The 72,089-nt window shown below is 39.4% G+C and overlaps 2 non-coding genes across 2 annotated transcripts; one reads left to right on the plus strand and one right to left on the minus strand.

The window, feature by feature from the left end:
• Nucleotides 1–8,669: 8,669 nt before the first annotated feature.
• LOC130971319 (small nucleolar RNA R71) lies at nucleotides 8,670–8,777 on the minus strand. Its single transcript, XR_009082544.1, has one exon. It is a non-coding gene; the product is annotated as a small nucleolar RNA R71 (small nucleolar RNA).
• Nucleotides 8,778–17,922: 9,145 nt separating this feature from the next.
• On the plus strand, nucleotides 17,923–18,030 carry LOC130972038 (small nucleolar RNA R71). Its single transcript, XR_009083240.1, has one exon. It is a non-coding gene; the product is annotated as a small nucleolar RNA R71 (small nucleolar RNA).
• Nucleotides 18,031–72,089: the final 54,059 nt, after the last annotated feature.

The following is a 72,089-nucleotide window of genomic DNA, read 5'->3' on the forward strand; positions in this document are numbered from 1 at the left end:
ACACCACTAAAGTCCTAACTAACGTCCATGCCTAACTCACACTTTTCTGCAAGCAAAGCTGAGCCCACTAAAGATTGTAACTGCTTCAACTCAAGATCAAAGGCCCATATCCAAGACTTGAAGAACTAACTAGAAGATCAAGAAGAGTAGCATATATAGGAGTAGTTTTGAACTAGAAAGGAGCTTGGCATTTTGGAGAACTACACCTTGTATATTGATGAGCAGATAATTTATACGCTTTTTGGCATTGTTTTTAGGTAGTTTTTAGTAGGATCTAGATACTGTTAGGGATGTTTTCATTAGTTTTTATGCTAAATTTACATTTCTGGACTTTACTATGAGTTTGTATATTTTTCTTTGATTTCAGGTATTTTCTGGCTGGAATTGAGGGGCCTGAGCAAAACTCTGATAAAAGGCTGACAAAGGACTGCTGATGCTGTTGGATTCTGACCGCCCTGCACTCAAAATTGATTTTCTAAAGCTACAGAACTCCAAATGGTGCGCTTCTAATGGCGTTGGAAAGTAGACATCCAGAGTTTTCCAGAAATATATAATAGTCCATACTTTATTCGAGATTAGATGATGCAAACTGGCGCTCAACGCCAGTTCCATGTTGCATTCTGGAGTCAAACGCCAGAAACACGTCATGAACCAGAGTTGAACGCTAAAAACACGATACAGCTTGGCGTTCAACTCCAAGAGAAGCCTCTGCATGTGTAAAGCTCAAGATCAGCCCAAGCACACACCAAGTGGGCCCCAGAAGTGGATTTCTACATCAATTACATACTTCTCTAAACCCTAGTAGCTAGTCTAGTATAAATAGGACATTTTATTATTGTATTAGACATCCTGGATTGTATTTTTGATCCTGTGATCACGTTTTGGGGGCTGGCCATTCGGCCATTCCTGGACCTTCATCACTTATGTATTTTCAACGGTGGAGTTTCTACACACCATAGATTAAGGGTGTGGAGCTCTGCTGTACCTCGAGTTTTAATGCAATTATTACTATTTTCTATTCAATTCAGTTTATTCCTGTTATAAGATATTCGTTGTACTTAAACATGATGAATGTGATGATCCGTGACACTCATCATCATTCTCACCCATGAACGCGTGACTGACAACCACTTCCGTTCTACCTTAGACCGGGCGCATATCTCTTGGATTCCTTAATCAGAATCTTCGTGGTATAAGCTAGAATTGATGGAGGCATTCATGAGAATCCGGAAAGTCTAAACCTTGTCTGTGGTATTCCGAGTAGGATTCAGGGATTGAATGACTGTGACGAGCTTCAAACTCGCAATTGTTGGGCGTGATGATAAATGCAAAAGAATCAAGGGATTCTATTCCGACATGATCGAGAACCGACAGATGATTAGCCGTGCCGTGACAGAGCATTTGGACCTTTTTCACTGAGAGGATGGGATGTAGCCATTGACAACGGTGATGCCCTACATACAGCTTGCCATGGAAAGGAGTAAAAAGGATTGGATGAAGGCAGTAGGAAAGCAGAGATTCAAAAGGAGCACAACATCTTCATACACCTATCTGAAATTCCCACTAATGACTTACATAAGTATTTCTATCTTTATTTTCTGTTTATTTATTATTATTATTCAAAAACTCCATAATCATTTATTATCCGCCTAACTGAGATTTACAAGATGACCATAGCTGGCTTCATACCAACAATCTCCGTGGGATCGACCTTTACTCACGTAAGGTTTATTACTTGGACGACCCAGTGCACTTGCTGGTTAGTTGTGCGAAGTTGTGAAGTTATGTTTGGACCATGGTATCATGCACCAAGTTTTTGGCGCCATTACTAGGGAGAGAACGAACATGAATGCCATTATCAGAAATCACAATTTTGCCTATCAAGTTTTTGGCGCCGTTGCCGGGTAGAGAATGAACATGAATGCCATTATCAGAAATCACAATTTTGCCTACCAAGTTTTTGGCACCGTTGTCGAGGATTGTTCGAGTTTGGACAACTGACGGTTCATCTTGTTGCTCAGATTAGGTAATTTTCTTTTTGTTTTATTTTCAAGAATTTTCAAAAATCTTTCAAAAATTTCTCATCTGTTTTCGAAAATTATTCTAAATTTTTAAGAATGAATTCTAGTGTTTCATGAAGCATGTTGAAGCTTGGCTGGCTGTAAAGCCATGTTTAATCCTTTTTTACTGAGGCTGTAAAGCCATGAAGCTTGGCTGGCTGTAAAGCATAGAGGCAAGTTAATTGAAATTTCAGCTGTTGCATGCCTGATTTATATCCTAAAGCTGGCTGGCTATTAAGCCATGTCCAACCCTTGAATTGGAGCTTTAGGCTAACATTGAAAGATTCCTGGAATTCTTCTTAAAATTTTTTTTTGAATTTCTTATTTTCTTTTTCCTATATGTTTTTCGAAAAAAATAAAAGAAAATACAAAAATTTCATAAAATCATAAAAACCAAAAATTTTTTTGTGTTTCTTGTTTGAGTCTTGTGTCATGTTTTAAGTTTGGTGTCAATTGCATATTCATCTTGTTCTTGCATTTTTCGAAAATTCATGCATTCATAGTGTTCTTCATGATATTCAAGTTGTTCTTGGTAAGTCTTCTTGTTTGATCTTTAAATTTTCTTGTTTTGTGTTGTATGATGTTTTTTATGTGTATTTTTGCATTCATAGTGTCTAAACACGAAAGATTTCTAAGTTTGGTGGCTTGCATGTTTTCTTTGCATCAAAAGTTTTTCAAAAATATGTTCTTGATGTTCATTGGTGCACGAAATTGTGATCATCAATGGCGCCATCAACATGGTACGCACAATTGCAATCTCAACTCTTTATCACAACTTCGCACAACTAACCAGCAAGTGTACTGGGTCGTCCAAGTAATAAACCTTACGCGAGTAAGGGTCGATCCCACAGAGATTGTTGGTATGAAGCAAGCTATGGTCACCTTGTAAATCTCAGTCAGGTAGACTCAAATGGGTATAGATGATGAATAAAACATAAAGATAAAGATAGAGATACTTATGCAATTCATTGGTGAGAATTTCAGATAAGCGAATGAAGATGCTTTGTCCCTTCCGTCTCTCTGCTTTCCTACTGTCTTCATCCAATCCTTCTTACTCCTTTCCATGGTAAGCTGTATGGAAGGGTTTCACCGTTGTCAGTGGCTACCTCCCATCCTCTCAGTGGAAATGTTCAACGCACCCTGTCACGGCACGGCTATCCAGCTGTCGGTTCTCGATCATGTCGGAATAAAATCCATTGATTCTTTTGCGTCTGTCACTAACGCCCCACAATTGCGAGTTTGAAGCACATCACAGTCATTCAATCATTGAATCCTACTCAGAATACCACAGACAAGGTTTAGACCTTCCGGATTCTCTTGAATGCCGCCATTAGTTCTAGCTTATACCACGAAGACTCTGATCTCACGGAATGGATGGCTCAGTTGTCAGGCGAGCGCTCGTTTGTCAGGCGAGCAACAACCATGCGTCGTGTATCAGGAATCCAAGAGATATCCACCCAATCTAAGGTAGAACGGAGGTGGTTGTCAGTCACACGTTCATAGGTGAGAATGATGATGAGTGTCACGGATCATCACATTCATCAAGTTGAGGAACAAGTGGTATCTTGGAATAAGAACAAGCTGAATTGAATAGAAGAACAATGGTAATTGCATTAATACTCGAGGTACAGCAGAGCTCCACACCTTAATCTATGGTGTGTAGAAACTCCACCGTTGAAAATACATAAGAACAAGGTCTAGGCGTGGCCGTGAGGCCAGCCTCCCAATGATCTAAGATCTCGAGTGATCAAAAGATGATCCTAAGATCAAAAGTGATCAAAAGATGATCCTAAGATCAAAAGTGATCAAAAGATAAAAATACAATGGAAAAAGGTCCTATTTATAGGGAACTAGTAGCTTAAGAATTACAAAGATGAGTAAATGACATAAATATCCACTTCCGGGCCCACTTGGTGTGTGCTTGGGCTGAGCATTGAAGCATTTTCGTGTAGAGACTTCTCTTGGAGTTAAACGCCAGCTTTTGTGCCAGTTTGGGCGTTTAACTCCCACTTTGGTGCCAGTTCCGGCGTTTAACGCTGGGAATTCTGAAGGTGACTTTGAACGCCGGTTTGGGCCATCAAATCTTGGGCAAAGTATGGACTATCATATATTGCGGGAAAGCCCAGGATGTCTACTGTCGAACGCCGTTGAGAGCGCGCCAATTGGGCTTCTGTAGCTCCAGAAAATCCACTTCGAGTGCAGGGAGGTCAGAATCCAACAGCATCTGCAGTCCTTTTCAGTCTCTGAATCAGATTTTTGCTCAGGTCCCTCAATTTCAGCCAGAAAATATCTGAAATCACAGAAAAACACACAAACTCATAGTAAAGTCTAGAAAAGTGAATTTTAACTAAAAACTAATAAAAATATACTAAAAACTAACTAAATCCTACTAAAAACATACTAAAAACAATGCCAAAAAGCGTACAAATTATCCGCTCATCACAACACCAAACTTAAATTGTTGCTTGTCCCCAAGCAATTGAAAATCAAATAAGATAAAAAGAAGAGAATATGCAATGAACTCCAAAAACATCTATGAAGATCAGTATTAATTAGATGAGCGGGGCTTTTAGCTTTTTGCCTCTGAACAGTTTTGGCATCTCACTTTATCCTTTGAAATTCAGAATGGTTGGCTTCTTTAGGAACTCAGAATCCAGATAGTGTTATTGATTCTCCTAGTTAAGTATGATGATTCTTGAACACAGCTACTTTATGAGTCTTGGCCGTGGCCCAAAGCACTCTGTCTTCCAGTATTACCACCGGATACAAACATGCCACAGACACATAATTGGGTGAACCTTTTCAGATTGTGACTCAGCTTTGCTAGAGTCCTGATGAGCGGAAAATTTATACGCTTTTTGGCATTGTTTTTAGTATATTTTTGGTAGTTTTAGTTGAGTTTTTATTATATTTTTATTAGTTTTTAGTTAAAATTCACTTTTCTGGACTTTACTATGAGTTTGTGTGTTTTTCTGTGATTTCAGGTATTTTCTGGCTGAAATTGAGGGTTCTGAGCAAAAATCTGATTCAGAGACTCAAAAGGACTGCAGATGCTGTTGGATTCTGACCTCCCTGCACTCGAAGTGGATTTTCTGGAGCTACAGAAGCCCAATTGGCGCGCTCTCAACGGCGTTCGACAGTAGACATCCTGGGCTTTCCCGCAATATATGATAGTCCATACTTTGCCCAAGATTTGATGGCCCAAACCGGCGTTCAAAGTCACCTACAGAAATCCCAGCGTTAAACGCCGGAACTGGCACCTAAATGGGAGTTAAACGCCCAAACTGGCACCAAAATGGGAGTTAAACGCCAAGAAGAGTCTCTACACGAAAATTACTTCATTGCTCAGCCCAAGCACACACCAAGTGGGCCCGGAAGTGGATTTTTATGTCATTTACTCATCTCTGTACACCCTAGGCTACTAGTTTCTTATAAATAGGACCTTTTACTATTGTATTTTCATCTTGGTTCTTCTGGTTCCCTCTCTAGGGCCGAAACCAATGATCAGACCTTGTTCTTATGTATTTTCAACGGTGGAGTTTCTACACACCATAGATGAAGGTGTGGAGCTCTGCTGTACCTCGAGTATTAATGCAATTACTATTGTTCTTCCATTCAATTCCGCTTGTTCTTTGTCCAAGATATCACTTGTTCTTCAACTTGACGAATGTGATGATTGACGCCCATCATCATTCTCACCCATGAACAAAGTGACTGACAACCACTCTTGTTCTACAAGCATCTGAGGCTTAGTGAATATCTCTTGGATTCTTTAATCGGAATCTTCGTGGTATAGGCAGGACCTGATGGCGGCATTCAAGAGAATCCGGAAGGTCTAAACCTTGTCTGTGGTATTCTGAGTAGGATTCAATGACTGAATGACTGTGACGTGCTTCAAACCCTGAGGGCGGGGCGTTAGTGATAACGCAAAAGAATCACTGGATTCTATTCCGCGCCTGATTGAGAACCGACAGATGAATTCCGCTATGCTGTGACGGAGCATATGCAATCGCTTTCACTGAGAGGATGGGAGGTAGCTGCTGACAACAGTGAAACCCTACACGAGTTTGCCATGGAAAGGAGTAAGAAGGATTGGATGAAGGCAGTAGGAAAGCAGAGAGACGGAAGGGAAGGCATCTTCATACACTTGTCTGAAGCTCTTACACCAATGATATACATAAGTATCACTATCTTTATCTTGCATGTTATTTTCGTTCATCATCATCATATACATTTGAGTTTGCCTAACTAAGATTTACAAGATGACCATAGCTTGCTTCAATACTAACAATCTCCGTGGGATCGACCCTTACTCACGTAAGGTTTATTACTTGGACGACCTAGTGCACTTGCTGGTTAGTTGTGCGAAGTTGTGTAATGCCATGGTATTGAGCGCACCAAGTTTTTGGAGCCATTACCAGGGATTATGAGAGTTGTGAAAAAGTATAGTTCACAATTTCGCCGACCAAGTTTTTGGCGCCGTTGCCGGGGATTGTTCTTGTGTATGGACAACTGACGGTTCATCTTGTTGCTTAGATTAGGCATTTATTTTTCTTCAGAGTTCTTAAGAATGAATTCTAGTGTTTCAAGGTGATGTTCTTATCATCACCAAAGCTGATTGATCATCATCAATTTAGCTCTTGAATGCAATGTCTTGCTGAAGCATAGCTAGCTATGTCTAATTCCTTTAGACTAAAGCTTTAGACTAACATTGCATGATTCCTGGAATTCTCACTAAGAATTTTGATACCTTTATTTTCCTTTTCACTTAATTTTCGAAAAAGCCAAAAAAATTACAAAATCATAAAAACCAAAAATATTTCTTGTTTGAGTATAGAGTCTCATCTTAAGTTTAGTGTCAATTGCATGTTTCTGTGCTTAATGCATTCATGCATGTGTCCTCATTTGATCTTCAAGTGTTCTTGATGATCTCCTTGTTTTGATCTTTGAATTTTATTGACTTGAGTGTTTTGTTGTTTCTCATATGCATTCTCATTTTGTTAGTATCAGTAGTAAACAAACTGCTAAGTTTGGTGTCATGCATGCATTATTATTTGATTTTAGTTGCATTTTGATTATTCCTTATTAATAAAAAAAAAATCCAAAAATATTTTTAATTTGTGTCTTTTCAAGTCAATAATACAAAGAATTGAAGATTCAGAACATACTGCAGAGGAATCACACAGAAAAAGCTGGGCATTCAAAATGCCCAGTGAAGAAGACAGACTGGCGTTTAAACGCCAGCCAGGGTGCCTGGTTGGGCGTTTAACGCCCAAAAGGGTAGTAGTTTGGGCGTTAAACGCCAGAATGTGCACCATTCTGGGCGTTTAACGCCAGGATGGCAAAGGGGGAAGATTTTGTTTTCAAAATCAATTTTTTTCAAGTTTTCAAAGTTTTTCAAAATCAAATCTTTTTCAAATCATATCTTTTCAATCAAATGTTTTCAAAATCAATTTCTTTCCTTTTTCAAAGATACTTACTAACAATTAATGATTTGATTGAACATTTTTTGCCTTTTCTGTTAAGGAAGGTTTTATGTTTGAATCATATCTTTTCTTGTTAGGCAAGTCATTAATTTTTAAAATCAAATCTTTTTAAAATGTTTTTCAAATCAAATCTTTTTAAAATTGTTTTCAAATCATATCTTTTTTTTTAAATGTTTTTCAAATCATATCTTTTAAATCACATCTTTTTAAAATCAATCATATCTTTTTAATGACATCTTTTTCAAAATAGTTTTCAATCAAATCTTTTTAACTTCTAATTTCAAAATCTTTTTCAAAAATCACTTGATCTCTTTCTCACTCTTATTTTCGAAAATCAATTTGTGTTTTTCAAAAATATTTTCAAAATCTTTTACTTAATTTTCGAAAATTACTTCCCTTCTTCTCACATCCTTCTAATTTTGGACTAACTCTATTCCTTAATGCAAAATTCGAACTCCATCTTCTTTGATAAGTTCGAATTTTCTACTTCTGTCTTCCATTTTTCTTCCTCTGACACCTCAAGGAATCTCTATACTGTGACATAGAGGATTCCATATTTTCTTGTTCTCTTCTCTTTCATATGAGCAGGAACAAAGACAAAGGCATTCTTGTTGAAGCTGACCCTGAACCTGAAAGGACCTTGAAGAGAAAGCTAAGAGAAGCCAAAGCACAACTCTCTTTAGAGGACCTGACCGAATTCTTCAAGGAAGAAGAAGATATGGCAGCCGAAAATAACAATAATGCAAACAATGCAAGGAAGGTGCTGGGTGACTTTACTGTACCTACTCCTGATTTTTATGGGAGAAGCATCTCTATCCCTGCCATTGGAGCAAACAACTTTGAGCTTAAGCCTCAATTAGTTTCTCTAATGCAACAGAATTGCAAGTTCCATGGACTTCCAATGGAAGATCCTCATCAGTTCTTAGCTGAATTCTTGCAAATCTGTGACACAGTCAAGACTAATGGGGTAGACCCTGAGGTCTATAGACTGATGCTATTCCCTTTTGCTGTAAGAGACATAGCTAGAATATGGTTGGACTCTCAACCTAAAGAAAGCCTGGACTCTTGGGAAAAGCTAGTCAATGCCTTCTTGGCAAAGTTCTTTCCACCACAAAAATGGAGTAAGCTTAGAGTGGAAGTCCAAACCTTCAGACAGAAGGATGGAGAATCCCTCTATGAAGCTTGGGAAAGATACAAACAATTAATCAGAAAATGTCCCTCAGACATGCTTTCTGAATGGAGCATCATAGGTATTTTCTATGATGGTCTCTCTGAACTATCCAAGATGTCTTTGGATAGCTCTGCTGGAGGATCTCTTCATCTGAAGAAGACGCCAGCAGAGGCTCAAGAGCTAATTGAAATGGTTGCAAATAACCAATTCATGTACACTTCTGAGAGAAATCCTGTGAACAATGGGACAAGTCAGAAGAAAGGAGTTCTTGAGATTGATACTCTGAACGCCATTTTGGCTCAGAATAAAATATTGACTCAACAAGTCAATTTGATTTCTCAAAGTCTGTCTGGAATGCAAAATGCACCAAGCAGTACTAAGGATGCTTCATCTAAGGAAGAAGCCTATGATCCTGAGAACCCTTCAATGGAAGAGGTGAATTACCTAGGAGAATCCTATGGTAACACCTATAATTCTTCATGGAGAAATCACCCAAATTTCTCATGGAAGAATCAAGAGAAACCTCAACAAGGTTTCAACAACAACAATGGTGGAAGAAACAAGTTTAGCAATGGCAAGCCTTTTCCATCATCTTCTCAGCAACAGACAGAGAGTTCTAAGCAGAATACCTCTGACTTAGCAACAATGGTCTCTGATCTAATCAAAACCACTCAAAGTTTCATGAATGAAACAAGGTCCTCCATCAGAAATTTGGAAGGACAAGTGGGTCAGCTGAGCAAGAAAATTACTGAACTCCCTCCTAGTACTCTCCCAAGTAATACAGAAGAAAATCCAAAAGGAGAGTGCAAAGCCATAAACATGGCCGAATATGGAGAGGAAAGAGAGGAAGTGAACGCCACTGAGGAAGACATCAATGGGCGTGCACTGACCTCCATTGAGTTCCCCAATGAGGAACCATGGGAATCTGAGGCTCAAAATGAGACCATAGAGATTCCATACTTACTTCTGCCACTCATGAGCTCTGGTGAGTATTCTTCCTCTGAAGAGGATGAGTATGTCACTGAAGAGCAAGTTGCTAAATACCTTGGAGCAATCATGAAGCTAAATGACTAGTTATTTGGAAATGAGACTTGGGAAGATGAACCTCCCTTGCTCACCAAGGAACTGGATGACTTGTCTAGGCAGAAATTGCCTCAAAAGAGACAAGATCCTGGGAAGTGCATGGAAGAATCCATCATCCTTGGCAGACCCTTCCTAGCCACAGCAAAGGCTGTGATTGATGTTGATAGAGGAGAATTGATCATTCAAGTGAATGAAGAATCCTTTGTGTTTAAGGCCCAAGGACATCCCTCTATCACCATGGAGAGGAAGCTTGAAGAGCTTCCCTCAAATCAGAGACAAACAGAGCCCCCACAGTCAAACTCTAAGTTTGGTGTTGGGAGGCCACAACCAAACTCTAAGTTTGGTGTTGAACCCCCACATTCAAACTCTAAGTTTGGTGTTGGGAGGTTCCAACATTGCTCTGATCATTTATGAGGCTCCATGAGAGTCCTCTGTCAAGCTAATGACATTAAAGAAGCGCTTGTTGGGAGGCAACCCAATGTTTTATAATTAACTATTTTCTTTTGTTATTTTATGTTTTTTTTGTAGGTTGATGATCATGAGAAGTCACAAAATCCATTGAAAAAGCAAAAACAGAATGAAAAACAGGAAGAAAAACAGCACACCCTGGAGGAAGAACTCACTGGCGTTTAAACGCCAGTGAGGCTAGCAGTTGGGCGTTTAACGCCCAGTCTGGCACCATTCTGGGCGTTTAACGCCAGAAAGGGGAACCAGACTGGCGTTAAACGCCAGGAAAGGGCAAGAACCTGGCGTTAAACGCCAGGAATGGGCACCAGCCCGGCGTTTAACGCCAGAAATGGCTCAAAACGTGGATTTTGATGCTATTTGGTGCAGGGATGACTTTTCCTTGACACCTAAGGATCTGTGGACCCCAGGATCCCCACCAACCCCACCACCCTCTCTTCTTCTTCACCCATTCACCAATCACCTCAATACCTCTTCACCACTCACATCCATCTCCTCCATTTCTTCTTCTTCTACTCTCTTCTTTCTTCTTTTGCTCGAGGACGAGCAAACCTTTTAAGTTTGGTGTGGTAAAAGCATTGCTTTTTGTTTTTTCCATAACCATTTATGGCATCCAAAGCCGGTTCAACTGAGAAGGCATGACCTCAAGCCCATCACTAAGAAGAAGATGGAGCAAACAAGAGACCCCTCTCATCAAGAGATCCCTGAGATACCTCAAGGGATGCACTTTCCTCCACAAGACTATTGGGAGCAACTGAACACCTCCCTAGGAGAATTAAGTTCCAACATGGGACAACTAAGGGTGGAGCACCAAGAACATGCCATCCTCCTCCATAAAATTGGAGAAGATCAAAGGATCATGAGAGAGGAGCAACAAAGACAAGGAAGAGACATTGAGGAGCTCAAGCACTCCATAGGATCTTCAAGAGGAAGGAAGAGCCGCCATCACTAAGGTGGACCCGTTCCTTGATTTCCTTGTTCTTTATTCTTCTGTTTTTTTTTTTCGAATTTTTATGTTTATGTTTATCCATGTTTGTGTCTTATGATCATTAGTGCCTTAGTGTCTATGCCTTAAAGCTGTGAATATGAATCCATCACCTTTCTTAAATGAAAACTGTTTTTATCACAAAGAACAAGAAGTACAGGATTTCAAATTCATCTTTAAAACTAGCTTAATTAGTTTGATGTGGTGACAATACTTGTTGTTTTCTGAATGTATGCTTAAACAGTGCATATGTCTTTTGAATTTGTGGTTCATGAATGTTAAAATTGTTGGCTCTTGAAAGAATGATGAAAAAGGAGACATGTTACTGAGGATTTGAAAATCATAAAAATGATTCTTGAAGCAAGAAAAAGCAGTGAATACAAAAAAAAAAAAAAAAAAATAAAGTTGTGATCCAAGGCAATAAGAGTGTGCTTAAGAACCCTGGACACCTCTAATTGGGGACTTTAGCAAAGCTGAGTCACAATCTGAAAAGGTTCACCCATTATGTGTCTGTGGCATGTATGTCCGGTGGTAATACTGGAAGACAGAGTGCTTTGGGCCACGGCCAAGACTCATAAATAGCTGTGTTCAAGAATCATCATACTTAACTAAGAGAATCAAACATTATCTGGATTCTGAGTTCCTAAAGAAGCCAATCATTCTGAATTTCAAGGATAAAGTGAGATGCCAAAACTGTTCGGAGGCAAAAAGCTACTAGTCCCGCTCATCTAATTTGGAGCTATGTTTCATTGATATTTTGGAGTCTATAGTAATTCTCTTCTTTTTATCTTATTTGATTTTCAGTTGCTTGGGGACAAGCAACAATTTAAGTTTGGTGTTGTGATGAGCGGAAAATTTATACGCTTTTTGGCATTGTTTTTAGTATATTTTTGGTAGTTTTAGTTGAGTTTTTATTATATTTTTATTAGTTTTTAGTTAAAATTCACTTTTCTGGACTTTACTATGAGTTTGTGTGTTTTTCTGTGATTTCAGGTATTTTCTGGCTGAAATTGAGGGTTCTGAGCAAAAATCTGATTCAGAGACTCAAAAGGACTGCAGATGCTGTTGGATTCTGACCTCCCTGCACTCGAAGTGGATTTTCTGGAGCTACAGAGACCCAATTGGCGCGCTCTCAACGGCGTTGGAAAGTAGACATCCTGGGCTTTCCAGCAATATATAATAGTCCATACTTTGCCCAAGATTTGATGGCCCCAACCGGCGTTCAAAGTCACCTACAGAAATCCCAGCGTTAAACGCCGGAACTGGCACCTAAATGGGAGTTAAACGCCCAAACTGGCACCAAAATGGGAGTTAAACGCCAAGAAGAGTCTCTACACGAAAATTACTTCATTGCTCAGCCCAAGCACACACCAAGTGGGCCCGGAAGTGGATTTTTATGTCATTTACTCATCTCTGTACACCCTAGGCTACTAGTTTCTTATAAATAGGACCTTTTACTATTGTATTTTCATCTTGGTTCTTCTGGTTCCCTCTCTAGGGCCGAAACCAATGATCAGACCTTGTTCTTATGTATTTTCAACGGTGGAGTTTCTACACACCATAGATGAAGGTGTGGAGCTCTGCTGTACCTCGAGTATTAATGCATTACTATTGTTCTTCCATTCAATTCCGCTTGTTCTTTGTCCAAGATATCACTTGTTCTTCAACTTGACGAATGTGATGATTGACGCCCATCATCATTCTCACCCATGAACAAAGTGACTGACAACCACTCTTGTTCTACAGCATCTGAGGCTTAGTGAATATCTCTTGGATTCTTTAATCGGAATCTTCGTGGTATAGGCAGGACCTGATGGCGGCATTCAAGAGAATCCGGAAGGTCTAAACCTTGTCTGTGGTATTCTGAGTAGGATTCAATGACTGAATGACTGTGACGTGCTTCAAACCCTGAGGGCGGGGCGTTAGTGATAACGCAAAAGAATCACTGGATTCTATTCCGCGCCTGATTGAGAACCGACAGATGAATTCCGCTATGCTGTGACGGAGCATATGTAATCGCTTTCACTGAGAGGATGGGAGGTAGCTGCTGACAACAGTGAAACCCTACACGAGTTTGCCATGGAAAGGAGTAAGAAGGATTGGATGAAGGCAGTAGGAAAGCAGAGAGACGGAAGGGAAGGCATCTTCATACACTTGTCTGAAGCTCTTACACCAATGATATACATAAGTATCACTATCTTTATCTTGCATGTTATTTTCGTTCATCATCATCATATACATTTGAGTTTGCCTAACTAAGATTTACAAGATGACCATAGCTTGCTTCAATACTAACAATCTCCGTGGGATCGACCCTTACTCACGTAAGGTTTATTACTTGGACGACCCAGTGCACTTGCTGGTTAGTTGTGCGAAGTTGTGTAATGCCATGGTATTGAGCGCACCAAGTTTTTGGAGCCATTACCAGGGATTATGAGAGTTGTGAAAAAGTATAGTTCACAATTTCGCCGACCAAGTCCCCAATTAGAGGTGTCCAGGGTTCTTAAGCACACTCTTTTTGCCTTGGATCACAACTTTATTTCTTTCTTTTTTCTCTTTTTTTTTTCGCATAAACTCCTTCTTTTTTTTGTATTCACTGCTTTTTCTTGCTTCAAGAATCATTTTTATGATTTTTCAGATCCTCAGTAACATGTCTCCTTTTTCATCATTCTTTCAAGAGCCAACAATTTTAACATTCATGAACAACAAATTCAAAAGACATATGCACTGTTCAAGCATACATTCAGAGAACAAAAGTGTTGCCACCACATCAAAATAATTAATCTGTTATAAAATCTGAAATTCATGAAATTCTTCTCTTTTTCAATTAAGAACATTTTTCTTAAGAAAGGTGATGGATTCATAGGACATTCATAACTTTAAGGCATAGACACTAATACACTAATGATCATAAGACACAAACATAGATAAACATAAGCATAATTTTCAAAAAACAGAAAAATAAAGAACAAGGAAATTAAAGAACAGGTCCACCTTAGTGATGGCGGCTTGTTCTTCCTCTTGAAGGTCTTATGGAGTGCTTGAGCTCCTCAATGTCTCTTCCTTGCCTTTGTTGCTCCTCTCTCATGATTCTTTGATCTTCTCTAATTTCATGGAGGAGGATGGAATGTTCTTGGTGCTCCACCCTTAGTTGTCCCATGTTGGAACTCAATTCTCCTAGGGAGGTGTTCAGTTGCTCCCAATAGTTTTGTGGAGGAAAGTGCATCACTTGAGGCATCTCAGGGATTTCATGATGAGAGGGATCTCTTGTTTGCTCCATCCTTTTCATAGTGATGGGCTTGTCCTCATCAATGGTGATGTCTCCCTCTATGTCAACTCCAACTGAATAACAGAGGTGACAGATGATGAGGAAAGGCTAACCTTGCCAAGGTAGAGGACTTGTCCGCCACCTTATAGAGTTCTTGGGCTAACCTCATGAACTTCTACTTCTTCTCCGATCATGATGCTATGAATCATGATGGCCCGGTCTAGAGTAACTTCGGACCGGTTGCTAGTGGGAATGATTGAGCGTTGGATAAACTCCAACCATCCCCTAGCCACGGGCTTGAGGTCATGCCTTCTTAGTTGAACCGGCTTCCCTCTTGAATCTCTCTTCCATTGGGCGCCCTCTTCACAAATGACTGTGAGGACTTGGTCCAACCTTTGATCAAAGTTGACCCTTCTAGTGTAAGGGTGTTCATCTCCTTGCATCATGAGCAAGTTGAATGCCAACCTCACATTTTCCGGACTAAAATCTAAGTATTTCCCCCGAACCATTGTAAGCCAATTCTTTGGGTCTGGGTTCACACTTTGATCATGGTTCTTGGTGATCCATGCATTGGCATAGAACTCTTGAACCATTAATATTCTGACTTGTTGAATGGGGTTGGTAAGAACTTCCCAACCTCTTCTATGAATCTCATGTCGGATCTCTGGATATTCACTCTTTTTGAGTTTGAAAGGGACCTCGGGGATCACCTTCTTCAAGGCCACAACTTTATAGAAGTGGTCTTGATGCACCCTTGAGATGAATCTCTCCATCTCCCATGACTCGAAGGTGGAAGCTTTTGCCTTCCCTTTCCTCTTTCTAGAGGTTTCTCCGGCCTTGGATGCCATAAATGGTTATGAAAAAACAAAAAGCAATGCTTTTACCACACCAAACTTAAAAGGTTTGCTCGTCCTCGAGCAAAAGAAGAAAGAAGAGAGTAGAAGAAGAAGAAAATGGAGGAGGCTTATGTTTCGGCCAAAGGGGGAGAAGTAGTGTTTAGGTTGTGTGAAAATGAAGGAGTGAAGATGGGTTTATATAGGGGGAGGAGAAGGATGGGGTTCGGCTATGGGAGGGTGGGTTTGGGAGGGAAAGTGGTTTGAATTTGAATGGTGAGGTAGGTGTGGTTTTATGAAGGATGGATGTGAGTGGTGAAGAGAAAGATGGGATTTGATAGGTGAAGGGTTTTTGGGGAAGAGGTATTGAGGTGATTGGTGAATGGGTGAAGAAGAAAGAGGGTGGTGGGGTTGGTGGGGATCCTGTGGGGTCCACAGATCCTGAGGTGTCAAGGAAAAGTCATCCCTGCACCAAATGGCGTGCAAAAATGCACCCTTTGCCAATTTTGGCGTTAAACGCCGGGCTGGTGCCCATTTCTGGCATTTAACGCCAATTGCTTGCCCTTTTCTGGCGTTTAACGCCAGTCTGGTGCCCCTTTCTGGCGTTAAACGCCCAGAATGGTGCCAGACTGGGCGTTAAACGCCCATATGCTAGCTTCACTGGCGTTTAAACGCCAGCAAGTTCTCCTCCAGGGTGTGCTATTTTTCTTTTTGTTTTTCATTCTATTTTTGCTTTATCAATTGATTTTGTGACTTCTCATGATCATCAACCTACAGAAAACATAAAATAACAAAAGAAAATAGATAACATATAACATTGTGTTGCCTCCCAACAAGCGCTTCTTTAATGTCAGTAGCTTGACAGAGGGCTCTGATGGAGCCTCACAAATGCTCAGAGCAATGTTGGGACCTCCCAACACCAAACTTAGAGTTTGAATGTGGGGGTTCAACACCAAACTTAGAGTTTGGTTGTGGCCTCCCAACACCAAACTTAGAGTTTGACTGTGGGGGCTCTGTTTGACTCTGTTTTGAGAGAAGCTCTTCATGCTTCCTCTCCATGGTGACAGAGGGATATCCTTGAGCCTTAAACACAAAGGATTCTTCATTCACTTGAATGATCAATTCACCTCTGTCCACATCAATCACAGCCTTTGCTGTGGCTAGGAAGGGTCTGCCAAGGATGATAGATTCATCCATGCTCCTCCCAGTCTCTAGGACTATGAAATCAACAGGGATGTAATGGTCTTCAACCTTTACCAAAACATCCTCTACAAGTTCATAAGCTTGTTTCTTTGAATTGTCTGCCATCTCTAGTGAGATTCTTGCAGCTTGTACCTCAAAGATCCCTAGCTTCTCCATTACAGAGAGAGGCATGAGGTTTACACTTGACCCTAGGTCACACAAGGCCTTCTTGAAGGTCATGGTGCCAATGGCGCAAGGAATTGAGAACTTTCCAGGATCTTGTCTCTTTTGAGGTAATTTCTGCCTAGACAAGTCATCCATTTCTTTGGTGAGCAAAGGAGGTTCATCCTCCCAAGTCTCATTACCAAATAACTTGTCATTTAGCTTCATGATTGCTCCAAGGTATTTAGCAACTTGCTCTTCAGTGACATACTCATCCTCTTCAGAGGAAGAATACTCATCAGAGCTCATGAAAGGCAGAAGTAAGTTCAATGGAATCTCTATGGTCTCATTTTGAGCCTCAGATTCCCATGGTTCCTCCTTGGGAAACTCATTGGAGGCCAGTGGACGTCCATTGAGGTCTTCCTCAGTGGCGTTCACTGCCTCTTCCTCCTCTCCAAATTCGGCCATGTTGATGGCCTTGCACTCTCCTTTTGGATTTTCTTCTGTATTGCTTGGAAGAGTGCTAGGAGGGAGTTCAGTGACTTTCTTACTCAGCTGACCCACTTGTGCCTCCAAATTCTTAATGGAGGACCTTGTTTCAGTCATGAAACTTTGAGTGGTTTTGATTAGATCAGCGACCATGGTTGCTAAGTCAGAGTTGTTCTGCTTAGGATTCTCTGTCTGTTGCTGAGAAGATGATGGAAAAGGATTGCTATTGCTAAACCTGTTTCTTCCACCATTATTGTTGTTGAAACCTTGTTGAGGTCTCTGTTGATCCTTCCATGAGAGATTTGGATGATTTCTCCATGAAGAATTATAGGTGTTTCCATAGGGTTCTCCCATGTAATTCACCTCTTCTATTGAAGGGTTCTCAGGATCATAAGCTTCTTCTTCAGATGAAACGTCCTTAGTACTGCCTGGTGCAGCTTGCATTCCAGACAGACTTTGAGAAATCAAATTGACTTGCTGAGTCAATATTTTGTTCTGTGCCAATATGGCATTCAGAGTATCAATCTCAAGAACTCCTTTCTTCTGAATTGTCCCATTGTTCACAGGATTCCTTTCAGAAGTGTACATGAATTGGTTATTTGCAACCATTTCAATTAATTCTTGAGCTTCTGTAGGCGTCCTCTTCAGATGAAGAGATCCTCCAGCAGAGCTATCCAAAGACATCTTGGACAGTTCAGACAGACCATCATAGAAAATACCTATGATGCTCCATTCAGAAAGCATGTTAGAAGGACACTTTCTGATCAATTGTTTGTATCTTTCCCAAGCTTCATAGAGGGATTCTCCTTCCTTCTGTCTGAAGGTTTGGACTTCCACTCTAAGCTTACTCAATTTTTGAGGTGGAAAGAACTTTGCCAAGAAGGCATTGACTAGCTTTTCCCAAGAGTTCAGGCTTTCTTTAGGTTGTGAGTCCAACCATATCCTAGCTCTGTCTCTTACAGCAAAAGGGAATAGCATAAGTCTGTAGACCTCAGGGTCAATCCCATTAGTCTTGACTGTGTCACAGATTTGCAAGAATTCAGCTAAAAACTGATGAGGATCTTCCAATGGAGGTCCATGGAACTTGCAATTCTGTTGCATTAGAGAAACTAATTGAGGCTTAAGCTCAAAGTTGTTTGCTCCAATGGCAGGGATAGAGATGCTTCTCCCATAGAAGTCGGGAGTAGGTGCGGTAAAGTCACCCAGCACTTTCCTTGCATTGTTGGCATTGTTGTTGTTTTCGGCTGCCATGGGTTCTTCTTCTTTGAAGATTTCTGTTAGGTCCTCTACAGAGAGTTGTGCCTTAGCTTCTCTTAGCTTTCGCTTCAAGATCCTTTCAGGTTCAGGGTCAGCCTTAACAAAAATGCTTTTGTCTTTGCTCCTGCTCATATGAAATAGAAGAGAACAAGAAAATGTGGAATCCTCTATGTCACAGTATAGAGATTCCTTGAGGTGTCAGAGGAACAGAAAAATAGATGGAAGAGGGAGAAGAATTCGAACTTAGTGAGATAGAGTTCGAATTGTGCATTGAGGAGGAGTGGTACTCCATAAACAGAAGGATGTGAGAAGAGGGGAAGAAATTTTCGAAAATTAAGTAAAAGATTTTGAAAACATTTTGAAAAATTGATTGATAATTTTCGAAAACTAAGAGTGGGAAAGAAATCAAGTGGTTTTTGAAAAAGATTTTGAAATTAGAAGTTAAAAAGATATGATTGAAAACTATTTTGAAAAAGATGTGATTAAAAAGATATGATTGAAAAGTTATGGTTTTAAAAAGATATGATTGAGAAGGTATGATTTGAAAAAAACAATTTAAAAAGATTTGATTTTAAAAATTAATGACTTGGCTAACAAGAAAAGATATGATTCAAACATTAAACCTTTCTCAACAGAAAAGGCAACTTACTTGAAATGTTGAATCAAATCATTAATTGATAGCAAGTATTTTTGAAAATGGAAAGAAATTGATTTTGAAAACATATGATTGAAAAGATATGATTTGAAAAAGATTTGATTTTGAAAAACTTTGAAAACTTGAAAAAAAATTTGCATTAAAAACAAAATCTTCCCTCTTGTGCCATCCTGGCGTTAAACGCTCAGAATGGTATCCATTCTGGCGTTTAACGCCCAAAATGCTACCCTTTTGGGCGTTAAACGCCCAGCCAGGCACCCTGGCTGGCGTTTAAACACCAGTTTTCCTTCTTCACTGGGCGTTTCGAACGCCCAGCTTTCTCTGTATAATTCATCTGCTGCATGTACTGAATCTTCAATTCTCTGTATTATTGACTTGAAAATAGAACCAAGATCAAATAAACAATGCATGCAAGACACCAAACTTAAAATGAGACACTGGACTCAAACAAGAAACATAAAAATATTTTATTGGTTTTTATGATTTTGTAATTTTTTTTGGATTTTTCGAAAATTAAGTGGAAAAGAAAATAAAGATATCAAAATTCTTAATCAGAATTCCAGGAATCATGCAATGTTAGTCTAAAGCTTTAGTCTAAAGGAATTAGACATGGATAGCCAAGCTTCAGCAGGACATTGCATTAAAGAGCTAAATTGATGAGAATCAATCAGCTTTGGTGATGATAAGAACATCACCTTGAAATACTAGAATTCATTCTTAAGAACTCTGAAAAAAAATACCTAATCTAAGCAACAAGATGAACCGTCAGTTGTCCATACTCGAAACAATCCCCGGCAACGGCGCCAAAAACATGGTGCACGAAATTGTGATCATCAATGGCGCCATCAACATGGTACGCACAATTGCAATCTCAACTCTTTATCACAACTTCGCACAACTAACCAGCAAGTGTACTGGGTCGTCCAAGTAATAAACCTTACGCGAGTAAGGGTCGATCCCACAGAGATTGTTGGTATGAAGCAAGCTATGGTCACCTTGTAAATCTCAGTCAGGCAGACTCAAATGGGTATAGATGATGAATAAAACATAAAGATAAAGATAGAGATACTTATGCAATTCATTGGTGAGAATTTCAGATAAGCGAATGGAGATGCTCTGTCCCTTCCGTCTCTCTGCTTTCCTACTGTCTTCATCCAATCCTTCTTACTCCTTTCCATGGCAAGCTGTATGCAAGGGTTTCACCGTTGTCAGTGGTTACCTCCCATCCTCTCAGTGGAAATGTTCAACGCACCCTGTCACGGCACGGCTATCCAGCTGTCGGTTCTCGATCATGTCGGAATAGAATCCAGTGATTCTTTTGCGTCTGTCACTAACGCCCCACAATTGCGAGTTTGAAGTACGTCACAGTCATTCAATCATTGAATCCTACTCAGAATACCACAGACAAGGTTTAGACCTTCCGGATTCTCTTGAATGCCGCCATCAGTTCTAGCTTATACCACGAAGACTCTGATCTCACGGAATGGATGGCTCGGTTGTCAGGCGAGCGCTCGATTGTCAGGCGAGCAACAACCATGCGTCGTGTATCAGGAATCCAAGAGATATCCACCCAATCTAAGGTAGAACGGAGGTGGTTGTCAGTCACACATTCATAGGTGAGAATGATGATGAGTGTCACGGATCATCACATTCATCAAGTTGAGGAACAAGTGGTATCTTGGAATAAGAACAAGCTGAATTGAATAGAAGAACAATAGTAATTGCATTAATACTCGAGGTACAGCAGAGCTCCACACCTTAATCTATGGTGTGTAGAAACTCCACCGTTGAAAATACATAAGAACAAGGTCTAGGCGTGGCCGTGAGGCCAGCCTCCCAATGATCTAAGATCTCGAGTGATCAAAAGATGATCCTAAGATCAAAAGTGATCAAAAGATGATCCTAAGATCAAAAGTGATCAAAAGATAAAAATACAATGGTAAAAGGTCCTATTTATAGGGAACTAGTAGCTTAAGAATTACAAAGATGAGTAAATGACATAAATATCCACTTCCGGGCCCACTTGGTGTGTGCTTGGGCTGAGCATTGAAGCATTTTCGTGTAGAGACTTCTCTTGGAGTTAAATGCTAGCTTTTGTGCCAGTTTGGGCGTTTAACTCCCACTTTGGTGCCAGTTCCGGCATTTAACGCTGGGAATTCTGAAGGTGACTTTGAACGCCGGTTTGGGCCATCAAATCTTGGGCAAAGTATGGACTATCATATATTTCTGGAAAGCCCAGGATGTCTACTTTCCAACGCCATTGAGATCGCGCCAATTGGGCTTCTGTAGCTCCAGAAAATCCACTTCGAGTGCAGGGAGGTCAGAATCCAACAGCATCTGTAGTCCTTTTCAGTCTCTGAATCAGATTTTTGCTCAGGTCCCTCAATTTCAGCCAAAAAATACCTGAAATCACAGAAAAACACACAAACTCATAGTAAAGTCCAGAAAAGTAAATTTTAACTAAAAACTAATAAAAATATACTAAAAACTAACTAAATCCTACTAAAAACATACTAAAAACAATGCCAAAAAGCGTACAAATTATCCGCTCATCATTCATCATGATCTTGAAAATGTTCTTGGTGTTCATCTTGATATTCATAGTGTTCTTGGATGCATCATTGGTGTTGATCCAAAAATTTTCATGTTTTGGGTCATTTTTATGTTTTCTCTCTCATCATTAAAAATTCAAAAATAAAAAATATATCAGTTCCTTATTTGTTTCAAAATTTCGAAAATTTGAGTTGACTTAGTCAAAAATTTTTAGAACTTAGCTATTTCTTACAAGTCAAGTCAAATTTTCAAATTTAAAAATCTTATCTTTCTAAAATTGTTTTTCAAAAATCTAATCTTTTTCATTTTTTTATTATTTTCGAAATTTTTAAAAAATTTATTCTCAAAATCTTTTTCTTATCTTTATTTCAAAATTTTGAAAACTTTACTAACAATTAATGTGATTGATTCAAAAATTTGAAGTTTGTTACTTCCTTGTTAAGAAAGGTTCAATCTTTAAATTCTAGAATCATATCTTTTAGTTTCTTGTTAGTCAAGTAATTAAATTTTAATTTTAAAAATTAAATTGTTTTTCAAAAATATCTTTTCTATCACATCTTTTTCAAAATTTTATCTTTTTCAAAAATTTGATTTCAAAAGATCTTCCAACTTCTTATCTTTTTAAATTAAATTTCAAATCTTTTTCAACTAACTAGTTGACTTTGTGTTTGTTTTAGCTATATCTTATCTCTTTTTCAAAACTACCTAACTACTTTCATCTCTCTAATTTTCAAAAACTTCTACCTCTTTTTCAAAATTCTTTTAATTAACTAATTGTTTTAAGTTTTAATTTTAATTTTTCTTTTAATTTTCGAAAATCACTTACTCTTTTTCAAAATTAATTTTCGAATTCTCTCCCTCTCATCTCCTTCTATTTATTTATTTATTTACTAACACTTCTCTTCATCTCAAGAATCTGAACCTATCTTCACTCTTGTGTTTGGATTCTTGCCTTTTCCTTCTTCTATTCCCTTCTTCTTCTACTAACATAAAGGAATCTCTCTACTGTGGTAAAGAGGATCCCTATTACTATTTTCTATTTCCTTCTTTTTCATATGAGCAGGAGCAAGGACAAGAATATTCTTGTTGAAGCAGATCCTGAACCTGAAAGGACTCTGAAGAGGAAACTAAGAGAAGCTAAATTACAATAATCCAGAGACAACCTTACAGAAATTTTTGAAAAAGAAGAGGAGATGGCAGCCGAAAATAATAATGCAAGGAGGATGCTTGGTGATTATACTACACCTACTTCCAAGTTTAATGGAAGAAGCATCTCAATCTCTGCTATTGGAGCAAATAACTTTGAGCTGAAACCTCAACTAGTTGCTCTACTACAACAGAACTGCAAGTTTCATGGACTTCCATCAGAAGATCCCTACCAGTTTTTAACTGAGTTCTTGTAGGTCTATGAGACTGTTAAGACTAATGGAGTAGATCCTGAAGTCTACAGGCTCATGCTTTTCCCCTTTGCTGTAAGAGACAGAGCTAGAATATGGTTGGATTCACAACCTAAAGATAGCCTGGACTCCTGGGATAAGCTGGTCGTGGCCTTCTTGGCTAAATTCTTTCCTCCTCAAAAGCTGAGCAAGCTTAGAGTGGATGTTCAGACCTTTAAACAAAAAGATGGTGAATCCCTCAACGAAGCTTGGGAAAGATACAAGCAGATGACCAAAAGGTGTCCTTCTGACATGCTTTCAGAGTGGACCATTTTGGATATATTCTATTATGGTCTATCTAAATTCTCTAAAATGTCACTGGACCATTCTGCAGGTGGATCCATTCACCTAAAGAAAACGCCTGCAGAAGCTCAAGAACTGATTGACATGGTTGCAAATAACCAATTCATGTATACTTCTGAGAGGAATTCCGTGAGTAATGGGATGCCTCAAAGGAAGGGAGTTCTTGAAATTGATGTTCTGCATGCCATATTGGCTCAGAACAAAATGTTGACTCAGCAAGTCAACATGATTTCTCAAAGTCTGAATGGATGGCAAAATGCATCCAATAGTACTAAAGAGGCATCTTCTGAAGAAGAAGCTTATGATCCTGAAAACCCTGCAATAGCAGAGGTAAATTATATGGGTGAACCTTATGGAAACACCTATAATTCATTATGGAGAAATCATCCAAATTTCTCATGGAAGGATCAACAAAAGCCTCAACAAGGCTTTAATAATGGTGGAAGAAATAGGCTCAGCAATAGCAAGCCTTTTCCATAATCTTCTCAGCAACAGACAGAGAATTTTGAGTAGAGCACCTCTAATTTAGCAAACTTAGTCTCTGATCTGTCTAAGGCCACTTTAAGTTTTATGAGTATGAAACAAGGTCCTCCATAAGAAATTTGGAGTCACAAGTGGGCCAGCTGAGTAAGAAAATCACTGAAACTCCTCCTAGTACTCTCCTAAGCAACACTGAAGAGAATCCAAAAAGAGAGTGTAAGGCCATTGACATAATCAATATGGCTGAACCTAGGGAGGAAGGAGAGGACATGAATCCCAATGAGGAAGACCTCATGAGACGTCTCTCAAGCAAGAAGGAGTTCCCTATTGAGGACCTAAAGGAATCTGAGGCTCATATAGAGACCATAGAGATTCCATTAAACCTCCTTCTGCCATTCATGAGCTCTGAAAACTATTCTTCCTCTGAAGAGGATGAAGATGTAACTGGAGAGCAAGTTGCTCAATATCTAGGAGCCATCATGAAGCTGAATACCAAACTGTTTGGTAATGAGACTTGGGAAGGTGAACCTCCCTTGCTCATTAATGAACTAGATACTTGGATTCAGCAAACCTTACCTCAAAAGAGACAAGATCCTGGCAAATTCTTAATACCCTGTACCATAGGCACCATGACATTTGAGAAGGCTCTGTGTGACCTCGGGTCAGGCATAAATCTTATGCCACTCTCTGTAATGGAGAAGCTGGGGATCATTGAGGTACAGCCTGCCATATTCTCATTACAAATGGCAGAAAAGTCAGTAAGACAAGCTTATGGATTGGTAGAGGACATGTTAGTGAAGGTTGAAGGCCTTTACATCCCTGCTGATTTTATAATCTTAAATACTAGGAAGGAGGAGGATGAATGCATTATCCTTGGAAGACCTTTCCTAGCCACAGCAGGAGCTGTGATAGATGTTAACATAGGAGAATTAGTCCTTCAATTGAATGGGGACTACCTTGTGTTTAAAACCCAAGGGTGTTCCTCTGCAACCATGGAGAGGAAGCATGAAAAGCTTCTCTCAGTGCAGAGTCAAACAAAGCCCCAACAATCAAACTCTGAGTTTGGTGTTGGGAGGCTACAACCAAACTCTAAGTTTGGTGTTGAATCCCCACATCCAAACTCTAAGTTTGGTGTTGGGAGTCTACGACATTGACCTGATCATCTGTGAGGCTCCATGAGAGCCCACTGTCAAGCTAGTAACATTAAAGGAGCGCTTATTGGGAGGCAACCTAATTTTTATTTATCTAATTTTATTTTTATTTTATTTCTTTTTTATATTTTATTAGGTTCATGATCATGTGGAGTCACAAAATAAATACTAAAATTAAAAACAGAATCAAAAACAGCAGAAGAAAAAAGCACAACCCGGAGGAAGAGCTTACTGGCGTTTAAACGCCAGTAAGGAGCATCTGGCTGGCGTTCAACGCCAGGACAGAGCATGGATCTGGCGTTGAATGCCAGAAACAAGCAACATCCTGGTGTTTGAACGACAGGAATACACCCTGAGGAGAGCTGGCGCTGAATGCCAGAAACAAGCATGGAACTGGCGTTCAATGCCAGAAACATGCTGCAAATGGGCGTTGAACGCCCAAAACAAGCATGAAGCTGGCGTTCAACGCTAGAAACAAGCATCAATCTGGTGTTGAACACCAGGATTGCATGCAAAGGGCGTTTTACACGACTCATTGGTGCAGGGATGTAAATCCTTGACACCTCAGGATTTGTGGACCCTACAGGATCATCTCAGGATCTGTGGACCCCACAGAATCCCCACCTACCTCAACTCACCCTCTCTCTCTTTTTCACACAACCCAATAAACACTCTTCCCCAAAACCCTTCACCAATCATCTCAATCTCTCTTTCCCATCACCTATTCACCACCTACATCCATCCACTCTTCCCCATAAACCACATGATGCATTCGCATATTTGCCATTTTAACTAGTTAGTTTAGTTAGTTTTAGCTTAGTTTCGTTCACTTTCTTTGAAATAAACAAGCAATTTTGTGAGTTTTCCTCCATGCATTCATAAACCAAGAACTAAGTGAAATTTGGCATAATCTATGCAAATGATTCAAGAAGTTTATATGCAAATTGAGGTGAATGATTCTCTTGAAAATTATTGCATAAGATGGCAAAACTTTGAGGAAAATTCTTTGGTTTATGTTAGGTGATGAAGCAAGAAGACAATGGAGCAAGGAAAGCTTGGAATAAGGAGGAATAGCAAGTTGGAAACTTGGAAACCAAGTTGGCAACTTGCTAATGAATCTCCAGCATAATTGGCAGCTTGACCTTCTCCTCTTCAAGGATGAATAACTTGAACCATAGGGATCCAATTGGGATGATTTCCATTGTGTTGAGAAGCTGACATCAAGAGCTTTCCAACGCTATACAATAGTCCATAATGTCGTATGAAATGGAAGCTCAAATCAGAGGAAACTCTAAGCCCCAAAAACAAGGAAAATGAAGTGGAGGAGGGGAATGGGCGTTGTAACTAGCGTTGTTGCCAGTAACTTGGGCAACAACGCCCAAGATGAAGAAAGAAGCAGCATCCAGCACGTTGCCAACGCCCAGAGCACGTTGCCAACACCCAGAATGCTTCCAGTAGGCGTTGTCACTGGCGTTGTTGCCAATAACTTGGGCAACAACGCCCAAAATGAAGAAAGGAGCAGCATCCAGCACGTTGCCAATGCCCAGAGCACGTTGCCAACGCCCAGGAGCTTCCAGTGGGCGTTGTCACTGGCGTTGTTGCCAGTAACTTGGGCAACAACGCCCAGACAGCCTGACCTTCCTATCTTCAATGACTTATATCTTGAGCTAGAGAACTCCAAATGAGATGATTCCAATTGCATTGGAAAATAGACAATAAGAGCTTTCCATCCATATATCATAGTATGGGATTGTAGTTCATTTGAAGATTCAAGAGCCAGCTACATTTAGAGCCTCAGAAACACTGGGCGTTATCATGGACGTGCTCACCAAAAACGCCCAGCCCAGGCAGCCTGACCTTCCCCTCTTCAAAGGAGCATAACTTGAGCTATAGAAATCCAATTGAGGTGCTTCCAGTTGCATTGGAAAGCTGACATTCAGAGATTTCTAACCATGTATAATAGTCTATAGTGAAGCATGAAATTGAAGCTCAAGCAAGAGGCAACTTTAGGCATCAAAACTGAATTCAGAGAAGGCCAAAACACTTAGCAACAATTTGGGCTGGGAACGCCCAAGCCCAGGAAATTCCTTGCACGTTGCCAACGTGCATAGAACTGGCGTTATTGGCAACAACGCCCATTTTGGGCCTGAATATATGAAGAAATGGCTCTTGTTCTCTACACCCTTTTCAAAGGCAACTTCTTCCTTCATTGGACCAGGAACTTAACAATGGAAAATCCCACATTGCCAACCCAATTGAGGACCTCCAAATGAGCTTTAGGAGTAGTATAAATAGAGTAGGATTTTGTACTTGGGGGACTCCTCTCCCACACTTAGAGACTTTTACTATGCACTTTTAGTAGCTTACTTTGACAGCTTTCAGAGCTTTTGGGGAGTATACCCGAAAGCTATTTTGTCTTTCTTGCAACTTTCAAATTTCAGTTTTAAAAGAACTTCTTCATTCTTCATTTCTTCTCTATTCAATTTTAATGTTTATCTTTGCAATTGTTGTTGAATTTAGAGCTATGATTCACTAAACCCCACCTTCATTAGGGGGAGGAGCTCTGTTTATTTGAATGGGTTGACAACAATTCTTCTCTTTCTCAATTCAAGTGGTTCATCCAAGAGGAAACTCTTGTTCTTCACAGATTCAATTACATTCGAGAGAAGGATTGAATCTATATGAATTGTATGGTGAACTTGAGAAAGAATCCATAGAATTCAGTTTAGAGTTATCCTTTCATGATTTCTTTGATCAATACACTTTGGGTTGGTATGTGAGATGTAACCTCCCTTGGTTGAGATCCTGGAAGTTGTGTGGCTTTGGATTAGAAATTGAGCTTCACCTCTTCTCATGACCAATTAGATCACGAGAGTGGCAATTGATTGTGTTGAGAGAAATTGGATTGCCAAGAGATTGGGATCCAATTATTCACAATCTGCCATGGATCTATATCCATGATTAAGAAGGAGTTGAACCAAGTCAATCCATGATAATTTACATCTCTGATCCCTAATGATCTCTCCATCATTAATTCTCATCTCTTTTGTTCTTTAGTTATTTTGAATACCCACTACCTAATTCCCTTTTACTTTCTTGCAATTTATCATTCTGTCACTTATATTCTGCTTCCTACTTCCTGCAATCTAGTCCTCTGCTCTCTAAATTCTGCAACATTTACTTTCTTGCAATTTACTTTCCATGTCATTTATGTTTCTTGCACTTTAATTTTCAGCTATTTGCTTTCATTTTCTTCTTTTATTCTAGTTCTTTAAATTCCTTGTCATTTAATTTTTTGTAAGTACATTCAAAAATCAATTCTCATGAATTCAAAACCATGTTTGCTTGACTAAATATACCATTTAACTAAAATTACTTAATCTACCAATCTCCGTGGGATCGACCTCACTCTTGGTGAGTTTTATTACTTGATGCGACCCGGTATACTTGCCGGTTGTACGTGAATTCTAAATTTTTACGTATCAAGTTTTTGGCGCCGTTGCCGGGGATTGGAAAAGATTGACAATGATTAAGTGAAAGGTAGTTTAGATTAAGCATTTTTTTATATTTTTGCTGAGCCCACTAACTGTTTGACACTTTGTTTCACTAACTTCAATTCCACTCTAGTTATAGAGTGTCTCACTTGTGATTTTGGTTTTGTTTATGTATGTCAGGAGCTAATAGACTTAATCCTGAAGACGAGAGGACCCTCCGAAGGATAAGGAGAGCAGAAAGAGCGAAGGGGAGAGTTGGTGAAGAGGAATCAGAGGGAGAAGACCAAGTTATGGAGGACGACATGCACAATCCTCCTGGAGGGGTCGAGAACACTGATGGACCACCTAGAAGGGTGTTATCTTCTTACACCATCCCTGATCCAAAACATTGTGGGAGCAGTATTGCCACTCCAAATGTTCATGCCCACAATTTTGAGTTGAAACCTCAGCTCATCACCTTAGTACAAAACAACTGCTCCTATGGAGGAGGACCTCTTAAAGACCCAAATCAACACTTGTCTGTCTTTCTGAGGATATGCAATACAGTGAAGACAAATGGAGTGCATCCAGATGTCTACAAACTGCTACTATTCCCATTCTCTTTGAGGGACAAAGCCACTCAATGGCTAGAGTCATTCCCCAAAGACAGCATCAACAATTGGAATGACCTGATGAGCAGATTTCTAGCAAAGTTCTACCCACCTCAAAAAGTCATCAAGTTGAAGACAGAAGTTCAAACTTTCAGGCAAATGGACGGGGAATCTTTGTATGAAGCCTGGGAAAGATACAAAGCATTAATGAGAAGATGCCCACCTGACATGTTTAGTGATTGGGTCAAACTCCAAAATTTCTATGAAGGCTTAAACTTAGAAGCAAGGAAGGGACTAGACTACTCATCAGGAGGATCACTCAACATGATGAAAACTGCTGAAGAGGCTCAAGACCTCATTGAGATTGTGGCAAACAATCAGTATTATTACTCATCAGATAGGCAACATAACCCAGCCCCAAAGAAAGGCGTGATGGAGCTTGAAGGTGTTGACGCTATCTTGGCACAAAATAAGTTAATGCACCAACAGATCCAGCAACAAATGGAAATGATAACAAAGAGAATGGATGGCCTCCAACTAGCATCAGTGAACACAACAAATCAATCATCACTTGAATGGGGCCAAGGTGAAGGGACCACTGTTGAACAGCCACAAGAACAAGTTCAGTACATGCAGAATACTTTAAATTTTCAGGATGAATTTCATGGTGATACATACAACCCATCCTGGAAAAATCATCCCAACCTAAAGTGGGGTGAAAACCATTGGCAAAAGAACAATAACCACAACCACACCCGTAACACAAACAACCAAAATCACCATGCCACCAACACTAACCAATATAGAAAAACACAAAACACATATCAACCACCTCATAATAATTCACAGACTCACCAAAACAACTTTCCTACACCAACATCCAACTCACAAAATTACCACACTAATCCTCCCAATAACTTCCAACAACAACAATCAACCCCCATCATACCCCCAATTGACCATCATGAGACCAGAATCTCCAATCTTGAAGCCACCTTACAAGCACTTACTCAAACCACACAAGCACTTGCTCAAAGCACTCAAACCTTAATAAAGGGACAAAAGGAACATGATGCCACTATAAAGAACCTTGAGCGACAAGTGGGACAAATGGCTAAACATATCACAGAGCTAGGTGAAAAGCGAGCATTCCCTAGTACTACTGAAGACAACCCAAGAGATACAGGAAAATCCATAAAATGGGAGGAGTGTAAAGCAATCACCCTGAGAAGTGGAAAGAGAGTGGAGACAGAAGCCATCAGTCAGGAAGAGCACAACAAAGAAGGCTTAAAAGAAGAGGTGAAAAAGCAAAAGCAAGAGTAAGAAACCTCTATACAAAGTGATAAGTCAACTAAGAAAGAGGCAGTGAAAGCATACCAACCAATGCTCCCATACCCTCAAAGGTTCAAGGGAGAGAACAAAGAGAAGCAATACTCCAAATTCTTAGAGATATTCAAGACACTACACATCAACATCCATTCATTGAAGCACTTGAACAGATGCCCATATATGCTAAGTTCATGAAGGAATTGTTGACAAAGAAAAGATCCTTGAAAGAGGGACAAATGGTTGTAATGACCAGGGAGTGTAGTGCCATCATCCAGAAAAAGTTGCCAAAGAAGATGAAAGACCCAGGGAGCTTTCATATCCCTTGCACAATAGGCAACATGATGATTGAGAGAGCATTTTGTGACCTTGGTGCAAGCATAAATCTGATGCCTCTATCTTTGATGAGGAAGCTTCAGATTCATGAACTGAAACCCACAAAGATAGCCCTTCAAATGGCAGACAAATCTATTCAGCAAGCACTCGGGGTTGTGGAGAATGTATTGGTAAAGGTGGACAAATTTTTCCTCCCAGTTGACTTTGTCATCCTAGACATGGAGGAAGATGACAACACTCCCATTATCCTAGGGAGACCTTTCTTAGCTACTGCCAGGGCATTGATAGATGTCGAAAAAGGAGAATTAATGCTAAGGGTGCATGATGAGCATATAGTGTTTCATGTCTTCAAGAATTTGCAAGATTTCACCCAAGAGGAAGGGTGTATAAAGATCGATTCCATAGATTCAAACTTGAAAGAGGCACCTGATGAGACATTTCCAATACACCTAAGCCCATGCTGGGGAGAAAGGAAAAAGGTGGAAGTGTTGCAACAAGCTCAAAGAATAGAGGAGAAGCGACAACCAAAGCCTGCATTTGAGACTCTTAGCAAGAACCTTCCAAAAATTGAGGCTCCAAAACCTGAACTACTTCCTGGAAAAGAAAAGAGTCCCAAGAAGAAAGTGCCAAGAGGATGGAGAAACAAGAAAATCCCTACTGAAGGCTTCTCACCAGGGGATAAAGTGATGCTAACCTACCAACCAATGGAAACATCTCCACATTTTTCTGGATATTACACAGTGAACAAAATCCTCTCACTTGAACATGTGGAAATCATCAAGAATGATACTGGAAGGAAGCTCACGGTGAGAGGGGAAGGATTAAGGCACTATGATCATCATCCTCCCTAAAGGGGGACAACCGTCAAGCTAATGACGATAAAGAAGCGCTTGTTGGGAGGCAACTCAACCAAAGGTAGTTTTCTTTTCTTAGTTAATTCAATAAAAGAGTTAAGTATATTTATCTGCATTGCAAGGAGCTAAGTTTGGTGTTGCACACCAACAGAATTTAGAGGTGAATGTGAGGTGCTAAGTTTGGTGTTCCACCAAAAATTTTCATTAAAGACACATTTTAACCCTCTGCATGATTAGTCACTTGCTCCAAACAATCAGAAAAACTACTTAACAATTGCCACTTTTAATTTAGATTTTATTTCCTTAATAGAAGCACTTGATGTTTCTTGCATGCATTCATTTTATTGCATATTAAAGTAAGCAAGGAACTAAGTTTGGTGTCCTTACACCAACTTATGTCTAGAAGATCACAAGCATACATGCATGCTAACCATCTCTTAAGTGCTTGGGGACAAGCAACTTCCAAAATTCATTGTAGGCAGTCACTTCAATCTTGGGAAGAGTTAAGTATCATCAACCAAAGAGACAAAAAGGGATATAAAGACCAATAATGATGATGATAAGGAGTAAAGCAAGTAAACTCCAAAAGGTTGTATTGTTGAGTGATTTTCTTGTATTCAAACTGCTATGATTGAAAGTGATATTGTACCCCTATTTATCTACTTGGTATAACCTCTTTGTAGGTCAATAACTAAGATGTTTGATATATTATAACACCATACTCTTGAAATTGCTTGCACTCAATATCTATAAGAATGCAAACAGAGAACATCTCTTTAAAAAGAATGATAAAGGAGTCAAAAATTTGTTTTGAGGCAAGCAAAGGATTAAGAAAAGTGGTGGTTCTAGTTGTATGATTGTGTATTGAGGTTACATGTTTGTGAAAACTTGCATGGGAGCTCATAGGCAGGAAACAAAGTTCAAAGAAGTATTATGGAGAATCTCAAACATTTATTGATCCAAGAAGCAGCAAAAAAAAAAAAAAAATAGAAAGCAAAAGAAACAGAAAAACAAAAGAACATGGCAAAAGGCTTTGAGCATCAATTACTAGGAAAAAAAAGAAAGAAATGAGAACTCAAAGAGTTACTATCCTAGTTAAATGCTTGTGGTAGAATTGTATCAAAGAGAGAGGCTTGAGCAAGTAAATCCTAAGGGGTGTTTCAACACCTAATACCTTAAAACCAACTGGTTTGGGAGTATTGATTGAAAGCTTATCTAAAGAGCCGCTTTGAGACATGACACTTAAAGTCAAGGCCAAGACATAGAAACTATGAGCTGCTTCAAGGTGATTACCTATAGAGAGATTTCCATGATATCATTTGAATGAAAGTCCTAAGATCTAAGACTTCCAAAATGTAAGGACTAATAAGCACTGGGACCCTTGCATGAACACATAATTCAGAGTTCACCCCACTATCACTTAATCACTTCACTCACCAAGGTATTACAAGCTATTCCTCAACTCATTCCAATTAAAAGAAATCTTTATGCATAGTTCTTTTCTTGCTTGAGGACAAGCAAGGTTTAAGTTTGGTGTTGTGATGCATTCGCATATTTGCCATTTTAACTAGTTAGTTTAGTTAGTTTTAGCTTAGTTTCATTCACTTTTTTTGAAATAAACAAGCAATTTTGTGAGTTTTCCTCCATGCATTCATAAACCAAGAACTAAGTGAAATTTGGCATAATCTATGCAAATGATTCAAGAAGTTTATATGCAAATTGAGGTGAATGATTCTCTTGAAAATTATTGCATAAGATGGCAAAACTTTGAGGAAAATTCTTTGGTTTATGTTAGGTGATGAAGCAAGAAGACAATGGAGCAAGGAAAGCTCAAATCAGAGGAAACTATAAGCCCCAAAAACAAGGAAAATGAAGTGGAGCAGGGGAATGGGCGTTGTCACTAGCGTTGTTGCCAGTAACTTGGGCAACAACGCCCAAGATGAAGAAAGGAGCAGCATCCAGCACGTTGCCAACGCCCAGAGCACGTTGCCAACACCCAGAATGCTTCCAGTGGGCGTTGTCACTGGCGTTGTTGCCAATAACTTGGGCAACAACGCCCAGAATGAAGAAAGGAGCAGCATCCAGCACGTTGCCAACGCCCAGAGCATGTTGCCAACGCCCAGGAGCTTCCAGTGGGCGTTGTCACTGGCATTGTTTCCAGTAACTTGGGCAACAATGCCTAGACAGCCTGACCTTCCTCTCTTCAATGACTTATATCTTGAGCTAGAGAACTCCAAATGAGATGATTCCAATTGCATTGGAAAATAGACATCAAGAGCTTTCCATCCATATATCATAGCATGGGATTGGAGTTCATTTGAAGATTCAAGAGCCCGCTACATTTGGAGCCTCAGAAACACTGGGCGTTATCATGGGCGTGTTCACCAAAAACGCCCAGCCCAGGCAGCCTGACCTTCCCCTCTTCAAATGAGCATAACTTGAGCTATAGAGATCCAATTGAAGTGCTTCTAGTTGCATTGGAAAGCTGACATTCAGAGCTTTCCAACCATGTATAATAGTCTATAGTGAAGCATGAAATTGAAGCTCAAGCAAGAGGCAACTTTAGGCATCAAAACTGAATTCAGAGAAGGCCAAAACACTTAGCAACAATTTGGGCTGGGAATGCCCAAGCCCAGGAAATTCCTTGCACGTTGCCAACGTGCATAGAACTGGCGTTATTGGCAGCAACGCCCATTTTGGGCCAGAATCTATGAAGAAATGGCTCTTGTTCTCTACACCCTTTTCAAAGGCAACTTCTTCCTTCATTGGATCAGGAACTTAACAATGGAAAAGCCCACATTGCCAACCCAATTGAGGACCTCCAAATGAGCTTTAGGAGTAGTATAAATAGAGTAGGATTTTGTACTTGGGGGACTCCTCTCCCACACTTAGAGACTTTTACTATGCACTTTTAGTAGCTTACTTTGACAGCTTTCAGAGCTTTTGGGGAGTATACCCGAAAGCTATTTTGTCTTTCTTGCAACTTTCAAATTTCAGTTTTAAAAGAACTTCTTCATTCTTCATTTCTTCTCTATTCAATTTTAATGTTTATCTTTGCAATTGTTGTTGAATTTAGAGCTATGATTCACTAAACCCCACCTTCATTAGGGGGAGGAGCTCTGTTTATTTGAATGGGTTGACAACAATTCTTCTCTTTCTCAATTCAAGTGGTTCATCCAAGAGGAAACTCTTGTTCTTCATAGATTCAATTACATTCGAGAGAAGGATTGAATCTATATGAATTGTATGGTGAACTTGATAAAGAATCCATAGAATTCAGTTTAGAGTTATCCTTTCATGATTTCTTTGATCAATACACTTTGGGTTGGTATGTGAGATGTAACCTCCCTTGGTTGAGATCCTGGAAGTTGTGTGGCTTTGGATTAGAAATTGAGCTTCACCTCTTCTCATGACCAATTAGATCACGAGAGTGGCAATTGATTGTGTTGAGAGAAATTGGATTGCCAAGAGATTGGGATCCAATTATTCACAATCTGCCATGGATCTATACCCATGATTAAGAAGGAGTTGAACCAAGTCAATCCATGATAATTTACATCTCTGATCCCTAATGATCTCTCCATCATTAATTCTCATCTCTTTTGTTCTTTAGTTATTTTGAATACCCACTACCCAATTCCCTTTTACTTTCTTGCAATTTATCATTCTGTCACTTATATTCTGCTTCTTACTTCCTGCAATCTAGTCCTCTGCTCTCTAAATTCTGCAACATTTACTTTCTTGCAATTTACTTTCCATGTCATTTAAGTTTCTTGCACTTTAATTTTCAGCTATTTACTTTCATTTTCTTCCTTTATTCTAGTTCTTTAAATTCCTTGTCATTTAATTTTCTGTAAGTACATTCAAAACTCGATTCTCATGAATTCAAAACCATGTTTGCTTGACTAAATATACCATTTAACTAAAATTGCTTAATCTACCAATCTCCGTGGGATCGACCTCACTCTTGGTGAGTTTTATTACTTGATGCGACCCGGTATACTTGCCAGTTGTACGTGAATTCTAAATTTTCACATACCACAGCCCTCTCTTCTTCACCTTGGTCGAAACCACACACTTCTCCCTTTCCTCCATATTTTCTTCTTCTTCTTCTTCTTCTTCTTCTTCTTCTTTCTTCTCTTGCTCGAGGGCGAGAAATATTCTAAGTTTGGTGTGGTAAAAGTATAGCTTTTTGTTTTTCCATAACCATTGATGGCACCTAAGGCCGGAGAAACCTCTAGAAAAGGGAAAGGGAAGATAGAAGCATCCACCTCCGAGTCATGGGAGATGGAGAGATTCATCTCCAAAGCCCATCAAGACCACTTCTATGATGTTGTAGCCAAGAAAAAGTGATCCCTGAGGTCCCTTTCAAGCTCAAGAAAAATGAGTATCTGGAGATCCGACATGAGATCCAAAGAAGAGGTTGGGAAGTTCTGACCAACCCCATTCAACAAGTCAGAATCCTAATGGTTCAAGAGTTCTATGCCAATTCATGGATCACTAGGAACCATGATTAAAGTGTGAACCCGAATCCAAAGAATTATCTTACAATGGTTCGGGGAAAATACTTAGATTTTAGTCCGGAAAATGTGAGGTTGGCGTTCAACTTGCCCATGATGCAAGGAGATGCACGCCCCTACACTAGAAGGGTCAACTTTGATCAAAGGTTGGACCAAGTCCTTATGGACATATGTGTGGAAGGAGCTCAATGGAAAAGAGACTCCAAAGGCAAGTCGGTTTAATTAAGAAGACTGGACCTCAAGCCTGTGGCTAGAGGATGGTTGGAGTTCATCCAACGCTCCATCATCCCCACTAGCAACCAATCCGAAGTTACTGTGGATCGGGCCATCATGATTCATAGCATCATGAATGGAGAGGAAGTAGAAGTTCATGAAGTCATCTCCCTTGAATTCTACAAAATAGCCGAAAAGTCCTCCACCATGGCAAGGCTAGCTTTTCCTCATCTCATTTGCCATCTATGTTACTCAGCTGGAGTTATCATAGAAGGAGACATCCCCATTGAGGAGGATAAGCCCATCACTAAGAAGAGAATGGAGCAAATAAGAGAGCCCACTCATGGATCCCAAGAGACGCATGAGGAAGCTCATCACGAAGAAATCTTGGAGATGGCTCAAGGGATGCACTTTCCTCCCAACAATTATTGGGAACAACTCAACACTTCTCTAGAAGACTTGAGTTACAATATGGATCAATTAAGGGTGGAACATCAAGAGCACTCCTCATTCTCCATGAAATTAGAGAAGATCAAAGAGCAATGAGGGAGGAGCAACAAAGGCAAGGAAGAGACATAGAAGAACTCAAGGACATCATTGGTTCTTCAAGAAGAAAGTGCCATCATCACTAAGGTGGACTCATTCCTTATTCTTAATTCTCTGTTTTTTTCAATTTTTATACTATATGTTTGTTTATGTTTTGTGTCTCTACTTCATGATCATTAGTATGTAGTAACTATGTCTTAAGGCTATGAATAAATTCCATGAATCCTTCACCTCTCTTAAATGAAAAATGTTTCTAATTCAAAAGAACAAGAAGTACATGAATTTCGAAATTGTCTTTGAAATTAGTATTAATTATATTGATGTGGTGACAATACTTTTTGTTTTCTGAATGAATGCTTGAACAGTGCATATTTTTGATCTTGTTGTTTATGAATGTTAAAATTGTTGGCTCTTGAAAGAATGATGAACAAAGAGAAATGTTACTGATAATCTAAAAAATCATAAATTTGATTCTTGAAGCAAGAAAAAATAGTGAAAAAGCAAAAGCTTGCGAAAAAAAAAGTGGCGAAAAAAATAGAAAGAAAAAGAAAAAGCAAGCAGAAAAAGCCAATAGCCCTTAAAACCAAAAGGCAAGGGTAAAAAGATCCAAGGCTTTGAGCATCAATGGATAGGAGGGCCCAAGGAAATAAAATCCAGGCCTAAGCGGCTAAATCAAGTTATCCCTAACCATGTTCTTGTGGCATGCAGGTCCAAGTGAAAACCTTGAGACTGAGTGGTTAAAGTCGTGATCCAAAGCAAAAAGAGTGTGCTTAAGAGCTCTGGACACCTCTAACTAGGGACTTTAGCAAAGCTGAGTCACAATCTGAAAAGGTTCACCCAGTCATGTGTCTGTGGCATTTATGTATCCGGTGGTAATACTGGAAAATAAAGTGCTTAGGGCCACGGCCAAGACTCATAAAAGTAGCTGTGTTCAAGAATTAACAAACTTAACTAGGAGAATCAATAACACTATCTGAAATTCTAAGTTCCTAGAGATGCCAATCATTCTAAACTTTAATGGAAAAAGTGAGATGCCAAAACTGTTTAGAAGCAAAAAGCTACAAGTCCCGCTCATCTGATTAGAACTAATATTCATTGATATTTTGGAATTTATAGTATGTTCTCTTCTTTTTATCCTATTTGATTTTCAGTTGCTTGGGGACAAGCAACAATTTAAGTTTGGTGTTGTGATGAGCGGATAATTTATACGCTTTTTGGCATTGTTTTTAGGTAGTTTTTAGTAGGATCTAGCTACTTTTAGGGATGTTTTCATTAGTTTTTATGCTAAATTCACATTTCTGGACTTTACTATGAGTTTGTGTGTTTTTTTGTGATTTCAGGTATTTTCTGGCTAGAATTGAGGGACCTGAGCAAAACTCTGATAAAAGGCTGACAAAGTACTGCTGATGCTGTTGGATTCTGACCTCCCTGCACTCGAAATGGATTTTCTGGAGCTACAGAACTCCAAATGGCGTGCTCTCAACGGCGTTGGACATTAGACATCCAGAGCTTTCCAGCAATATATAATAGTCCATACTTTATTCGAGATTAAACGACGCAAACTGGCGCTCAACGCCAGTTCCATGTTGCATTCTGGAGTCAAATGCCAGAAACACGTCACGAACCAGAGTTAAACGCCAAAAACACGTTACAACTTGGCGTTCAACTCCAAGAGAAGCCTCTGCACATGTAAAGCTCAAGCTTAGTCCAAGCACACACCAAGTGGGCCCCGGAAGTGGATTTCTGCATCAATTACTTACTTCTGTAAACCCTAGTAGCTAGTCTAGTATAAATAGGATATTTTATTATTGTATTAGACATCCTGGATTGTATTTTTGATCCTGTGATCACGTTTTTGGGGTTGGCCATTCGGCCATGCCTGGACCTTCATCACTTATGTATTTTCAATGGTGGAGTTTCTACACACCATAGATTAAGGGTGTGGAGCTCTGCTGTACCTCGAGTTTTAATGCAATTACTATTATTTTCTATTCAATTTAGTTTATTCCTGTTCTAAGATATTCATTGCACTTCAACATGATGAATGTGATGATCCGTGACACTCATCATCATTCTTAGCCATGAACGCGTGACTGACAACCACTTCCGTTCTAACTTAGACCAGGCGCATATCTCTTGGATTCCTTAATCAGAATCTTCGTGGTATAAGCTAGAATTGATGGCGGCATTCATGAGAATCCGAAAAGTCTAAACCTTGTCTGTGGTATTCCGAGTAGGATTCAGGAATTGAATGACTGTGACGAGCTTCAAACTTGTGATTGTTGGGCGTGATGATAAACGCAAAAGAATCAAGGGATTCTATTCCGAAGATTAGCCGTGTCGTGTCGTGACAGAGCATCTGGACCTTTTTCACTGAGAGGATGGGATGTAGCCATTGACAACGGTGATGCCCAACATACAGCTTGCCATGGAAAGGAGTAAAAAGGATTGGATGAAGGCAGTAGGAAAGCAGAGATTCAAAAGGAGCACAACATCTTCATACGCCTATCTGAAATTCCCACTAATGACTTACATAAGTATTTCTATCTTTATTTTCTGTTTATTTATTATTATTATTCGAAAACTCCATAATCATTTATTATCCGCCTAACTGAGATTTACAAGATGACCATAGCTTGCTTCATACCAACAATCTCCGTGGGATCGACCCTTACTCACGTAAGGTTTATTAATTGGACGACCCAGTGCACTTGCTGGTTAGTCGTGTGAAGTTGTGAAGTTATGTTTGGACCATGGTATCATGCACCAAGTTTTTGGCGCCATTACCAGGGAGAGAACGAACATGAATGCCATTATCAGAAATCACAATTTTGCCTATCATATATTTACTTTTCTTCACTTTTTTAGTTACTGAAGAATGTACTCTTTTCTACCATTTTCCATTTCCATTTCCAGAGCTATGAACAACTAAACCCCTTTTCATTGGGTTAGGGAGCTCTGTTGTAATTTGATGGATCAATTATAGTTTTCATTATTCTTCCTCTTTCTTTTCTCTTGATTTACTAGAAAGATTTCGATCTTAATTCAATTGGTTAGTTTTCTTGGAAAAGAAAATCTCCATAATTGGATCTCCTCTGAGCCTTGGAAAAAGGATGAGGAGATCATGCTAGAAATGCTTTCTCATGTTGGACCAAATTGGGGTTTGGACAGATATAGTGACATGTAATCCTCCCAACACTTTGATTTGGAAATACATGTGGTATAATCAGTGACCATACTTCATCTCTTCCCATGAGCAATTAAATCAAGGAATTGGGTAATTGTTCAAGCTTAGAGAGATTGGGTTGCCAAGGAATTGGGATCCAATCACCTAAGATTGCCAAGGAGATCAATGAATGCATTGATTGAGGAAGAGATGAGAATGAATTTGATCCGGAGAATGTAACATCTCCTAAGCCCAATGAATATCCCATTTCTGATCTTACCCATTCTCTTTACTTTTTACCATTTATCTTCATGCTCATTTCCCCAAATCCCCATTGAAGATTCTGCAATTTACTTTTTGCATTTTACTTTCCCGCTATTTAATTTTCTGTAATTCTCAACTCAATTTCTGTTAGCTCAACTAGCACATCTTTCCAACTAAAGTTGCTTGACCAATCAATCCTTGTGGGATTCGACCTCACTCTATTGTGTTTTACTTGACGATAATTCGGTATACTTGCCGAAGAGAAATTTGTTGAGAGACAAGTTTTCGTGCATCAAGTTTATGGCGCCGTTGCTGGGGATTGATTTGGTATCGACAATGATTAAGTTGGAAGTTCACTAGATTGAGCATTTTCTTTTGATTGTTTATTTTACCTAGTTAATTACCTTCAGTTTCAGTTATTTTCTTCCTCATCCCCTCTCCCCTCTTTGTTTTCTTTTTTCTTTGTTATTATTTACAATTCTGCTCACTAACCCACTAACTGTTTGATAATTTGCACCACTCATACTAACAGCCACTCTAATAAGAATAACCTCTTCATTTCATTTGTTGCTGTGTGCTCTGTTAGTTGTATGACAGGGAGAAGAAGTGGAGCTTCAACTTCCTTTGATTCGAAACCTGTAAGGACCTTCTTTAGATTAAGGAGGGAAGCAAGAGGGAAAGGAGCAGTTGGTGCTGAGGAAAAGGAAGAATACTTTGAAACAAACATGGAGGAGAACATGGAAAATAACCATGAAGGAGAAGCTCATAACCATGCTAGAGAGGGCCCTAGGAATCATGCTGGGCAAGAGAGAAGAGTTCTAGGCTCTTACATCAATCCAAACCCAGAAAATTGTGGAAGTAGCATCCAAAAGCCAACCAAACATGCCAATAAATTTGAATTAAAACCCCAGCTCATCACCCTTGTTCAGAACAACTGTTTATTTGGAGGAAGTGCCCAAGAAGACCCCAATCAACATCTAATCACCTTCCTAAGAATATGTGACAATGTGAAGTCTAATGGTGTTCATCCAGATGTCTATAGACTGCTCTTGTTCCCTTTCTCACTCAGGAATAAAGCATCTAAATGGCTGGAATCCTTCCCAAAGGAGAGTTTAACAAATTGGAAAGATGTGGTAAACAAGTTTCTAGCAAGATTCTACCCTTCTCAAAGAATCAACAGGCTAAGAGCTGAGGTTCAAACCTTCAGGCAACAAGATGGTGAAACTCTCTATGAGGCATGAGAGAGATTTAAGGACTTAACAAGAAGGTGGTCACCGGACATGTTCAATGAATGGGTTCAACTGCACATTTTTTATGAAGGTCTTTCCTACAAGTCAAAGAAGGCCGTTGACCATTCATCAGGGGTTCTCTAAACAAGAAGAAGACCATTGAAGAGGCCATAGATGTCATTGAGACTGTAGCTGATAATGACTACTTCTATGCTTCTGAAAGGAGCAACACTCGAGGAGTGATGGAGCTAAACCACATGGATGCACTGCTGGCTCAAAATAAGATGATCACCAAGCAGTTAGCTGACCTTACCAAGAACGTGGAAGAGAACCAAGTTGCAGCTATCACCACTTTATCACCAGCTCAAGAAAGAGTGAATGCAGGAGAAGAAGGTGACTGGAAATAAGCCAATTATGTTGGAAACTCACCCAGACAGATCAATGATCCATACTCCAAAACTTACAATTCTGGTTGGAGAAACTATCCAAATTTTGGGTGGGGAATCCAATAAGACCAAGGCCAAGACCAGAGACGCTACAACCACAATCCCAACAACAATGCAACTCACTAACACCCCTCATAGAGATCATATCAATACCCACCTAATTACCCTTTTCAACCTCCTAACCTCAACCCACCATCACCAACCGAAGATAGACTCTCCAGAATTGAGACTCTACTTGAAGGCATATGTAAAGAAGTTCAAGACAACAGAGTATTCAAGGATGAAGTACGAGCCAATATAAAAAATCAGGGAGACACCATCAAGAGGCTGGAGTCCCAAGTGGGGTATCTATCTCAACAATTTCCCAAACCTAGTGATAGTTTTCCAAGTGACACAGAGAAGAACCCAAGAGGAGAAACAAAGAAAGTAAGATGGGAAGAATGCAAGATGATCACTATAAGTGATGAGAGGAGTGTAGAAGAAGTATACACACAAACAGAGCACCTCCAAGACAATCCAAGGGAAAATCATGAAAAGAGAAATCAAGCACCCCATCCCACACACAGGGAGGAACTAAAGAAAGAGGAGACTCTGAACCCATATGCACCTTTTCCCTAAAGGCTCAAGGCTGGTGTAGCAAGGAGAGTATATTCAAGGTTCCTCGACATGTTTGCATCCCTTCATGTGAACATACCGTTCATTAAGGCTCTTCAGCAGATGCCATCATACATCAAGTACATAAAGGAGCTGCTGACCAAAAAGAGTTCACTGAAGGGTGGGCAAACAACAGTGATGAATAAGGAGTGCAGTGCTCTCATTCAAACAGAGCCACCTACAAAGAAGAAGGACCCAGGGAGTTTTCACATCCCCTGTGCTATAGGAGAAGCAATAATTGATAAGAGACTCTGTGACCTGGGAGCAAACATCAACTTAATGCTTCTATCCCTCATGAAAAAGCTCCAAATCAATGAGCTAACACCCACAGACATAATCATCAAACTGCCCGACAAAACTCAAAAACAGGCAATAAGAGTGGTTGAAAATATGTTAGTGAAGGTTGGGAACTACTTCCTTCCCATAGAATTTGTTATCTTGGAGATGGAAGAGAATCACATCCATCCCATCATCCTTGGGAGACCATTCTTAGCCACAGCCAGGGCACTTATAGATGTGGAGCGAGAAGAACTAATATTGAGGATACATGATGAACAAGTCACCTTCAATGTCTTCAAACCCTCACAAGAAGCAGATCATGATAACAAAGAGGCAAGCGAAGAGCACAATAAGGAACTGATGGAAGAGTCAAGCACGAGAGCACAAGCACCACACCTGAGAATCCCTATGGTTGACAAGCAATGTGGTCAGAAGGAACAACAGCCAAGTGTAACCCAAGAGGAGCTAGACCCACCAGAGCCACATGAGACAAGCAAAAAAACCATTCTAAAAGAGGGAACCACAAGGAGCAAAGTAACATCAAGGGAAACAAAGAAAAAGGCCCCAAGGGGATAGAGGAACAAGAAGATTTCTACAGAGGATTTCTCTCCAGGAGATGAAGTGGTCTCTGCTTATCTTCCACCTATACCACCTCATCTCCTGACCATCCCATCTCAGCTGCCTCAAGTGTACACCATCAGCAAAATTCTATCCTTAGAACATGTGGAGCTTCTTAACAAATCCAATGGAGATAGAATCACTACAAGAGGGAAAGATTTGAAGCACTACCAACCACCCTGACAAAGGCCAGACGTCAAGCTAATGAAGAAGCGCTTCATGGGAGGCAACCCATGTTTTATATCCTTTCCTTTTAATCTTTAATAGTAATTAATAAAGCAAGGTTCATGAATTATAAACCAACTTTGACAAGCACTTATAAGAACCTCTACATGCAGCATATAGTGAATGACAAGTTTGATGTTCAAGGCACACTAAGAAAGCTTGAACACAATTCATATTATGTCAACCTTAGAGCTTTAATCAAAATTTTTTTTACCACATGATCACAAACTAAGTTTGGTGTCACCAACGTTGCATGCATGAGTACTTGATTGGTCGGTTGGTCTGCATTCATGAATGGCTCTTAGTTAATCAAAAGCAATTGATGGAGCAGCAACTGGAACAAGGGAGACAGTGGGGTAAATTCTTCCACAAGTTAAACCAAAAGCAAGACCAACAACAAGAAGCCATCCAAAAGCTAATCAACATCCAAGCACATCAAGGTGCACACATTCATGAGATGCATCAGAAACAAAGAGAACAGGCAGATCTTTTCGATGAATACATAGTGTTCTCGGAAGGAGTCTATATGAGTAAAACCGGTTACCATGTAAACACTCAAGCCAGGCTCGGATACTTAGTCGGAAAACTGCCTGTATTGTACCTTGGGATCACAAGGTGTGAGGACGTAAAGGATGAGTTAGCACGAGTGGAACGAGAGAGAGCCGAAAAGAGTCATGAATCAGTAAAGAAGGCACTGGAAGATTGGAAGATGACCAGAATAAATCGGATGCAAGGAAGTGCAAATGGACATAAATAGGACAAACAAGGGAGAGAGCATGAGCATTCCAATAAGTAAAAGGTGGTGGAGCTCCCTCTTCATTTTATCTTTTTCAAGTTTTAAATAAGGAAAATCATGTATGAAATAGAACATGCTTCCATAGTAGCTTAGGAGTTTTCAATTCTGCCTTAAGATTTCATTGTTTAGGTCTAAGTATGTTGGTCTAAGTCCCTGGCTTCCATTTTCATCTTGCTTATATGTATGCTTGTCCTTTTAAGTCAATTAAAAAGAAAATGTTATGAAAAACAAGAGCGGGTTTATCTTGTGAAGTGAGTTCCTAAGTTTGTGGTATGGTAATTAATTAGCTAAGTTAGTTCACCAACAAGGTGTATAGGCAACTATATGCTCCAAATCACATGCTTGAAACATATCCTATGAGACTAACCAAATAACAAGATCATAATAAGAAAAGAGAAAGAACAATAAGAGTTTGAAAAGGAAAGAAAAACAATAAGAAATAAGGCTAGGCACCAAGAGTTTGAATATTGAGGCATGTGTCTGTGGTGCTTCTGTGCAAAGGATATGCTTGGATGAATAAGCTCTCAAGGGTGCCTTATCACTTGGTAACTTGGGTTAACTAACCCAGGATTATCAGCTGAAAGTCCACTATCAAGAGCAACTTTTGCTATAGAGCACTTTGTAACCCAAAGAGGTGCTGGACACCAAGGTCTCAAGGAAGAAAAATAACAAACCATGTGCCTGTGGTGTGCATGTATGGGGGAAAGAGACTTGAGGGAGTAAGTCCTTAGGGGTCTCTCAACACCTAGCACCTTGAACTAACTGGTTCGGGAGTGTTGGCTGAAAGCTTATCTTAAAGAGTCGCCCTCTCACAGAGCACTTGGCTTAACAAGAATGCAATAAACCCTGGAAAAGAAGGGAGGATCAATAAATAAGAAGTCTCAAAGGGTACAATCAAGTGAGTGATCAAGGGCATGATAAAGGCCTGAAAACCAGTGAAAGAATGAACCTAAGTTGCTATGCATGAAACCCCATAAACCAGGGATTTAACTGCTACAACAATGAATTGTTTATCTTGTTCTTTCATGCATCTTTCCTATGTTTCAGTACTTGCTTAGGGACAAGCAAGCTTTAAGTTTGGTGTTGTGATGCCAGGGCATCTTGGCCAGTTTCACTGACCTTTACTTTATTGTTTTAGGGTAGTTTCATGCATTTTCTTAGTGAATAAACATGTTTTGGACAAAAATACACTTACACCTTGATTCAAGCAAACATGGTGAACTTTACATGGTTTCATGAGAATTAGGCAGGAATTGAATGATATAATTGATGATGCATAATCTCATGACTTGGAATAGAGCTTTGATGCACTTTAATTGCTTGATTTCAAGACAAAGGAAGCAAGAAGGAGTCACGTTAGCAGCCACGTTAATCTAATTAATGTGATCACTAACGTGGAATAGGGACAAGCTTGTAGCGTTAATGAAAAAGGTGACCCCCAATAACGCCTTCGAAGCCATCATAGCCCACGTTAGTTGCCACGTTAAGTACATTAACGTGGTAGCTAACGTGGAGGAAAAGGGGAGCTCTAACGTTAGTGGTAAAAGTGAATGCCACTAACGTTCCACAAAGGCACATTTAGCCACGTTAAGAGTCATGTTAATCCAATTAACGTGAACTCTAACGTGGGAGGAGGAAGCAATCGCCAATGTTAGTGACACTCACCTTTGTCACTAACGTTGGACTAAGCCAAGAGTGCCCACGTTAGTAGTCACGTTAAGACCACTAATGTGAAGAGTAACATGGAGCTAAGCATGATGGGCCAACGTTAGTGACACTCACCTTTGTCACGAACGTTGGAGATGGCAATCACCACCACGTTAGTGGTCACGTTAATCCAATTAACGTGAACTCTAATGTGAGAAGGAGGGGCGTTTGGAGCGTTAGTGACAAAGGTAAGTGTCACTAACGCTCTCGAAGCTTAGGCATGCCCATGTTAAAGGTCACGTTAGTTACACTAACGTGAACTCTAACGTGGGGAGAAGACCCAAGAGCCAACGTTATTGAAAAAGGTGAACGCCAATAACGTTTGCGAAGGACCAAGAGGCAACATTAGTGGTCACGTTAGTGCCACTAACGTTGAAGTTAACGTGGATCATTAGTGGGTTGGAATGTTAGTGGAAAAAAGTGATCGTCACTAACGTTCTCGAACCCACATTTTCACTTAACGTTAACACCACTAACATCCTAACTAACGTCCATGCCTAACTCACACTTTTCTGCAAGCAAAGCTGAGCTGACTAGAGATTGTAACTGCTTCAACTCAAGATCAAAGGCCCATATCCAAGACTTAAAGAACTAACTAGAAGATCAAGAAAAGTAGTATATATAGGAGTAGTTTTGAACTAGAAAGGAGCTTGGCAATTTGGAAAACTACACCTTGTATATTTACTTTTCTGCACTTTTCTAGTTACTGAAGAATGTACTCTTTTCTACCATTTTCCATTTCCATTTCCAGAGCTATGAACAACTAAATCCCCTTTCATTGGGTTAGGGAGCTCTGTTGTAATTTGATGGATCAATTATAGTTTTCATTCTTCTTCCTCTTTCTTTTCTCTTGATTTACTAGAAAGCTTTCGATCTTAATTCAATTGGTTAGTTGTCTTGGAAAAGAAACTCTCCATAATTGGATCTTCTCTGAGCCTTGGAAAAGGGATGAGGAGATCATGCTAGAAATGCTTTCTCATGTTGGACCAAATTGGGGTTTGGACGGATATAGTGACATGTAATCCTCCCAACACTTTGATTTGAAAATACATGTGGTATAATCAGTGACCATACTTCATCTCTTCCCATGAGCAATTAAATCAAGGAATTGGGCAATTGTTCAAGCTTAGAGAGATTGGGTTGCCAAGGAATTGGGATCCAATCACCTAAGATTGCCAAGGAGATCAATGAATGCATTGATTGAGGAAGAGATGAGAATGAATTTGATCCGGAGAATGCAACATCTCCTAAGCCCAATGAATCTCCCATTTTTTATCTTACCCATTCTCTTTACTTTATGCCATTTATCTTTATGCTCATTTTCCCAAATCCCTATTTAAGATTCTGCAATTTACTTTCTGCATTTTACTTTCCCGCTATTTAATTTTCTGTAATTCTTAACTCAATTTTTGTTATCTCAATTAGCACATCTTTCCAACTAAAGTTGCTTGACCAATCAATCCCTGTGGGATTCGACCTCACTCTATTGTGAGTTTTTACTTGACGACAATTCGGAATACTTGCCGAAGGAAAATTTGTTGAGAGACAAGTTTTTGTACATCAATACCTAATTTTAGATGTTATGTGTATGTATTTATAGATATTATAAAATTATATGTATAAAATCATGTATGATATGAATATGAAATTTTAGATGTTATGAATGTAAAATTATAGATGTTACATTAAAAATATTTTCTCAAATTTTATTATGCAACTTATAATTTTACATATTGATTAATGTAAAATAAAAAAATAAAAAATAAAAAATGAAAAAATTAAACAAATTTTTAAATAAGACTTTTAACTAATCATATTAGAATCAGTTAAAATACACAAATATAAATATTAATTAAAAAATATCAAAATAATTTAAAATTATAACATATTAACGGCTGTGAGAATTTTTATGCTCTTTGAAATAGAATGATGAATAACCTCTTCATTATATAAGTTTAACGGTTGTTAAAATCTTTTGTTTTATAGAAAATTATGACTAACAACATTCTCATTAACGAGATTAAACACTTATATAATTGAGGAGGTGAATCAATACGGTAGTTTTTTTCATAAAAAAATGTCATATGCAAAGATTCTATTAATAAATTCAATTTTTTTTAATAGAACACTCAATACACATAGGTTATTACTATTTAAATCTCTCGTATACCTAGAATCCAGGTGTCATAATAAATACGAATAACACATCTAAAGCCTGCAACAAGAGAGTCCGAGAAAATACTAACATTACAGTTGACTTTAAGAACATTCTTGGAGGGAGGAGGGGAGAAGGGAGAGGAGGGTAGCTACCACCAAAAATTCTGGATTGCATAATCCCAAAAGTTTCTATCCTTCACCCTTTTCAACTCATTCACCAAGGTTCTCGCAAAACAAGAGATTTTTCTCCTAATCCAAGGTTCATTTGGTTGAATAAATCATTATATCTATTCTGCCAAATCCACCAAATTCCAGCTGCCACTACTTCCTCTTTACCGTTAATAACGCTAGTAATCCAGGATCGAAAGTCAGAAGCATTAACATGTTCAACAGTAGAAGGATCTAAAGAATTCCATACATGACGAGCAGTGGAACAATCCCAAAAACAATGTAACACAGATTCAAGCTCGTGACCACATTTATTACAAAGGTCACTTACTGCTAAACTCCTTTTATGACGGAAGACATTAGTGGGAATGGCATCATGCAATGCAAGCCAAAAGAGAAATCTGACATTTTTTAGAATAGAAAGTTTCCATAGCCACTTCAAATTCCCATCACCTCTCCATTGGAATTATTTCATATGCTACTACTAGAAAAATCACTTTTAGCAGCCATTTATTTTACTTTTAGCAGTAATAAAAATAACCGCTAATACATTTACCGGCAATTAGACATTAGCCATCTAATGCTTTGTCGTTAAAAGGTTTTAGCGGCAATTATACAATTGCTGGTGAAGACCTTTTTAATGGCCATTAAAAATTATAACTTTTGTGGCAATTATACAATTGTCGGTAAATACCTTTTTAATGGCCGCTAAAAATTATAACTTTTTGTGACTTTTTTTGACAATTTATATAGTTACTAAAAGTAATTAAAAAATTATAACATTATTTACTTATAGTTGCTATTGTTATTGCCGCTAAAACTTTAAGTGATATTTTAATTATTCTATATTCATTTTATTAAAGCTAATTGTTATATTGGAAAATTATAAATTCCCAAGTTCCAACCATGCCTGTGAGCATTATACAAATTCCTAATAGCTAATTGATATTTTTGGAAGCAAAGTAAGATCAAAGGACAAAACCTTTCTACACTTATATAACATATATTTAGATACCTTAAAAAATACACATATGAAAATATGAAAAACAAAAGCTTTACAAGCTGAGTGTTCACTACTACCTCACCCTAGTCCCTGGCTATAAATCTACCTAATATCACTATATATTGAAGAAAAGCAACAAATCAAGAAGGAACATAGGGGTTCAAAAAGTTTTAATACACGGATTTGGATCATACTGCATTATATAAGCAGCACGTTCAAACTCTTCCCTGAGAACCTTGATGCTGCGTTTATCCACCACTCTGCCTAGATCACGAGATATCTCAAAAGGATCCTCCATGCATATCAGATATCGATCATTCCCAACCCTTCTCGTCTAGTCTTTCTCTCGCTTACTATACACCAAAAAGCAAGCATCAAGCATTTAAGATTATATTCAATCATATATAGCTACATCAATAAAAATGTACAAATTAATTTAAATCTGAGCTCCCGACTGCTATTGGAGAGTGAGTTCTTACAAATCTTTTCAATTCTTAGTTTTTTGCGAGGAAATCTCTTAGCATATTTACTTTACATTGAATAGTTTCCTCAAGGTGGTCATCTTACCTAAAAAGAAAAGAACAAGGCATTTATTTCATGTTAGATTATTTTTGTATTTTTCTATAACACTTCAACATAGAAATAGCCAAACAACATCACGCTGAAAGGAGGTTATTAAAATACCAAAACTTGTTGACTTTACCAATTTCAGCGGGTAACCCACTCAATGAATTGGTTGAAAGATCCAAGACAAGAAGGTTCAATTTGCATGCCTCTACTGGATACTCCTTCACCTGCAATTATAAAAATAGTAGGTGGTTAAGTTAGCAATCTAAAGCAAAGGGGAAAGAGAATGGGAAAAAATGATAGCATGTGCTAGTTATTGCTGTTTTTTCAAGAAAATTATATGAACATAGGAGCCATCATCTAACATAATAAACTTGTAAATATAACTACAAATAATCCTTTCAATCCTGGCTACCTGATTTTAGTGAATATCAAAGTCCCTAGATGAGAAAGGGCTCCAATCTCCATAGGAACTGTAGAAAGGTTGTTATTCCTAAATAAAGTTTGAAAAAATAAAGCACAATATGTATCAGACATGTAGAAGTTTTGAGTAGAAAAAACCAAGTGCTTAGAATGTTTTTAATAATATGAACACTTGCATATTAATAGGTTAGAATTTGACCCCAAATAAATCTCAGCAAGTGAATGACAACCAATGATTAATGAAGGGATTGATGAGATTCCTGCACAACACATTGATGAGCTATATTTTGTCGGTATAGAATTTTTCAATAGAATTGTGTCGTAAGTATAGTCTAAACCAACAAGTTATAACGCATCAAACAAAGAAAGTGTGTGTCCACAATTCAAATCAATAACCGAGAGTATTAGTCTCGAGTCGTTCTCCCTAGGAGTTGCCCTAAGGTGCACATCATTGGCTAGGAGTCTCTTGGTATTTGAGGTTGAATACGAGAAATGTAAACGAGCTTGCATAAAAGTAATGAACAAATAACAATGAAACTAGAGGACATAAGAGTTCGGAATCAAGCAAGAGTGAATGACAATCAATCAATATAAAAGCCTTGGCTAGGGTTGGGAATTGGAATTCCTATCATCATTATCTCTATCAATTGTGATATCAATTGGTCATTGCTCCACTTAGTTAACCTTTAACAATGAAGGAAAGTCAAGTGGAAATAATCAACTTGAGTCCACAAGTCCTAGTCAAATCCTAGTGAGAGACTAGAGTTAGTGTCATTCAAGTCAATTAGCAATTTCTAACTATCAATCAACAAAAGCTTTGATAATTCAAGTATCTCCAATTATCCAACCCCTAAGCCAAGAGTGAAATTCTACTCCATAGCTAAAGTTGATATTTTCTCAAACAATTGGTAAGCAACAATGGAAGACATCATGAAATTGAGAAAGGAAATTAAATTAAAGCTATCTATTGTAAACAATTAACAACAATCAACAATTAACAACAATTAGCATGAAATTCCTCAATTCATTAACGGAAATCAAAGTAACAAGGTCTAAATCCAAGATCTACAATAGTAGAGTAACAAAACACTAAATTAAAAGTAGAAGAAGAAGATCTACAACTAGAACAATGTAGAGTTGAATCAATTTAGATCTAACCAAAGAATCCAAGTACAATTGAGATTGAGAAAGCCAAAAACCTAGAGAGAAATTGGAGTTTCTCTCTCTAAAAGTGTAACTACCAAAAAACTAACTCCACGAATATCTAAATGTGTGAAAAGTGTGTATCTCCTTCAACCCTTGGTTCTTTTAATCTTTTCCCACCAGAATTCTACCCAAAATTGGGTTGGAAACCTCTCTGAAATCGTCAGGCACATTTTCATTAAAGAGTCACGTGCGCGTGCCACGCATACGCGCCAGTCACACGTACGCATAGATGGGCTTTTACGATCCACGCGTGTGCGTCAAGCGTGCGTGCGCGTCGTTTGAGAATTCTGCCTAGCTACACAGAAGTGTCGACTTTTGCGCGCCAATTCCAAATCCGCGCTCCCACGCGTCCGTGTAGGTTGCGCATGCATGCCGATGCCAATACTTCAAAACTCTATTTTTATGCTCCTTCCACTTATGCAAGCTTTCTTTCCCTCTTCTAGGCCATTCTTGCCCCCTAAAAGCATCACTTAACAAACAGATCACGGCATCAAATGGTAATAAGGGATATCAAAATATAGCTTATTTAGAGCCTAAAAAACATGCTTTCAACCATTAAGCAAAACTAGGAAGGAAACACAAAACCATGCATTTTATGTGGATAAGTGTGAAGGAAGTTGATGAAATCCTCTAGATTACGCACAAAATATACCACGAAATAGTGGCGCATCAAATCTCCCCACACTTAAACCAAGCATGTCCTCATGCTAAAGGTTAAAGACCAAAGAAATAGGAGAAGGAGTTTATTGATGTGCTATCTACCTAGATGCATGCAACTAATGCAAATGTATCTACCTACTTGATCAAAGGTAGATCAATTCCCACGAATACACAAATGAGCACAAAGGGCCAAAGTGACAACAATTCATGAGCCTACCAATCTAATCATCAAAGTGAAGTGTATATAACTTGCATGAAGAAAGCTTGTGAAAGCCGGGAACAAGGAGTTGAGCATCAAACCCTCACCAGAAGTGTTTGAACTCTAGTCGCTCAAGTTTTTGGGGTTGATTCACTCAATCCTCCTCTAATCATGCTTTCTAGGATTTGTTTTTCATCTAACAATCAATACTTATTCAATGCATGTGTACATATATCATGAGGTCTTTTCTTAGGTTGTAATGGGGTTAGGGTCAAGGTAGGGTTATATATATGGATAAGTGAGCTCAAGATTTAAATCTTTGATCAACATAAGCTTCCCACCTAACCTATACAACAACCTATAACAATCTAAGACAAGCCTGACTACCCATTCTTCACCCTTTCACATACTCATGCATTCTTTCTTTTTACCACAACACATATGCATTGATCATTATTGAGCTTCACCTTGGGTATTTTATCCCCTTTTTATTTCTTTTCTCTTTTTTTTTTCTTTTGATATATACATGTTTTTTTCTTTTTATTTTCTCTTTCTCTTTCTATTTTTTTCTTTTTGCAATATAGCATATACACAAGCATCAATGCATATGGTTTTACATTTAATTAACACATGAGTATGTACCCAATTCCTAATATTTTCAACAAAATACAAAAACACACATCCTTTCCCAACCAATGTCCCAAGTTTCCCCACACTTGAATGATACACACTTTCACTAGCCTAAGCTAATCGAAGATCTAAATAAAGGACATTTATTATTTTTCGCTTCAAGGCTTGTAATGTGCTAATATTTAGAATAAAGGGGATTAAAATAAGCTCAAAGTTGGCTAACAATGGTTGATGAAAGGTAGGCTTTTTGGGTGAGTGAGCTAAACGAAATGATGGCCTCAATCATATATATGCATTCATATATGGAAGAGTGGACATAAAGAATCAAACAAATCAAAGATCGCACTCATAAAAAGAGAACAATGCACATAAGAAGGAAATAAAATGGTTGTAAGATGTAACTACACCATTAGGCTCAAAACTCACAAGCTTGTGTTCTTATCTCAAAACCATGTTCCAAAATACATTCTTCAAGCAAGATTAATACAAAAAATTTTTCGAAATTGGTAGGGTGCCTTATAGATGATTTCTTGGAGAAGAAGTTATCACCCTAACTATCCAAGTAGTCCTAACATGCAAAAAGTGTTCAAATACAAAGACTAACCATGCAATCTATTCTAACTAACGAGAGAAAAATCAAAATCATGGGAGTTGAAGGGAGAAGAGATGTTACCTATAGAAGTCGGTAACCGACCTCTCCACACTTAAAAGTTTGCATTGTCCTCCGTGCCTTGGGTGATACGCAAAGTGGAATTGAGGTCACCACCTCCATCATCTGTGTCCTGAATACTCGCTTCACTGTGGACCGAAGTAGACGTGGAAATGTCCGAGGCATCCGTAGTTGGGTTGACATAATCCCAAAGCTTCTTGTAGTAAGCAAATCAGCGCTTGTTGTGCCTCTCATACTGATCTACCTTCTCATGGAGCTCTACAAGCAGTTGATGGGTTGACTTAGGCGGTGCGGATGAAGTTGCAATAATGGTGGAAGAAGGGGCTATGTCAAGCCTCGGGGTGTCCATGGGAGGCTGAAGATATTTCCCGCTTGGGATGAAAGCACCTGATGAGCGGATAATTTGTACGCTTTTTGGCATTGTTTTTAGTATGTTTCTAGTAGGATTTAGTTAGTTTTTAGTATATTTCTATTAGTTTTTAGTTAAAATTCACTTTTCTGGACTTTACTATGAGTTTGTGTATTTTTCTGTGATTTCAGGTATTTTCTGGCTGAAATTGAGGGTCCTGAGCAAAAATCTGATTCAGAGGCTGAAAAGGACTGCAGATGCTGTTGGATTCTGACCTCCCTGCACTCGAAGTGGATTTTCAGAAGCTACAGAAGCCCAATTGGCGCGCTCTCAACGGCGTTGGAAAGTAGACATCCTGGGCTTTCCATCAATGTATAATAGTCCATATTTGCCCAAGATTTGATGGCCCAAACCGGCGTTCCAAATCAACTCAAGCATGCCCGGCGTTAAACGCCGGAACTGGCACAAGAATGGGAGTTAAACACCCAAACTGGCACAAAAGCCGGCGTTTAACTCCAACAGAAGTCTCTACACGAAAATGCTTCAATGCTCAGCCCAAGCACACACCAAGTGGGCCCGGAAGTGGATTTTTATGTCATTTACTCATTTCTGTAAATCCTAGGCTACTAGTTCTCTATAAGTAGGACCTTTTGCTATTGTATTTTCATCTTGGGATCATTTTCGATCTTAGGATCATCTTTGGACATCTAGTTCTTAGATTATTGGGAGGCTGGCCATTCGGCCATGCCTAGACCTTGTTCTTATGTATTTTCAACGGTGGAGTTTCTACACACCATAGATTAAGGTGTGGAGCTCTGCTGTACCTCGAGTATTAATGCAATTACTATTGTTCTTCTATTCAATTCAGCTTGTTCTTATTCCAAGATATTCATTCGCACTCAAGAACTTGATGAATGTGATGATTATGTGACGCTCATCATCATTCTCACTTATGAACGCGTGCCTGACAACCACCGTCGTTCTACAAGCAAACAAGGCTTGAATGTTTATCTCTTGGATTCCTTAATCGGAATCTTCGTGGTATAAGCTAGAATTGATGGTGGCATTCAAGAGAATCTAGAAGGTCTAAACCTTGTCTGTGGTATTCTGAGTAGGATTCAATGATTGAATGACTGTGACGAGCTTCAAACTCCTGAAGGCTGGGCGTTAGTGACAGACGCAAAAGAATCAATGGATTCTACTCCAACCTGATTGAGAACCGACAGATGATTAGCCGTGCCGTGACAGGGTGCGTTGAACATTTTCACTGAGAAGACGAGACTGTAGCCACTGACAACGGTGATGCCCAACATACAGCTTGCCATGGAAAGGAGTAAGAAGGATTGGATGAAGACAGTAGGAAAGCAGAGAGACGGAAGGGACAAAGCATCTCCATTCGCTTATCTGAAGTTCTCACCAATGAATTACATAAGTATCTCTATCTTTATCTTTATGTTTTATTCATATATCATTCATAACCATTTGAATCTGCCTGACTGAGATTTACAAGGTGACCATAGCTTGCTTCATACCAACAATCTCCGTGGGATCGACCCTTACTCGCGTAAGGTTTATTACTTGGACGACCCAGTGCACTTGCTAGTTAGTTGTGCGAAGTTGTGTTTATACCATGGTATTGATCACCAAGTTTTTGGATTCATTACCGGGGATTATTTGAGTTGTGAAAAGTAGTGATCACAATTTCGTGCACCAGCGCCCTCTGCCAGAATTATAGCTCTCATGTCCGTAGCCTCGCAATGAACATTAGCAGTGGCAACCAAGTCAGATACCAACGCAGGAAATGGTAGATTACCCTTGGCATGGACTCGACCCATCGCTTGTCGGATGAGGAGGGGGATCTTGACCGGCCTCTCCGTGAGTACGCAACAAACAATGAGGGCGAGGTCCATCGTGATGGATGACTAATGGGTGCTAGGCTGCACGTAGTAGGATAGGATTTGGGCCCATGCTCTAACCACTACAGTAAGGTAACGCGCATCAATGCTCTTGGGCCGGGATCTCCGGCTTTCCCGGGTCTAAAATGTCTCTGGTATGGCAATAACCCGGCGGATAGCATCCCAATAAAAAACAAACTCAAAGTCATCACGCTGGTGCAAGACCTTTTGGTAACCATCCATTTCCTCCGGTATGGGTAAAATCAGAACTTGCTTCCAACGCACATATACCGACTGAAGTGAAAGAAGGTGGTAGTTGGTGTAAAACTCTACCACCCAAGAGAGATTGGCCTCTTGTGGTCGTCGCATGAGAAATCCCATCCTCGCCGCTCAATGCGGGGCAACACATAATGAACAATGTGGTCCGGTGGGGCAAGTAGGTGTTCGGGATGATAGCTCCTCTCAACCATGGCGGGGAACATGAGCTCACAGAAGTGGTTGGGGAACCTTGTGAAGTCCCTTGCTAGCTTGCTCTTCTCTTGTTCATCAATGTGAACAATTGTCTTCGCCTTCTTTGAGAGGGGTTTAGCTCCTAGTGTAAGGTGCGCTTTGGAGGTTGATTTTCAGGGTGCCCTTCTAGTGGCTGGTGTCTTTGACACCTTCTCCTTGCCTTTCTTGGTGGCCATCCTAAAAAGAGAGGAAAAGGAAAAATGTTAAACCCAAATAACAAATATTTGGAAAGTAACATGCAAGTGATAAGTAGTGCCCAAAAGGGAATGGTGTGTCTTGAGGATGTGACAGCTGCAACATGTGGTCAAGACAACAATAAAATCAAGGGGCATAACACTTAGCATGGGATACAAGAGTGGGTAAAGCATACAATAAGGCATGAGAAAGGTAAACTCAAGCCTCAACAATAATGAAGCAAGTCATGGAAATGATCATAAGAATAGTCTACATGAAGCAAATTAGGCTCAATACACAAAAAGAAAGTCAAGTGTATGAAGAAGAGGCACCAAATTGAGAGCACAAAGTCAAAATTGAATGAAATGGTGTGGGTGCTTTTCATCAAACACTCGGTGTGAAACATTCAATAAATGAGCAAGTAGGAAGAATGCAAACATGTACAAGCTCAAATGAAATATCAAACAACAATACAACACCACCTAGTCATAAAGGAATCAAGAAACAACAAAATGACCCATCAAAGCATGATAAAACTCAAAGTTCAACACCCATGGGAAAGATAAAAAGGAGGAAAGCAAACAAATAAGAATCAAGTAATAGAAGTGCACCTAAGAAGAAAAGAGAAAGAGAAATCAAATGCAACCAATAAAAGAAAGAAAACTCATAAGAAGAGATGAGAATGTGAAGTGAGGGTGTACCTTGAAAAGAAGGAGAAATCAAGTTGGGATGTAAGTGGAAAATAGGAGAGGATGTAGAAGGAAATGGGAGAAGAGAGAAAGTGTGGAGCCGCCGGAGGCGGCGGTGGTCATTAGAGGTGATGTCCTACCAGAGACAGGGATGATGATGGTGATGGGAGAAGGGAGAAGAAGTAATGGAAGAAAGAAGTGGGAAGAAGAAGTGAAAACAGGGTGCGCTATATTTCAGGGGCGTCAGAGGATCGACGCGTACGCGTGATCCACGCGTTCGCGTGGATGGGAGATAAGAGAAGGGACGCGTACGCGTCAAGGACGCACACGCATGGGTAGCTTTGTGCCTTGGCACAAAGTAGGCCTAACTCTCGGGTTGGTTGTACAAAGAATAGCGTGCAGCACCATCGACGCGTAAGCGCATAGCACGAATATACGTGGATGAACAAAAACGGCGATCGACGCGTACGCGTCGCCCACGCTTACGCGTAGGTCGCCTTGCACAAAATGGGCATAAAGTAGGCACAACTCTCGGGTTCAACATGACTAGGGTTGAATTTGTTTTAGTACTTAGGAGTTTATTTCTTTCTTTATTTCTTTTTGATATACTTTGTTTTTATTTCCTCTTTTCCATATGAATTCTCATCCTTGTGGTTTTGGATATGGTTATGACTATGTTGTAGGTGATGAAAACTTTAATGATGGCTTACATTATGGGAGAGATGAATTCTTGAGAAGGGAGCCACATCCATATGAGCAATCATCATGGCAACCTCCTCACTCAATCTATTATGATGGTAATCCCTCCTATAATGCATATCATTCTAATGGATAGGATGGTTCTTATCATGATTATGCCACTCAACCACCATCATTCCATGCACCATACTATCAATATAGTTCTCAAACACCATAATTCCAACCACTATATTCTCAATCCACATCCTATTTTCATCAATCACCTCCATACAATCCTAATCCATATCCTCCATATGCACACACTTATAACCATTATGAACAAGCACCCATGGAACCACCACCACTTCAACATCACTACCCTCACAATCCTCCTTTTTCCTCCAACCAAGGCTCTATGGATGATACACTTGGTATCATTCCTCAAGAGCAAGAAGAGCTCCAAACCACACTCACTATTTTCACCTCTGCCCTCCAAGAGCTTATATTCCATATACCTCTATCTTCTACCAACAACCAAAACACCTTCCAACCTCTAAGCTTTGATCAACCTCCTTTCCAACCACATGATGAATTCTCCTTTCCATCACTAAAGCAAGTCCACGGATAATTGTGGAGAAGCAACCGAAGAGAAGAGTATGAGGGAGATTTTAGAGTCTCAACTTGAGAACAAGGAAATAGAGTATGCTTTGCAACAAGTGGAAGGGATGAAGATTGTTGAAGAAGAAGAAGTGGAAGAAGACCTAAGGGAGGTTGAACAAAAAGGAAACTCCATCATTGAAGACAACTCGACACCAAGTGACAATAGTGATCTTGTTGAAGCTTCTTCCATGAGATGTGAAACCGATGTTGAGGAGGAATGTGCACAACCTCTAATACATATTGTTATTAATGAGAAAGAGTTGGAAGAAGTTAGCAAACAAGAGGATATTGAAAAAGGTTATCAAAAGATGGAAGTCATCAAGGAGGAGCCAAAGGAAGTGGAGCCTACAATGTCAAGACCATTGGATATCTTTCTTGCTAAGTCACCATCCAAACTACAAATTGAATGGGTAATCATCTCATCTTCTAATTTCCTTGGCCCATATCAATATGCATTGTTAGAAATGGATCGTCAACTTAGAGCTATGTGTGGGTTAGAAAGTAGAAAAGAGTTGGGTGTTGGTTGGCAACAAGAATCAAGGTGCATAGTAGATGGAAACTCAAATTTTAGGATTCATGGTTGGAGTGAAGCTCAATTCAAGAGATCTAGGATGATGAGTAGGAGTTACAAGGAGAATTCAATAAGTTTGTCACCCAAATGGAAGCATGAAGTTCAAGAAGAAAGGGGGTTGACAAACAAGGTATGGGACCCCGGAATATACATAGATAATCATCAACTTTGGGGCATTGGTACTCGCTTGAGATCTCTTGGTAGCTTGATGCACCTAGTTTGGGATCCTGGAGGCTATTGGAAATGCAAGCATTAGTGGGGATTCAAGGAAGAGTTCAAGCATAAGCCACCCTAGCAAGGACCCCACCAAATGTCCAACTTAAGGACTTTAAATAAAAGTGTTAGGTGAGAGACACCTCACCATGGTAAACTCTTTCCATTCTCTTGTAAATATAATCAATGAGTAATTTGAGTTGCCATTATAGGTAGTTTTCTTCTTTGAATATTCTTGTTTTAATGCTTGGGTTGTTAGTTTGTTTAAATTGCATTTTTGTCTTGAATTGCATTTTGCTTGAAGTGCAAGTTTTGTTTGTTGTGTCTTCGAAAATTTTTCAAAAAAAAAAGTAAAAAAAGAAGGGTCAATCCACACTTAAGCGTGGGCCATGCTTATGCATAGATTGCCATATGGGGATCTCTGGTACAAAAACCAGAGAGTTGTGCCCACTTTATGTCTACTTTGTGCCAGTACACCCACGCATAAGCGTGGGCAACGCTTACGTGTGATGACAAGTCATCATATACCCATTTTTCAAGCTAATTTCACTTGTTTTGTTAGCATTTATGCACTTTCTTGCATCCTAAGTTAGTGATTTGGAGTGAAAATGCACAACTTCTCTAAATCAAGCAACCACTATGAAATTAATGTTAAATCATGAGGTTTAAGCTAATTTTAATTGCATTTTAATTGATTTATAAGCCTCTTGAAATTAGTGATACTTTGAGTGGTTGTTTGGTTTATTATAGGTGAAGAAAAGAAAAGAAAATGAAAAGCGTGGCCTAAGAAGCGTGACACAAGAAAAGGAAAGCGTGGCCAAAGGGGAGAGAAGCGTGCCGCATCACAATGGAGGAAGCAACCTTGCCCTCCACAAGGGCAGACTGCCCTCTAGGAGGGCATCATTAAGTGACCAAGCAAGCAAAGGCAACCCTGCCCTGCCCACTCTAAGGGCAAAGCACAAAATGGTGCCTTGGAGCCAAGAGAAGCAAACTCTGCCCTGCCCTTGTGGAGAGCAGGATCGGGCTCCATGAGGAAGAAAATCAAGGTAAAAATGTCAACAATGCAAGCCACAAGGTTCGAACAAAGAACCATGAGGAAGCCAAAGACTAAGGGTGACTAGCGTGCCAAGAAACCAAGAAAATAATTAGCGTGCATGCCTCCGCCCAGTTTCGAACACGGGCCATGAAGGAAGGATCATTGCCCTGCCCTTGGCGCGGGCAGGGCAGAATCGTGAGTGTGCGCATCAAGAAGCACCAACCGCACGCACAACGCCCCCTGGCAGCACCATTTGCGCGCACAAACGCCCCCTGGCGCACCAAAACCATTCCTGCCCTGCCCTTGGCGCGGGCAGGGAGCATCCCACGCATCAACGTGCATCGCGCGCACGCGCGCGTTCCTCATCTGGCAGCACCAAGCGCACGCATGCCTCACGTTCTGGCGCACCAACCTTCCCGCCCTGCCCTTGGCGCGGGCAGGGCAGCCTCTGGCGCACCAACCTCGTGCCAAACGCGCACCACGCAGCACCAAGACGCATCATGGCCGCACCAACTCCAAGCACCAAGCATCAATTTTCTGCCCTGCCCTCCACAAGGGCAGGGCAGCCTCCTGGGAGTGGTTTTTGGGCCAAAATTCAAATTAAAAATTCATTTGAATTCATTTCTTCACCAATCCAAAAGCCCATCCAAATCCCATTATCCAAGAATAGAAAGTGTATAAATAGGAGTTAGTTTGATGTAATTAGGACCTTTATGCTCACTTTTGAATTTTTACTTTTACCTTGGCTTTTGAATTTTCACTTTCACATTCCTTTGGAGCTTTGACTCTCTTGGAATTGTTCTTGAGAGAATTGGCCAAGACTTCAAAGGATCAAGGGAGAATTGATTGATCTCCTTCCTCAATTCCCTTGGGCAATTCTACTCTACTGTTTTCTGAGTTGTGGATGTGTGAAATTGGGGAAATTCTGTCCCAATTCCCATTCTAGCTCTGTTTAAATTTGTTTTCTGCATAATTCACTTTCAATTCTGTTCGTCTATTGCTTCTTCTTTCATTTTCTGTCAATTGCTTAGTAACTTCAGATCTGGGAAGGAAATTGGGTTTTAGGCTCTGCTACCTAAGCCCTTGGGATCCTGAGATCACAACTCATTTTGGGTTCTTCTGTGAACCTCTGCTACATTTCCTTTCAATTCTGTTTGAATGCTTATTGTTGCTAATCTACTTTCTTCTCAACCATTTACTGCAATTTACTCCTTCTTTGTTTAGATCTTGCAATCCCATTCTTTAATTCTCTTTTATCTTCTAGCAATTTATCTTTCTTGCCATTTAAGTTACTGCAATTTAAGTTTCTTGCACTTTAAGTTTCAGTCATTTACTTTCTTGCTCTTTAAGTTTCTGCACTTTTACTCTTCTGTTCTTTATTTTACTGCACTTCTCCCTTCCCCCTTTACATTTACTGTCATTTAATTTCTGTTAAACACAAAACACTCAACCAAAACTTGATTCGCTTGACTAAATCACCCACTAAACTAAAATTGCTCAATCCTTCAATCCCTGTGGGATCGACCTCACTCATGTGAGTTATTATTACTTGATGCGACCCGGTACACTTGCCGGTGAGTTTTGTGATTGGATCGTTTTCCACACATCAAGTTTTTGGCGCCGTTGCCGGGGATTGAAATAGATTGACAATGATTAAGTGAAGTGGAGGTCTAGATTAAGCATTTTTCTTTCTTTTCTGTTATTCTAAATCTTACTAACACACTAACTGTTTGAGAAATTGCCTCTACTAACTCACTAACAATTAATCTCAAATAATTGCACTTAATTCTCAAGAGTGTTGTTGTTGGGTTACTCTGATTGTTTGCATATTACAGGAAATCAAGTTTCTACAGACGAAGGGTATCATGACATGAAGCCACCACTCATTGCACTCATCAAGAACAATTGCTCTTATGATGGAAATCCATCAGAGGATCCTAAACAACATATATCTACTTTCCTGAGAACTTGCAATGCAGTCAAAACTGATGGTCCAGATCAGGACACTTACAAGATCCTATTATTCCCTTTCTCATTGAAGGGTGAAGCTGCACAATGGTTTGAAACTTTTTCCCAAGGAAGTATTACTAGTTGGGATGATTTGGTCACAAAATTTCTGGCCAAATTCACCTCATCCAAACAGATCATCCAGCCGAAAGAAGAGGGACATTTATTCACACAAGGGGACGAAGAACCACTCTTCAAGGCTTGGGAAAGATACAAGAAAGCAACTGACAAAGTAGGCTTCCGAGCTTTCTATGAAGGATTGACCCCAGAAACTAGAAAAGCAGTGGACTACTTCTCAGATGGCCTACTCAAAGCAACAACAACTGCCCAAGGAATTGCAGACCTCCATGACAAAGGAGTCAACAATCAACAGCCATTTGAAAAGCCACAAAATACAATCTCAGAAGAAAAAGTAGCAATTATTGAAGGGATGAATACGTCCAAGGACCAAAACGAACAAATGCACCATCAATCACAGCAAAATATAGAGTTGTCTGCTGCAGTGAATGCCAAATTTCCACCATGGAGACCTCATTCGTATCTGAAGATGAGGGAGCCTCAATATCAAGAACAAGAAAGTTTCTGCCAGGACAATTCCATGAACACAACCAATCAACATTTTCCACCCACCAATACCACCCAAAGCCAATACCCACAACACAGACACTCCCAAACTCATCTTAACTGGAGAAGGGGTGAGTACCAAAATCACAGACCAAGGGAATTCCATTATAACAACCCAAACTTCATAAATCATCAAAAACACTATTACGGCAATAACAACCATTACATGCCTCCACCACACCCACCCTTCTTACCTTCAACATGTCATCACCAACCAACCTCGCAAGACTCTCAGAGAATCACAAACTTGGAGATCCTAATGGAGAGAATGATGAAACATCAAGAAGAAACAACAAAGAACCAAGAGATGTTAATGAGAGGGCTTGAGGAGCAGATAGCTCAATTAGCAAAGCACTTTGCAGAAAAGGGTGAGAAGAAATCAGATATTTTCTTCAAAACCAATGAAGATAAACCAACCAACAACAAAGATGCTACAAAGAAGGAAGGATGGAAAAGGATCATAGGGGACAATGAAAAAGGAAGTACTAGCCAAGAAAAACACAACAGAGAATTCCTTCAAAGAGAGATAGCGGAGAAAACTAAAGACAAGCTGAAAATCTCCACTGGAAAGTTTTCACTAGGGGATCGAGTAATGATTAATAGTCAAGCCATGAAGGTGTCTCCACAGTTGCGTGATCACTACACCGTGACTAAGATCCTTCCACAAGAAGCTATAGAAGTCATCAAAGAGGAAACCGGACGGAAATTCACAGTGAAGACAGACAAGCTAAAGCACTGTGATTTTCAACCTCCATGAGAAGCAAAAATGAAGATGTCAAGCTAGTGACAATAAAAGAGCGCTTGTTGGGAGGCAACCCAACCTGAGGTAGTTTCTTTTCATAGCTTTTCAATAAAAATGTTGAGTAATTGTTGTGCATTGCAAGGAGCTAAGTTTGGTGTTGTACACCAAAACAATTTGAGGGAGAATGAAAACTTCTAAGTTTGGTGTTCCACCAAAAAGATCACTTAATACATTCTCACCTCTTGCATGATTCTAGCTCCAAGTAATCAAACACATTATTCAACTGTTGAATTGTTTTCTAGCTTTTATTCCATTAACCTTTAGCAAGAACACATGGTTTCAAATATGGTTAACTTGTCACATCTGAGACAGTGGCAAAACAATTAAGTTTGGTGTTCCCACACCAAAATAAATCCAAGAGCCACATTCAATGTATGCATATTAACCATGCACTTAAAGGCTTGAGAAGCAAGCAACTTTGAGGATTATGCAGGACAAGAGTCAATAATTGAAGACATTATGCATCTTAACTCAAAGAGGACACAACAAAAGGAAAAATCAAAGAACTGCAACTTCAAAGGTTGTATCTGAACTTAATCCATGCTGTTGTGTGATGCTTTGAATTTGGGAACCTTTGTATGTCTTGCTTAAGTGGTTATCCAGTTGCAAGTGAAATTGTTTGTGAAAATGCCAAGTCTGCATAATGCTTGTATCCATCACTTAGCTTTAAATATTGCTTTGTTTCCCATATGCTTAAATAAAAGAGTTTGGTTTGAATTGAAAAGTAAAAAAATCCAATGTTGCATGAGTATGAATGGAAGTTGGTGGTGGCACATGTGTTTGATTAAATGCATAACTCATGAAATAAATGTTGCATAATATCATTCCCATTCAATTGTAAGTTAGCTTGCTGTTACAAAGACTCCTATCAATAATGAAACAACCCTTGGTAACAAAAACAGAAAGAAAAAGGAAGGAAAAAGCCAAAATGGCAAGAAAAAAAAAAACAAAGAATAAAGGTTGGACACCAATGGTTTGAACCTTAGGACAAATGCCTGTGGTGTTCTTGTACTGAGATCTGCTTGGATGAGTAAATTCTAAGGGGTATTTTGAAACCCGGTCACTTAGATCAACTGATTTGGGATGGCCAATTGAAAATCCACAATAAAGAGCAACTTAGATACAAAGCACTTAGTGATCCAAAGAGATGCTGGGCATCAATGATCCTAGGAAGAATTAGTGAGCTAAGTGTCTGTGGTGGAAAGATGTTGAGCAAAATAAAAGAAAATGAAGCCAAAGGCTAAACTGCAACATTTAACACCAAACCTCTTAAAGAATAAAAAGCTTGTTAAAGCATTATAAGCCAAGAAGAGTTAGCAAGGGAGTGAGTAAAAGGTGAGTCTTATAACAGCAAGTTTAGCAAGCCTTTGAAGAAAGATATGTATTATGCAGCAGTAACAATAAGTGAGTATCATTGTCTGCATAAATGCCCCATAAATTGAAGTTCTGCTATCTGCATAATAAGGATTTGTGTTCTTTTCTTATTCATATCATTTACTCTTAGTTTTGATGCTTGCTTGGGGACAAGCAAGGTTTAAGTTTGGTGTTGTGATGACAAGTCATCATATACCCATTTTTCAAGCTAATTTCACTTGTTTTGTTAGCATTTATGCACTTTCTTGCATCCTAAGTTAGTGATTTGGAGTGAAAATGCACAACTTCTCTAAATCAAGCAACCACTATGAAATTAATGTTAAATCATGAGGTTTAAGCTAATTTTAATTGCATTTTAATTGATTTATAAGCCTCTTGAAATTAATGATACTTTGAGTGGTTGTTTGGTTTATTATAGGTGAAGAAAAGAAAAGAAAATGAAAAGCGTGGCCTAAGAAGCGTGACACAAGAAAAGGAAAGCGTGGCCAAAGGGGAGAGAAGCGTGCCGCATCACAATGGAGGAAGCAACCTTGCCCTCCACAAGGGCAGACTGCCCTCTAGGAGGGCAGCATTAAGTGACCAAGCAAGCAAAGGCAACCCTGCCCTGCCCACTCTAAGGGCAGAGCACAAAATGGTGCCTTGGAGCCAAGAGAAGCAAACTCTGCCCTGCCCTTGTGGAGAGCAGGATCGGGCTCCATGAGGAAGAAAATCAAGGTAAAAATGTCAACAATGCAAGCCACAAGGTTCGAACAAAGAACCATGAGGAAGCCAAAGACTAAGGGTGACTAGCGTGCCAAGAAACCAAGAAAATAATTAGCGTGCATGCCTCCGCCCAGTTTCGAACACGGGCCATGAAGGAAGGATCATTGCCCTGCCCTTGGCGCGGGCAGGGCAGAATCGTGAGTGTGCGCATCAAGAAGCACCAACCGCATGCACAACGCCCCCTGGCAGCACCATTTGCGCGCACAAACGCCCCCTGGCACACCAAAACCATTCCTGCCCTGCCCTTGGCGCGGGCAGGGAGCATCCCACGCATCAACGTGCATCGCGCGCACGCGCGCGTTCCTCATCTGGCAGCACCAAGCGCACGCATGCCTCACGTTCTGGCACACCAACCTTCCCGCCCTGCCCTTGGCGCGGGCAGGGCAGCCTCTGGCGCACCAACCTCGTGCCAAACGCGCACCACGCAGCACCAAGACGCATCATGGCCGCACCAACTCCAAGCACCAAGCATCAATTTTCTGCCCTGCCCTCCACAAGGGCAGGGCAGCCTCCTGGGAGTGGTTTTTGGGCCAAAATTCAAATTAAAAATTCATTTGAATTCATTTCTTCACCAATCCAAAAGCCCATTGATGAGCGGATAATTTATACGCTTTTTGGCATTGTTTTTATATAGTTTTTAGTAAGTTTAAGCTACTTTTAGGGATGTTTTCATTAGTTTTTATGTTAAATTCACATTTCTGGACTTTACTATGAGTTTGTGTGTTTTTCTGTGATTTCAGGTAAATTCTGACTGAAATTGAGGGATTTGACCAAAACTCTGAAAAAGGCTGACAAAAGGACTGCTGATGCTGTTGGAATCTGACCTCCCTGCACTCGAAATGGATTTTCTGGAGCTACAGAACTCTAAATGGCGCGCTCTCAACGGCGTTGGAAAGTAGACATCCAGGGCTTTCCAGCAATATATAATAGTCCATACTTTATTCGAAGAATGACGACGCAAACTGGCGTTGAACGCCAAGTACACGCTCCTTTCTGGAGTTAAACGCCAGAAAAACGTCATAATCCGGAGTTGAACGCCCAAAGCACATCACAACTCGAAATTCAACTCCAAGAGAAGCCTCAGCTCGTGGATAGATCAAGCTCAGCCCAAGCATACACCAAGTGGGCCCCGGAAGTGGATTTATGCATCAATTACTTACTCATGTAAACCCTAGTAGCTAGTCTAGTATATATAGGACCTCTTACTATTGTATTAGACATCCTGGATTGTATTTTGATCTAGTGATCACGTTTAGGGGGCTGGCCATTCGGCCATGCCTGAACCTCTTGCTTATGTATTTTCAACGGTGGAGTTTCTGCACACCATAGATTAAGGGTGTGGAGCTCTGCTGTACCTCAAAGATTAATGAAGTTCTATTTTCTTTTATTCAGTTCTCTATCTTATTCTTATTCCAAGATATTCATTCGTACTCAAGAACATGATGAATGATGATGAGTTAGATAACCCTCATTATTATTCTCACTCATGAACGCGCGTGATTGACAACCACTTCCGTTCTACATGCAACAAAGCTTGAATGTGTATCTCTTAGATTCCCCAACAGAATCTTCGTGGTATAAGCTAGATAGATGGCGGCATTCATCTGGATCCGGAAAGTCCAACCTTGTCTGTGGTATTCTGAGTAGGATTCCGTTCATGAATGACTGTGACGTGCTTCAAACTTTAACCTGCTGGGCGTTAGTGACAAACGCAAAAGAGGGATTCTATTCCAGTAGGAGCGGGAACCAACCGGTGATTGGCCGTACTGTGACAGAGTGCGTGCATTAGCTTTCACTGCGAGGATGGGATGTAGCTATCAACCATGGGTGATGCCTCCAGACTGGTTAGCTGTGCGAGTGACAGCCGCACAGGTTATTTCCCCGAGAGGAATGAAAGTAGCCACAGCTGATAGTGAACCCTTATACAAAGCTTGCCATGGAAAGGAGTAAGAAGGATTGAGTAGAAGGAATAGGAGAGCAGGCGTCCGAGAGCTCTACAGCACCTCCATTCCGCTTATCTGAAATTCCTACCAATGAATCTGCATAAGTATTTCTATCCTTTTATTATTTATTTTATTATTAATATTCGAACTCACCATAAACAGATTTAAACTGCCTAACTGAGATTTGCAAGGTGACCATAGCTTGCTTCATACCAACAATCTCTGTGGATTCGACCCTTACTCACGTAAGGTTATTACTTGGACGACCCAGTACACTTGCTGGTTAGTTGAACGGAGTTGTGAAGGAAGGTCAATTTCTAAAAAGGAATAATTTTACAATGATGCCAAAAGGCACAAAATAGGAATCACAATTTCGTCCACCAAGTTTTTGGCGCCGTTGCCGGGGATTGTTCGAGTATGGACAACTGACGGTTCATCTTGTTGCTCAGATTAGGTAATTTTCTTTTCAAAAATCTTTTTCAAAAAAATTTTTCTTTTATTTTTCGTTTTTCCACAACTTTATTTTCGAAAATATTAAATAAAAATCCAAAAAAATTAGAAAATCATAAAAATCAAAATATTTTGTGTTTCTTGTTTGAGTCTTGTGTTAATTTTTAAGTTTGGTGTCAATTGCATGCTTTTAAAATTTTTTCTTGCATTTTTTCGAAAATCTCATGCATTCATAGTGTTCTTCATGATCTTCAAGTTGTTCTTGATAAGTCCTCTTGTTTGATCTTGATGATTTCTTGTTTTGTGTTGTTTGTTGTTTTTCATGTGCATTTTTGCATTCATATTTTCCATGCATTAAGAATTTCTAAGTTTGGTGTCTTGCATGTTTTCTTTGCATCAAAAATTTTTCAAAATATGTTCTTGATGTTCATCATGATCTTCAAAGTGTTCTTGGTGTTCATCTTGACATTCATAGCATTCTTGCATGCATCTTGTGTCTTGATCCAAAATTTTCATGTTTTGGGTCATTTTTGTGTTTTTCCTTAAAAATTTAAAAATCAAAAATATCTTTCCTTATTTCCCTCCAAAATTTTCGAAATTTTGGGTTGACTTGGTCAAAAATTTTCAAAATTAGTTGTTTCTTACAAGTCAAGTCAAAATTTCAATTTTAAAAATCTTATCTTTTCAAAATCTTTTTCAAAAATCATATCTTTTTCAAATTTTCTTTATAATTTTCGAAAATTTCAAAAATATTTTTCAAATTATTTTCAAAATCTTTTTCTTATCTTTATATCTAATTTTCGAAAATTAGCTAACAATTAATGTGATTGGTTCAAAAATTTGAAGTTTGTTACTTTCTTGTTAAGAAAGGTTCAATCTTTAAGTTCTAGAATCTTATCTTGTAGTTTCTTGTTAGCTAAGTCATCTTAAAAATCAAATCTTTTTCAAAATATCTTTTTCTTAAAAATCTTTTTGTCTTTTAATTTATCTTTTTCAAAAATTTTATATTTTCAAAATTTGATTTCAAAATATCTTATCTAACTTACTATCTTCTTATCTTTTTCAAATTTGATTTCAAATCTTTTTCAATCAACTAACTAACTTTTTGTTTGTTCTTATCTTTTTCAAAACCACCTAACTACTTCTCTCTCTTCTATTTTCGAAAATATCTCTCTCTTTTTCAAAAAGTTCTTTTTAATTAATTAATTGTTTCATGTTTTAATTTTAATTACATTTTATCTCTAATTTTCGAAAATCACTAACTCCTTTTCAAAATTATTTTCGAAATTTCTCTTCTCTCTTCCTCTTCTATTTAATTATTTAATTACTAACACTTCTCTTCACCCCTCTTCATCAAAATCCGAATCCATTCCTCTTCTTCTACCCCTTTCTTTTCTACTAACATAAAGGAATCTCTATACTGTGACATAGAGGATTCCTTCTTTCTTTTTTGTGTTCCCTTTTCTTTCATATGAGCAGGAACAGGGACAAAGGCACTCTTGTTGAAGTTGATCCAGAACCTGAAAGGACTCTGAAGAGAAAATTAAAAGAAGCTAAATTACAACAATCCAGAAGCAACCTTTTAGAAAATTTCGAACAAGAGGAAGAGATGGCCGAAAATAATAATGATAATGCAAGGAGAATGCTTGGTGACTTCACAAAGCCAACATCCAAGTTTGATGGAAGAAGCATCTCCATTCCTGCCATTGGAGCCAATAACTTTGAGCTTAAGCCTCAACTAGTTGCTTTAATGCAACAAAACTGCAAGTTTTATGGACTTCCATCTGAAGATCCTTACCAGTTTTTAACTGAGTTCTTGCAGATCTGTGACACTGTAAAGACAAATGGAGTTAATCCTGAAGTCTACAGACTCTTGCTTTTCCCTTTTGCTGTAAGAGACAGAGCTAGAGTATGGTTGGATTCACAACCCAAGGATAGCCTGGACTCATGGGATAAGCTTGTCACTGCATTCTTAGACAAGTTCTTTCCTCCTCAAAAGCTGAGCAAGCTGAGAGTGGATGTTCAAACCTTCAAACAAAAAGATGGTGAATCCCTCTATGAAGCTTGGGAAAGATACAAGCAGCTGACCAAGAGATGTCCATCTGACATGTTTTCTGAATGGACCATATTAGATATATTCTATTATGGTCTCTCTGAATTTTCGAAAATGTCATTGGACCACTCTGCAGGTGGATCTATTCACCTGAAGAAAACGCCTGAAGAGGCTCAAGAACTCATTGACATGGTTGCAAACAACCAGTTCATGTACACCTCTGAGAGGAATTCCGTGAACAATGGGGTACCTCAGAAGAAAGGAGTTCTTGAAATTGATGCTCTGAATGCCATATTGGCTCAGAACGAAATGTTGACTCAACAGGTCAACATGATCTCTCAGAATCTGAATGGATTGCAACATGCATCCAATAGTACTAGAGAGGTAGCTTCTGAAGAAGCTTATGATCCTGAAAACCCTGCCATGGCAGAAGTTAATTACTTAGGTGAACCCTATGGAAACACCTATAATTCATCATGGAGAAATCATCCAAATTTCTCCTGGAAGGATCAACAAAAACCCCATCAAGGTTTTAACAATGGTGGACGTGCAAGGCTGAATAATAGTAAGCCATATCCATCATCTTCTCAGCAACAGACAGAGAACTCTGAACAAAACAATTCTAATTTAGCCAACATAGTCTCTGATCTGTCAAAGGCCACTTTCAGTTTCATGAATGAAACCAGATCTTCCATTAGAAATCTGGAAGCACAAGTGGGCCAGCTGAGTAAGAAAGTTATTGAAACTCCTCCCAGTATTCTCCCAAGCAATACAGAAGAGAATCCAAAAGGAGAGTGCAAGGCCATTGATTTAATCAAAGTGACCGAATGCACTAGGGAGGAGGAGGACGAAAATCCTAAGGAGAAAGACCTCCTGGGACGTCCTTCAAGCATGAAGGAGTTTCCTATTAAGGATCCAGGAATCTGAGGCTCATCTAGAGACCATAGAGATCCCATTAAATCTCCTTCTGCCATTCATGAGCTCTGAAGAATATTCATCCTCTGAAGAGGATGAAGATGTGATTGGAGAGCAAGCTGCTCTATATTTAGGAGCTATCATGAAGCTGAATGCCAAACTGTTTGGTAATGAGACTTGGGAAAGTAAACCTCCCTTACTCATTAGTGAACTAGACACTTGGATTCAGAAAACTCTACCTCAAAAGAAACAAGATCCTGGCAAGTTCTTAATACCTTGTACCATTGGCACCATGAGCTTTGAAAAAGCTCTATGTGATCTGGGGTCAGGGATAAATCTTATGCCACTCTCTGTGATGGAGAAGCTGGGAATCATTAAGGTACAACCTGCCTTGTTCTCATTACAACTGGCAGACAAGT

The sequence above is a fragment of the Arachis stenosperma genome, chromosome 3, assembly GCF_014773155.1.
Source record: "Arachis stenosperma cultivar V10309 chromosome 3, arast.V10309.gnm1.PFL2, whole genome shotgun sequence".
NCBI lineage: Eukaryota > Viridiplantae > Streptophyta > Magnoliopsida > Fabales > Fabaceae > Arachis > Arachis stenosperma.